The 60,948-nt window shown below is 36.3% G+C and overlaps 3 protein-coding genes, 1 long non-coding RNA gene and 4 other non-coding genes across 11 annotated transcripts; 6 read left to right on the top strand and 2 right to left on the bottom strand.

The window, feature by feature from the left end:
• The first annotated feature begins 19,768 nt into the window (after positions 1-19,768).
• LOC116116530 lies at positions 19,769-23,812 on the top strand. 3 transcript variants are annotated; one of them, XR_004125826.1, is made up of 3 exons: positions 19,769-20,134; positions 21,610-21,670; positions 22,881-23,812. It is a non-coding gene; the product is annotated as an uncharacterized LOC116116530 (long non-coding RNA). The 3 variants fall into 3 exon arrangements; XR_004125825.1 differs by having other exon boundaries at positions 20,353-21,670; XR_004125827.1 differs by having other exon boundaries at positions 20,353-21,670; positions 22,872-23,812.
• LOC116116742 lies at positions 20,844-20,944 on the top strand. The gene has a single exon (XR_004125855.1). It is a non-coding gene; the product is annotated as a small nucleolar RNA snoR69Y (small nucleolar RNA).
• LOC116116747 lies at positions 21,062-21,146 on the top strand. Its single transcript, XR_004125859.1, has one exon. It is a non-coding gene; the product is annotated as a small nucleolar RNA snoR53Y (small nucleolar RNA).
• Positions 21,416-21,500, top strand: LOC116116745. The gene has a single exon (XR_004125857.1). It is a non-coding gene; the product is annotated as a small nucleolar RNA snoR53Y (small nucleolar RNA).
• LOC116116744 lies at positions 22,437-22,527 on the top strand. Its single transcript, XR_004125856.1, has one exon. It is a non-coding gene; the product is annotated as a small nucleolar RNA SNORD96 family (small nucleolar RNA).
• Positions 23,813-35,410: 11,598 nt separating the features above from the next.
• Positions 35,411-36,757, bottom strand: LOC116116600 (zinc finger BED domain-containing protein RICESLEEPER 2-like). The gene has a single exon (XM_031402665.1). The coding sequence runs from the start codon at positions 36,755-36,757 to the stop codon at positions 35,411-35,413; it is 1,347 nt and encodes a 448-aa protein (XP_031258525.1).
• Positions 36,758-53,077: 16,320 nt separating this feature from the next.
• On the top strand, positions 53,078-56,404 carry LOC116116560 (beta-glucosidase BoGH3B-like). The gene is made up of 9 exons (XM_031402623.1): positions 53,078-53,323; positions 53,430-53,634; positions 53,720-53,810; positions 53,900-54,045; positions 54,660-54,903; positions 54,995-55,099; positions 55,198-55,380; positions 55,468-55,672; positions 55,806-56,404. Exons 1-9 carry the CDS (start codon positions 53,113-53,115, stop codon positions 56,291-56,293), a joined length of 1,878 nt encoding a protein of 625 aa, XP_031258483.1. The 5' UTR covers positions 53,078-53,112; the 3' UTR covers positions 56,294-56,404.
• A 259-nt stretch (positions 56,405-56,663) lies between these two features.
• LOC116116561 (pentatricopeptide repeat-containing protein At1g12300, mitochondrial-like) lies at positions 56,664-58,444 on the bottom strand. 2 transcript variants are annotated; one of them, XM_031402624.1, is made up of 2 exons: positions 57,872-58,444; positions 56,664-57,829 (listed from the first exon to the last, which is right to left on the bottom strand). In XM_031402624.1, the coding sequence occupies exons 1-2, from the start codon at positions 58,275-58,277 to the stop codon at positions 57,555-57,557; spliced, it is 681 nt and encodes a 226-aa protein (XP_031258484.1). In that variant the 5' UTR covers positions 58,278-58,444; the 3' UTR covers positions 56,664-57,554. The 2 variants fall into 2 exon arrangements, with proteins under 2 accessions (XP_031258484.1, XP_031258485.1); XM_031402625.1 differs by having other exon boundaries at positions 56,664-57,624; positions 57,730-58,439.
• Between the last annotated feature and the right edge of the window lie 2,504 nt (positions 58,445-60,948).

Here is a 60,948-nt window from a genome sequence, read left to right as displayed (position 1 = left end):
CAGTTCTATTGCCCATTTGAGTAACTTACCCAAAACTTTCGGCTTTTGAAGAACTTGCTTGAGTGGATAGTTGGTCAAAACATGGATTGTGTAGGCATGAAAATAGGGTTGCAACTTTTTGGAGGCGATCAGTACCATTTTTGGATACCATATCTCGGCATCCAACAGTCGCTTGCTTGCATAATACACTGACCATTGAACTTTGCTCTCTTCCCAAATGAGAGCTGTGCTGACCGCATGCTGAGAAATGGATAGGTATAGGAGTAGAATTTCCTCCATGAGAGGCTTGGATAGGAGAGGTGGCTTTCTGATGTGTTTTTCTTTGTTCTTAAAAGCCTGCTCGCACTCGAGTCCATTCGAACTTTTTGTTGGCCTTGAGTATATTAAAAAATGGCAAGCAACAATCTGTTGCCCTTGATATGAAATGACTGAGAGCCGCTATTCTCTCATTTAGACTCTGAACCTGTTTTCGGTTGATCAAGTTTTTCATATCAAGGAGAGCTTGGATCTTCTCGGGGTTGATTTCTATTCCCTTCTGGTTAACCATATACCCTAGGAACTTTCCCGAGGATACTCTGAATGAGTATTTGAGAGGATTGAGCTTCATTCTGTACCTTTGGAGTACGCTGAACATCTTAGCGAGATGTGTTATGTGATCTAAAGTGACATGCGAGACCAGCATATCATCAACATAGACTTCCATCAATTTTCTGATCTGCTCGGAAAACATATGGTTAACCAGCCGTTGGTAAGTTACCCTAGCGTTTTTTAGGCCAAAGGGCATGACCTTGTAACAATACAACCCCCGATTTGTAACAAACAAGTTATGCTTTTCGTTCGATGCGTACATCGGGATCTGATTATATCCCAAGTAGGCATCCATAAAACTCAGCAGCTCGTGCCCGAAGGTGGCATTGATGAGCTGGTCGATTCTTAACAAGGGAAAGTTGTCATTCGGACAAGCTTTATTGAGGTCGGTGAAGTCAACGCAGGTTCGCCACTTGTCATTGGTAGGGGTGGGATAAATAATATGAAAACTGGACCGAACCGGTAACCAATCCGAAACCAAACCAAAAATTAGGTTTTTTTTTTTTACAAACCGGTTCAGTTTTTGGTTTGAAAAATATTCCAAATCGGTTTTACCCTAACTATATAAGCAAAAAAAATTTTTTTCACTCTTCTACTCTTCTACAGTGCACAGTATACACTCCATCCATCCACACCGTGAGCTGACTCCAGTACTCCACTCTTCAATCTTCATCAGTTACTTCATTATCCAGTCACCACTCCATCTTCATTCTTCATTTCTTTGCAGTTCGCCAGCACCCAGCTGGTCCCAGCAGACTCCACTCTCTAGTCAGGCAGTCACGCCATTGTCCCACCGTGAGCAAACTCCACTCTCCAAGCCCCGATCTTCATAGTCCACACTTCACAGTCTCTGATCGTCGCATGTTTGCCAGCACCCAGCAGACTCCACTCTCTAGTCACGCCACTATCCCACCATGAGCAGACTCCACTCTCCAGGCTCTGATCTTCATAGTCTCTACCATTCGTTCGAGCTGTGCTTTTTCAGCGAGATTGGAGTTTTGGTTGCTGAGATTTTGAAAGGAGATCGTTTGTGTGTTGTTTAGGCTCAGTTAAGAAGTGTTTTGAGTTTCCTTTCTAGGATTGATGGAATTCGTGGAAGGATGATCGAAGCTTTGTAAATTTTTGCACTCCACCTGTTTGTAAAAATTCCCAAGCAACTCCCTTATGAACGGTATATTTCTCTTTTTTTCCTTTCCTCCCCATTTTTCTTTTCTCTCTTTTTTCTTTGATGATTGATTGATAGTATGCATTTTGTATTATGTGATTAAATTGTTTAATAGATTATTGATTTGGATTGAAGTGTTCGTAATTAGTGGTGGTTTGTGGCGGTGGTGATGGCTGCATGGGGTGGTTCTAATGGCTAGTCATTTTCAGTTTGAATATTTAATTTGGAAGGACCATTCTACCTTTTACTGTTATATTAATCAATTGTCTATTAATTTAACGGTGGAAATTAGAATTTATTAAACAAGGTGGGAACTTGCCATTTCAGAGTTGAAGCAGTGGAAGAGAAAGTTTTCAATGATCAAGGCAGTGCTCAATGATGCCGAGGAAAAGCAACTGAAGAACAAGGCTATGAAAATGTGGTTAAATTTATGTTTGTATTTGAGTTTATTAATGAGTATTGACTATTGAGTAATGTGTAATTGAAAATTTGGTTAAATTTATGTTATGTATTTGAGTTTATTAATGAGTATTGACTATTAAGGAAAGTTAATTTAATGTATTTTTCATACAAAGAATACAACAATAATACCAAAATAAAAGGGAAAAATAGTATGAAATTATATATAAAATAATAAATATTTGAATTTAGGGACTTAAATGAAACATTGAAGACTTTTAGTGATTAATTTGAAAACCAGTAACCAAACCGAATATTCGGTATGGTTTACAACCGGTTTATAACCGAAACCGATCCGGTTTTCAGTTTGCATTTTCTCTAAACCAAATAACCGGTTTGGTTTTCGGTTTTACTAATCCGATTCAGTTAACCAGATTATCCCACCCCTAGTTATTGGACTTCTTTACCAAGATCGGATTTACAACCCAGCTTGGGTAAAACACTTCTCGAATGGACCCATTCAAAAGGAGCTTATCTACCTCGATTTTCAAGGCAACATAGCGTTCAGGGTCCATTGCTCTTCTTTTCTGGCGAACTGGCTTGACTACACTGCCAATGTTTAGTGCATGACATATGACATTCGAGCGGATCCCGATCATGTCAGCATGAGTCCATGCAAAAATGTCGACATTCTCTTTAAGGAAGCTTGTCAAGTCTTTGGCGAGCTGAGGGTTAAGATTACCCCCGATTCTCAACACTCAGGTCGACTCATTTTCATCGACTAATACCTTAGATAAATCCTCAACTGACCCACTGTGAGGGCATTCTTTGATGCGAGAAACCATGTTATCCTTGATTGGGCCGGACTGTGGTTCGATCTTGCTGATCGCCGTTTCCTATTAGGGGATGTCTACTAGCCTTCCTTTTCCCTTGCACACCATCTGCACTACTCTTATGTAGTAGTCGCGAGATTTGCATTGAGATCCGTTTACTTCCCTTATCCTCGTCGGAGTGGGGAACTTCATTTTTAGATGGTAGATGGAGGTGACTATCTTGAAATTTCTCAGTAAAGTCGTCCCAAAATGCCATTAAAGGAGGACGGACAGTCTACCACCAAAAATTTTATCATTTTGGTCACTTCGTCGGTTTCACCCAACATGATTTAGACTGAGATCGTTCCCCTAGGAATCAGATGATCCTTGATAAAACCATAGAGAGGGATGGAGGCAGGCTTCGAGTCTGCCTCGTCCAGTTGCATTTTCTCGAAAGCTCGTTGAAACAGGATATTCACGACGCTCCTATTGTCCACTAACATTCTGTGGACTTCGCACCAGCCTATTTTAGGTGCAAGGACAGTGCATCCTCATGGGGATGATATAATCACACCACGTCTTTCTCAAAGAACGTGATCTCCTCCTCCCTGTGAACCTTAGTAGGTCATGGCGCCGTGCTCATTACACTCACGAGGTCATGACAAGCTTCCCAAGAATACCTCTCTTAGGCACCTCAAGAATTCCTCGTGAGGTTTGGTCCTCCGAAGATGATCTCTACATAGTAGAGTCCCTTCCGACCATAGCTCTTCTTCCCTGGTTCTTCTTGATCCTTCTCCCAGACGGGAGTCAGACCGTCAACATATTCTTTGAAGTGCCCTTGCTGGATGAGGTCTTTGATTGTCTATTTAAGAGCCCGACACTCATTGGTGTGATGCCTATTATCCTGATGATAGCGGCAATATTTTTTGCTGTTTCTGACTGAGGGGAGATTCTTCATGGGCTCTAACTCATCGAGCAGGCTGGCCTCTTCCGACTTATCTAGGATGACCGACACTGAGGCATTCAGAGGAGTGTATGTAACGCCCACACGGAGGTATGTAATGTAATTTATGTTTTTATAGCCCTTAGTTGATTTTGGTTAAAGTTATTTTGAGAGAATGTGAAGAAAATGCCTTAAACTTGTATTAAGGATAAAATGGTATTTTCACTCAAAATTAGTTGAAATTATGGGGAGTGAAAAGAGATAGAATTTCATGGAGAATGTAATAAAAATGAGGGCATTATGGTAATTGATTAAGGGAAAAAGATGGAATTTCTAAGAAAGTGTAAGGGCAAAATGGGAAAGTATGTTTATAAAATAAGATATTAAGGGTTTAGTCTTACAAACCCCCTTATTTCTCTTCTTCCACCGCCACTTTCCTTCCCCATTTTCTCTCAACTTTTCACTCAATTTTCCAAGGATTTTTGAGGGCTTTTGAGTGGATTTTGACAAGGTTTTGAACCTAGGCAACAAGAGGTAAGAATTCTTGCTCTATATATAAGATTTACTTGTGTAGAAGTTGAATTCTTATTATGTTTATGCTTAGGGTTAAGGGAAAATTTGAGTCCAACAAGAGTGGAGAGCTTTAGTGGAGACTATTCAAGTATAAGGTAAGTAAATCCAACTCAAAAAGCCAACTCAAGTTAAAGTTTAAGAAATCAATTAAGTAGAGATTTCTTTAAGCATGTATATGTTATGATTGTTGGGAAATTGAGATGAAATTTGTGATTATTTATGCTTGTTGTTGGATATATTTGAGTATGAGAAGTGTTTTTTATTGTATGATGATAGATTGAAGTTTGGTTGAAATTGGAAGAGTTTAAGAAAGTTTTGGGAGTGTTGTGCCGTGATAGGGATTGTGGTGATACAAGAGAGTTTTACTCTCATTTTGGATGGTTTAAGAAACAAATAGAATTATAGTTAAAGTAGAGTTTGTATATGCACATTTATTGTTTGATGAAATGCCTAAGAGAAGCATGAGTATGAGTAGAAACCTTAATTTTATGCAACATTGCATATTTGCATTTCATGAGTGCATTTAAGTAAGAATTCTAAGCATGAGCCACCCATATGCATGTATATGTATATATGTAGTACTTGAGAAAGAATAAAGAATTTTAAGAATAAAACACTCTAAGAATAAAGAGAAAGAAAGAAAAAGCACTAAAGAATTAAAGAAAGAAAAAGTGTTAAAGAAGAGAAAAGAATAGGTTGTTGCGATAGGGAACCGTGAGTGCTAAGAAAAAATTCCCACATACACGCCACCTTAATTGAGTTGCATAAGAAGAAGAAGAATTGTACGACCCGTAAGAGTGTATGTGGGTGAGGGTTGTACTAAGAAGAATTCCTACATGTACGCCACCTTAATTGAGTGGCCTAAGAAGAAAGAAAGAATTTGTACGGTCCGCAAGAGTACATATAGATGAGGACTATACTCACTCACACGGCCAAGGTTCCGAATCCATGCATCAACTGAGTCCGATCGGCAAAGAATAAGAAAAGAAAGAAAAAGAATAAGAAAAGAAAAGAAAAGAAAAGAAAGAAAAAGAAAGAATAAGAATAAGAAAAGAAAGGAAAAGAAAAACAAGAAAGAAAAGAGAAGCTTGAGCAAGCAAGACACGAAAGAAAAGAAATAGAAAAAGAAACAGAATGAAGAAAGAAAATTTATTTTATGCATTATTGAATATGCATTTTATTCGTGCATAATACCATGAATTCCATCATGGTTAAAAAGAATAAAAAGAAAGAACAAAGAGAAGGAAAGAACATCAAGAATTAGGAAGAAAGAAAGAATAGTAACAATTAGAAACAGAGAAAGAACTAGGAACGAAAGAAAGAAGAAGAGAATTAAGTAAGGAAAGAACCAAAGAAGGAGAAGAGATAAGGGATTTACTTACTGAGCATTTTTGTGCTCACCCCGTTGTTTTTCCATGTTTTGTAGGAAATAGGTGAGCAGCGGTCAGAAGGAAGTTGACAAGCGGAGAGAATTGGCATTACTATCCATCGTTGCTAAAGTTTTTGTACTTGTAAAGAATTATATTTTATAAGTAAAGAAAAACTTGGGCCCAACTATTTTTCATCTGCTAAGTATGTGTGTTTTTATTGTATATGTTCTAAAGTATACTAGTAGAAAGAAGTCATTACATTTTGGTATCAAAGCAAAGATTTTGAGATTTGACAGTGTGCCACTCTCACCGCCGCGACGTTCCGTAGCCGACCATTGTAAGTTAAATTTTCTTTCCTTACTTAAAGTATTGCATGAGTTGATTAAATGTGGTTGTTTTGTAGATGAGACGTAGAACCTGAGCAAGTAGTAAGAAAATAGTGGGTACAGGGGAACCTTCTAACCCACCAGAACCTACTCCCCCTACCCTTGATGAAGCTAGAATACAAGGGATTGTACAACAAATCTTAGTGGAAAGACAGGGGAGAGTTGAACTAGTAAGAATTGAAACCCCCGTTCAAATACTGCCTACTAGAGGGGAAAGATAAAGGTCAGTACCTCAGACAGTACAGAATCGGATTGAACCGATTTATGGGCTTCCAAGTCAACATTAGCCATCAAAATTTAAAGGTACAACAGACCCTTTAGTGGCAGAAGAATGGTTTAGGTTCGTTGAGCGTATGACGACACTGTTTCCTATGACAGACATGGAGAAGATCCGGTATACCAGTTTCTTGTTTCGGGGTGATCTCGAATTTGGTGGGAATTGATGGAAGACACTCATGATGTTCCTGTGATGACCTAGGGCGAGTTTAGAAGATTGTTTGATGCCGAGTACAGAACAGTGGATCGGGTAAATGAGAAGATACAAGAGTTTATTAATTTGAAGCAAGGGTCAAGTGTAGTGAAAGAGTATTCTGTGAGGTTTAATTCCCTTGCCAGGTTTGCACCGGAATAGTCAGTACCCCAGAATTGAGAAGAGATAAGTTTGTCCATGGGTTGAAGCCAAAGATAGCCTGGGATGTAATGACAAGAGTTGAGCCCCTCAAACATATAGTGAAGCTTTAGAGCGAGCTTTAAGGGCAAAAATTTTTGTAAACAAGCTCAACCTAACGGGACCAAGTGAAACCTCTCCCGCTACGCAAAGCGAAAGATTTGAGAGCGTAAGAAATAGAGAAGTTAAGAATAAGAAGAAGTTTCAGCCAAAGAATAACAGAAAAGATTGGCAGAATAAACGGCCAAGAACAGTGGAGTTTCCCCCATGTCCTAAATGTGGGAAGACTCATCCAGGAGAGTGTTTGAGAGAGTTAGGCCATAATGTATGTTATCGTTGCCGGCAGCCAGGGTATCTGATGAAAGATTGTAAAGCTCCTCTTCCATTTGTAGCACAAAATTCCAGATGCACTAATGCCAGGGTGTTTACAGTAGCACAAGTTGAAGCAGAGGCCAGTTCATCAGCTGTTACTGGTCAGTTATTATTTCATGCAGTTCCTTTTTATGTTTTAATTGATTTTAGAGCTACTCATTCATTTATATCTTATGGGATGATAGAAAGATTAGGTTTGAAACCTACTAGAGTGAGTCAACCCATTAAGATAGAGTTACCTGATAGGGTTAGTCTTGTAACCCATGAGATGTTGTCAGGAGAGTCCGTGGTGATCCATGGTCGGGAGTTAGCAGTTGATTTAATAGTGTTTGATATGCCTGACTTTGATGTGATTTTGGGTATGGATTTCCTAGGAGGTATGGAGTAGAAATTGATTGTTGGAAGAAGAAAGCGAGATTTAATCTTGATAGTGGAGATAAGTTTAGTTTCAGAGAGGGTCATCAGTTGAGTATGTTGATTAGTAGCATGAAGGCTAGGAGGATGGTAAGAAAAGGGTGTTCTGGGTATATAGCCCATGTGGTACAAAGTAAAGATGTCCCATAATTAGAATTGTAGAGTGTGCCAGTAGTCCGAGAATTTCCAGATGTATTTCTGGAAGACTTACCAGGTTTGCCTTCGGAAAGAGAAGTTGAGTTTAGTATTGAACTAGCACCAGGGACAACGCCGATTTCTAAAGCCCTTTACCGAATGGCCCCAACTGAACTCCAGGAATTGAGAAAGCAACTTCAAGAGCTCCTAGATAAGGGTTTTATCCGAGCCAGTCATTCTCCCTAGAGAGCTCCAATCTTGTTTGTAAAGAAGAAAAGATGGGTCATTATGAATATGTATTGATTACAGAAAGTTGAATAAAGTGACAGTGAAGAATAAATAATCGTTACCTCAGATAGATAATCTTTTTGATCAGTTAAAGGGTGCAGCAGTATTTTCCAAGATTGATTTGAGGTCAGGTTATCATCAGGTAAAAGTGGCAGAACAAGATGTAGCTAAGACTACCTTCCGGACAAGATATGGGCATTATGAATTTGTGGTGATGCCTTTTGGGTTAACTAATGCCCCAGTAGTCTTTATGGACTTAATGAATCGGGAGTTCCATGATTGTCTGGATCAATTTATAGTGGTATTTATTGATGACATCCTGGTTTATTCGAAGTCGAGAGAAGAGCATGAGGAACACTTAAGATTTGTGCTGTTGCGATTGAGAGAAAAGAAGTTGTATACCAAATTTTCTAAATGTGAGTTCTAACTTGATCAGGTGATATTTCTGGGCCATAATATTTCTAGCGAGGGGATTTAAGTGGATCCTAGTAAAGTAAAGGCAATCCTAGAATGGCAAAGGCCGAAGGCAGTAAAAGAAGTGAGGAGTTTCTTAGGACTAGCTGGTTACTACCGCCGGTTTATGGCAAGGTTTACCCAGTTGGCTAAGCCATTGACAACTCTTACCAAACAGAGAATTCCTTTTATATGGTCAGTTGCCTGTAAAGAGAGTTTTTAAGAGTTGAAGAGAAGATTAACGACAGCTCCCATGTCAGTGTTACCAAAGGAGGGTGTAGATTATGATATTTATACAGATGCCTCACTGCAGGGACTTGGTGTCGTATTAATGCAGTTATGTAGGGTTATAGCTTATGCTTCTCGTCAATTGAAAGAGTACGAAATAAGATACCCTATACATGATTTAGAATTGGCAGCAGTAGTCTTTGCCTTAAAGATTTGGAGGCATTACCTTTATGGTGCCAAGAGTAATATCTACACCGACCATAAGAGTTTAAAGTATTTCGTTACTCAGAAGGAGTTGAAAATGAGACAGAGAAGATGGCTAGAGATGGTTAAAGATTATGAGTGTGAGATTAAGTATCAGCCGGGAAAAGTTAATGTAGTAGCCGATGCTTTGAGCAGAAAAGCTTATTTGTCCCGACTCACAAGACAGAAAGAGTTAATAGAAGAGTTGTGTAAAGAGCAGATTGAGGTCATACCAGGAAGGATTGTCAGGTTAGAGGTTCAGTCTACCTTACTGGAAGAAATTAAAGAAAAGCAACTAACCGATGAGTGGTGTCAGAAAATAGTTCAGCAGGTGCATGAGGGCAAGACATCAGAGTTTCAATTGTTGGATGATGTCCTCCGTTTTAAGAGTCGGTTGTGTATTCCTCAGGATGGTGAGTTGAGAAAGAGAATCCTTGTAGAAGCTCATGACACACCGTACACTGCTCATCCTAAGCAACCAAGATGTATCAAGATTTAAAGAAAGGCTATTGGTGGCTAGATATGAAGAAAGATATTGCAGAATTTGTAGCTAAATGCCTAGTTTGTCAGTAAGTGAAAGCAGAACACCAAAGGCCATCAGGGTTACTTCAGCCACTTAGTATTCCTGAATGGAAATAGGAGAGTATCTCGATGGATTTTATTACAGGTCTCCCTAGAGTGCAGAAAGGATACAACGCTATATGGGTGATCGTAGACAGATTGACTAAATTAGCCCATTTTCTTCCAGTAAAGGAGAGTACCATTTCGAATCAATTGGCCCAGATGTATATTAAAGAGATAGTGAGACTTCATGGTGTACCCAAGACAATAGTATCAGACAAAGATTTCAGATTTGTCTCAACTTTCTAGATGAGTTTACAGTGGAACTTGGGCACCAGGTTGGCTTTCAGTACCGCCTATCATCCTCAGACAGATGGCCTGATGGAGAGAACAAATCAAGTGCTTGAGGACATGTTGAGAGCATGTTGTATGGATTATAAAGTATCTTGGCATGAGATGTTACCCTTGGTGGAGTTTGCTTATAATAATAGCTACCAGTCTACAATTAAGATGGCTCCTTACGAGGCCTTGTATGGTAGACGGTGTAGATCTCCATTGCATTGGGATGAGATGGGTGAGAAAGATGAGTTAAATATAGCTCTTGGGCCAGAAATGACTTAGAAAATGATAGAAGATGTGAAACTGATCAGAAGCATAATGAAACAAGCCCAAGATAGACAGAAAAGCTATGCTGATATGAAAAGAAAAGAAGTTGAGTTTGAAGTGGGTGACAAAGTTTTTCTGAAAGTTTCCCCCTACAAACGGGTGATGCATTTCGGTAATAAAGGAAAGTTAGCACCGAGATTCATTGGTCCATTTGAGGTGTTACAACGAGTAGGAAAGGTGGCCTACAAATTAGCACTACCACCCAGTATGGACAAATTTCACAATGTATTTCATGTCTCGATGCTTCGAAGGTATATAAGTGATCCCTCCCATATTCTAAGCATAAAGGATATAGACTTGGAAGAGAATCTTGTGTATGAGGAGCATCCAGTGCAGATTTTGGACAGAAAGATTAAAGAGCTCCAGAACAAGAGTATCCTTTTAGTGAAAGTCCTCTGGAGAAATCATAAAGTTGAAGAAGCTACATGAGAGGTGGAGCAGGACATGCAGAACCGTTACTCAGAGTTGTTTGTTTGAATTTCGGGGACAAAATTCTTATAAGAGGGGGAGAATTGTAACGCCCACACGGAGGTATGTAATGTAATTTATGTTTTTATAGCCCTTAGTTGATTTTGGTTAAAGTTATCCTTAAACTTGTATTAAGGATAAAATGGTCTTTTCACTCAAAATTAGTTGAAATTGTGGGGAGTGAAAAGAGATAAAATTTCATGGAGAATGCAATAAAAATGAGGGCATTATGGTAATTGAATAAGGGACAAAGATGGAATTTTCAAGAAAGTGTAAAGGCAAAATGGGAAAGTATGTTTATAAAATAAGATATTAAGGGTTTAGTCTTACAAAACCCCTTATTTCTCTTCTTCCACCGCCACTTTCCTTCCCCATTTTCTCTCAACTTTTCACTCAATTTTCCAAGGATTTTTGAGGGCTTTTGAGTGGATTTTGACAAGGTTTTGAACCTAGGCAACAAGAGGTAAGAATTCTTGCTCTATATATAAGATTTACTTGTGTAGAAGTTGAATTCTTATTAAGTTTATGCTTAGGGTTAAGGGGAAATTTGAGTCCAACAAGAGTAGAGAGCTTTAGTGGAGACTACTCAAGTATAAGGTAAGTAAATCCAACTCAAAAAGCCAACTCAAGTTAAAGTTTAAGAAATCAATTAAGTAGAGATTTCTTTAAGCATGTATATGTTATGATTGTTGGGAAATTGAGATGAAATTGGTGATTATTTATGCTTGTTGTTGGATATATTTGAGTATGAGAAGTGTTTTTGATTGTATGATGATAGATTGAAGTTTGGTTGAAATTGGAAGAGTTTAAGAAAGTTTTGGGAGTGTTATGCCGTGATAGGGATTGTGATGATACAAGAGAGTTTTACTCTCATTTTGGATGGTTTAAGAAACAAATAGAATTATAGTTAAAGTAGAGTTTGTATATGCACATTTATTGTTTGATGAAATATCTAAGAGAACATGAGTATGAGTAGAAACATTAATTTTATGCAACATTGCAAATTTGCATTCCATGAGTGCATTTAAGTAAGAATTCTAAGCATGAGTCATCTATATGCATATATTTGTATATGTGTAGTACTTAAGAAAGAATAAAGAATTTTCCGAATAAAACACTCTAAGAATAAAGAGAAAGAAAGAAAAGAATTAAAGAAAGAAAAAGTGTTAAAGAAGAGAAAAGAATAGATTGTTGCGATAGGGCACCGTGAGTGCTAAGAAAAAATTCCCACATACACGCCACCTTAATTGAGTTGCATAAGAAGAAGAAGAATTGTACGACCCGTAAGAGTGTATATGGGTGAGGGTTGTACCAAGAAGAATTCCAACATGCACGCCACCTTAATTGAGTGGCCTAAGAAGAAAGAAAGAATTTGTATGGTCTGCAAGAGTGCATGTAGATGAGAACTGTACTCACTCACACGGCCAAGGTTCCGAATCCATGCATCAACCGAGTCCGATCGGCAACAAATAAGAAAAGAAAGAAAAAGAATAAGCAAAGAAAAGAAAAGAAAAGAAAGAATAAGAAAGAATAAGAATAAGAAAAGAAAGGAAAAGAAAAGAAAAGAAAAACAAGAAAGAAAAGAGAAGCTTGAGCAAGCAAGACACGAAAGAAAAGAAAAGAATAGAAAGAAACGAATAGAAAGAGAAACAGAAAGAAGAAAGAAAAATCATTTTTATGCATCATTGCATATGCATTTCATTCGTGCATAATACCATGAATTCCATCATGGTTAGAAAGAATAGAAAGAAAGAACAAAGAGAAGGAAAGAACAACGAGAATTAGGAAGAAAGAAAGAACAGTAAGAATTAAAAACAGAGAAATAAAAGAGAAAGAACTACTAACGAAAGAAAGAAGAAGAGAATTAAGTAAGGAAAGAACCAAAGAAGGAGAAGAGATAAGGGATTTACTTACTGAGCATTTTTGTGCTCACCCCATTGTTTTTCTATGTTTTGCAAGAAATAGATGAGCAGTAGTCGGAAGGAAGTCGACAAGTGGAAAGAATTGGCATTACTGTCCACTATTGCTAAAGTTTTTGTACTTGTTATTTTTGGTATATGTAAAGAATTATATTTTATAAGTAAAGAAAAATTTGGGCCCAACTATTTTTTATATGCTAAGTATGTATGTTTTTATTGTATATGTTCTAAAGTATACTAGTAGAAATAAGTCATTACAGTGTATTGATTCTTGTCGTGAGCACGATGAGGAATTAGGGCATAAGATTTCTTGGGCTCAAACCGCTGCTTCTTTCCTCTCCTCTGATTGTCATTAGCCCATCTACGATCAACCCTTTTACTATTCTTCCCCCGGTTGGGAGCACTGCTCAAGGGGCCGGGGTCATGGCGATTGAGAGCGGCCATATAATTTTCAATTTGGAGGTATTTCTCAGTGAGGTTGTAGAAGTGAGTGAGAGAAACATCATCCTTGGATTGCAGTTCTTCCACAAATCTGTCTGCGGATGAACCCTTGTGGTAATGAGAGTCCAAACGGACTCCTTGGGAGTGTGAGCCACTTTGTGGAGTTCCTTGTAGAGCCTGTCTATGTAAGACTGGAGGGATTCATCCCCCTCTTGCAGTATGTTGCTCATAGAGCTCAATGGCATTGAGAACTTCCTGTTCGCCTGGAAGTGTCTCAAGAATGATGAGCTCATTTGATGCCATGTAATATCCCACTTGAGGTACGTACTTAAGATTTGCTGTATTAGTTAAAAGTTTACTGTTTCAGTTTCAATTGAGTTTGTTTGTAGTCATGGTTAGTTGGTATGTTGAGTTGATTGAATGGTTACCTTGAAATTGGTTGAATTTTGGTGAAGTTTGGAAATTCAATCTTCGCCGGGGCGAAGAAGAAGCTTCGCCGCGGCGAGGGAGGAGCTGCACCCCTGGGTAGATTCTGCCCTGTTTCGCCGGGGTGACGGAAAGTTCTTCGCCGCGGCGACAAGCCTAATACAAAGTTTCTTGAGTTTTCTAGAGAATTCTTCTTTTGGGACACAATGACCATTCTACCCCTAATTAGTAGGAAAAGTGAGGAGTAAAATGAAAGGAAATTTAGTAGAGATTGTGTTTGGATGGGGGTGTATTTGTAAAGAATCAAAGGATATAGATGGAATTTCCAAGGAAGAGCAAGGGCAAAATGGGAAAGGATGCTTATAATATGAACTAAAAAAGGGTTAAGTGTAGAGAAACCCTTTATTTCTTCATTCCACCGCCTCTTCCATTTGCCCAAGTTCTCTCAATTTCTCCATCCAATCTTCCAAGATTTCTAAGGGATTTAAGAGGGGTTTTGAGTAGAGATTTCATCTAAAGCATCCTAAGGTAAGGATTCATGCTTTAGATGTGAATTTTCTTATAATTGTAGTGAAGTCTTATATGGTTGCTGCTGTCCTTGTGGTTGTTTTGAGTTGTAGAGAAGAGACAAGACCACAAAGGGAAGGAAAAGTGCTAAAGAAGTCATCTTTGCACAAGGTAAGTAAATCCAACCAACTTGAGTTTTAAACAAGCTTTTTGTGTAGAGATGTATGCATGATCAGTATGTAGTATGATTAATGAGAAAATTGAATTGAGATGAGTAGCTATTTTTGTAGTTGTTGGATAGATTCCATGTATGAGAAGTGTTTTAATGTGTATTGAGAATGGAATTTGAGATGAAGTTTGAGAGATGTTGTGTGAAGCTTTTTGGGAGTGCTTTTCTTGACAGGGATTATGAGTAATTGAGGGAGTTTTTCCCCATTTTGGATGGCTAGAGAATGAAGTATAGTAGTAATTTTAGTAGAGTGTTTATATGCACATGAGTTGCTTGATGAAATGCCTAGGTGAAATCTGCCCTGTCACTGCCGTAACTTTCTAAGTAATTTTTGGGCATCTTACGGTTTGAACTGGGCTGAGACCAAAACATCAAAGTTGTAGCCCTGTTTCTAAGCTTTAAAACGAGACCAAAACCGTAGCAATCCGAGGTGTATAACGCAAGTTATGGCCTTTTTAGTGTGACTTGTGCAGAATGACTGTTTTGAGGAAATCTTGTATTTGGCATTTCATAAGTGCATTAGTGAGTATGAGCTATCTATACACATTTGTTTATACACTCAAGAAGTAGTTTGAGATATAGTAGAGAAGAGAATAGAGTAGGTTGTGCGATGGGGAACCCGTGAGTAATGGGTAGAGTATTCCCGCATGTACGCCGCATTGAGAGAGCGGCATGAGTATCAGATAGAGAAGTGGTGTAGCCCGTGAGAGTGCATGCGGATGAGGGCTATACCCGAGTACCCGAGAGAGAGATTATACACTCACATGGCCAAGGGTTCCGAATCCATGCATAACCGAGTCCGATCGGCTAGAATGAGTAGAGGTCACGTAGAGTGGGAGCGAGTCCCGGCCGTGCCCCCGGTAAGATGGGGCCGTGACTTACTAAAGAGAGTTACTAGAAAAGAGTTTTAAGAGAAAGAGAAAGAGAGAGAGAGAAGTACCAAAGAGAAATTGAATGAGAAGTTGTAAGGAAAGAATTAGAGAAAGAGTTACGGGGATAGATGAGTAGAGGATTTACTTACTGAGCATTGTTTTAGTGCTCACCCCGTTGTTTTCCTATGTTTTGCAGGATCCAGGTGAGGATGCAGTCGGATGGATGTCGACACGCGAGGGGAAGCGGTTACACTGTCCACCATGTTTTAATAGTTTTTGTACACATTATAAGTTTGTGTAAAAATGTATATGTTTGTAAAGAATATATGTACATATTTAATAAAAAAAAAATTTTGGGCCCAATTTCTTTATATTATTTTATATGTATTTTATTATGAGAATTTGAGTAGTAGTGGCTTTTACATGCCATGAGTGGATTGATCCCGCAGGAAGCAACCTGAACCCGCGTTTGGCATGCAGTTAGGATTACTGCTAAGTAGCAACATTTGGCCAAGTCAGAGACTTGGTGGAGTTCCATGAGGCCATTGAACTCGTAAAGGTGATCCTGCGGATCTGAATTCCCATCGAATGCCTGCATGTCGGGCATTCTGAATCACGACGGGAGATGAGCAGCTAAAACTGCTGGAGAAAAGGGAGACGCCTCTGCGACCTTCCCACGCTCATTATGCTGAGCCTTAAACTGATCCAAAGCTCGCTGTAGTTCCTAAATCTAAGGCAGCGGAGCTGCTTGGGGGATCACTTTCCGCAACATGGGTTCGACCCTCACGGTTGTGGTTGAGGAAAGACTGCACATTAGGCTTTTCCTCAACTTGGCCAGAAGCTCTGGCAAACCTTGACACACGCTGGCTCCAACTGGAGCCCTGTGAAGGCATTGAATGACTTGGGAAATTTTTCTGATCTCCGTGGTGGTCCGAATTGACTCGTAGATGACAGGGATTTCTTGCATGACGACGGTTGAGGTTGTCATTTCGGTGATATTGGGAATTCCCTGCCTTGCACTTTTGTGGGAGTGCCCGTGCGACGTGGTGTAGGATGGCTCATACTGCGACATGTCGCCGAGTCGTAGTGCCACAGGTATTCTACTTATTGTACAACTGGTGTTCGCTGGTCCCTCGGAGCCCTTTGGTCCGCTGTTTGCCATTTGCTTTCACCTACTTTTGCGCACTAGAGTGCACATGGTAAGGGCTTTTGCCCTTTTCCGTGCTTTCAGCGACCTACAGGCGTTTTTGGCGGTGGCACCGCTTCATTGGGTTTTAGTGGCACGACCCGATCCAAATGGTCCAGCCTTTGGCTAACCATCTGGAAAGTATTATTAAACCTCTCCAGGTAACTCATTACGATTGGGTCGAGCCGTGAGCTTGAAGGAATATCTGCCATGATACTCTATTAGACTGGCGACACTTCAGGAGAAGTGTCATCCTATACCTAAGGGATTTCCTCATTGTCAAAGTCGGTTCGCTTAGGTTCAAAACCACGAGCCATTTGCTGATTGGTTGGACCAATTAGTCAAAGGTTTCTGATAAAGAGCAGATACTAAATCAGACCCTCATTCTAGCGCCAAACTATGGATGCTAGATTTTGACACCAGCGACTCACACGTGCAAAGTGCTAAGCGGGCTTAGAAATTACACGTGATATGAAAACATGAAATGAGAGAATAAATGAGAAACGGTTTTTAAAGTAGTTCGAATGCTCAAAAGTGAATCCTACGTCCACTACTGTAGTATTAATAGGTGGATATAGTCAGGTTACGTGTGGCGAGCTGAGTTACAATCTAGAGAGAATACACACACATAGAGAGAGAGAGAGAGAGAGAGAGAGAGAGAATATGTATGTTGTTTTAGACTAAGATAAGCCAATCCCGTAAATGAGAGGGCAGTGCTCTATTTATAGTGGGAGAATTCAAGATAATGATTACAAGTCTGCAAGTGGGTAGGTGCCATGCAAGTCATTCCTTGCATCCCATTGGTTATTTGCACGAGAAATATCCTCAAATTACGTAGGGCTTGGGCAGGTGGATGATCCTTGGCCACTCGCAAGCCTGACGTTCACCTACTGCACTGACAAGAACCACACCTCCAGTGATGTGGTAATGTCTGGACGACACAAAACCTTTCTAAATCTTGATTGACTCTTGCTGACGAGAGTCCACGTCAGCCCTAACTTTTTAGGCATAACAACTTGTAACGTTATTCTTTCGTTTTCCAACATTTTCTCAGGAAACAAACAGAAATGGGATGAAAATTGGAGTGCATGCATACAACAAAGAAATAGAAGAAAGAAAAGAGAGCTTAGAACTTGCAGTAAAAACTTAGAAAGAGAAAAACAGAGAAACAGAGTTCTCCTTTGAAAGACAACACAGGACAGAAGAGGTATTTATATAAACTAATGATTACTTTAATTAAAACTAATTGGTTTTAACAATAAACTGTTCAATTTTGAAGGGTTCTAATAATTTTGTCACCCAATATTAGAAAAATCAATTGAATTCTATTTAATTGGATTCCATTGTTTGAAATAGAAGAGTTAAATATATTTTGGTTATAAGATTTGGCTTAAGTATTATAAGGTCAAAAGTATAAGATTTAGAATCTTATAAATTACTAAATTTAAAGTTTATGTGTATTATTTTTCACAATATACAGAAACTTTAAATTTAGTTATGGGTTGTATATATGAGTTCTTAAAGTTGGTGGCCCAAGTCGAAACTTCACTTCCACTATGGGCTGTTAAGTAAAAGCCCAAATACTCCTCCCTACTAGACTTAGCAAACGGGCGGGCTGGGCGGGTATGGGTTGAGGATATGCGGGTAACGGGCAAAATGGGTATGCGTTGACGAGTAAAATTTTGGAACGAGTAAAAATATGTATGACCCGTACTCGCCTATTAGTATTGAATTTTTGTGACGATAACTCCAAGGATAGAGCTGGTTATCTGGCGGTGGCGGTATGTGAACTTGGTAAGTAGAATATTCCGAGTTGCTGATTTCACTTTCAGAGTCAAGATCGTCTGTGGAGGCAGTGGGTCTCTTCTCAGCATTGCTTGTCTCCGTCTCTCTTCAGCCATAAAAAAGATGGAAACTTGAGAAAGTATACGAAAACTTGAGGCGGCGACGGCGTGAGAGACATTGTGAGATTCAGAGCTGCTTTACGTCATCGACGTGAGAGTGAAAGAGTTTCAGTTTCAGAGATTGTGAGATTCAGCCTGAAAGTGAGAGAGTTTCAGTTTAAAAGATTGTGATTTGTGAGATTCAGCCTGAGAGTGAGAGAGTTTCAGTTTTAGTCTTTGAGAGTGAGAGAGTTTCAGTCGTCGTCGGCATTGGCGTGTGAGAGAGAGTTTTAGTCAAAAAAATTTTGAACAACACTGTTCACTTTAGGCTTAGGGGGCGTTTGGTTGGCGGTAATCTCAGATTATTGGGGTAATGTCATCTTATATTACTTGATTACCACGTTTGGTTGTCAAGTAATATAAGATTCCGGTAATCTTCAAATACCAATAGTAGTTACTATTGGTAATATTGGAGGTAATCTGATTACCTCTATTTTCTTAGGTATTCTGAGATTACCAGGGTTATCATTTTTTGTTACAATTTTATCCCTTATTAATGAAAATTTTGGACAATAATGCCCTCATTTTAAAATAAATTTACATTAATATCCTATTTCAATTTTACCCTTATTTAACTAAAATTTTGGACAATAATGTGCTTGTACTTAAAACAATTTACAGACCACTGCCACTCAGCCACCACCACCACTACCACCACCGCCGACAGCGGCCAACCACTACGGACCGCCACCGAAAACTCGTCGGAGTCCCTAAAAAAGAACGAGTTTTGGTGGGAGGCTCCGGGAGGCATCGATATGGCCGTTTCCAGCCATATTGATGACCAGAAACGGCCATATCAGGCCATATCTGGCCATTTTCGGCCAGATCGGTGGATCTGGTCGTTAATGGCCAGATCCTTGGCCATTAGCGGCCAAATCTGGGTGAGATCTGGCCTTTAACGGCCAGGTCCGTGGCCGTTAACGGCCAGATCTCACCCAGATCTGGCCGCTAATGGCCAAGGATCTGGCCGTTAACGGCCAGATCTGGCCTGATATGGCTGTTTTCGGCCATCGAAATGGCCGAAAACGGCCATATCGAAGCCTCTTCGTCACGGTGAGGTACTCACGGGTGTTTTCAGAGATTTTCGGTGGTGGTTTGCGGTGGCGGCAGGCGGCGGCAGGAGGTGGGGGTGATTTCGTCATAAATTAAAGTTTTATATAAACGGGGGTGTTTTAGCTATATCTGAAATATTGGGGGTTAAAAGATATTATTCAAAAATTAATATTAAAAATAATCTTATATTAATATTTAAAAAGGGGACAATTTAGTAATTTAAATAACATACTTACCAATTTATTCCCCATAACCAAACATATTCATATAACATATCCCCAACTAACCAAACACATTTTTTTAAAGATTTCCAATAATCTTCTAAGGTAATCTATCTTCCCAGTAATCTAATATTCCTGAACCAAACGCCCCTTTAGGGTTTTGTTTTCGCAATTTTTTTAATTTACATTTTTTTTTATTAAAATGCGAGTACGCAGGGGCATTACCCTGCCCATCCGCTTTTTTCACCGGCGGGCCGAGTACGGATAATTTATACTATTACTCTTACCCGCCCGTTTAGACCTGGTACTCGTGAACCTACGGGTATCGGTACCACTTTGCCAGTTCTACTCCCTGCCACTAACTCAAAAATCCCCAATTCCCTATATATTTATTCAAACCCTAACCACCGCCACCAAATGCCAATCTCAACGCGCTACTCAAATGGCGTCCAAAACCTTCTTCTTCTGAAACGGTTACGAAAACCAAAATCTCATCTCTGTTCACAAATTCATGTAAAGTGACAACTACTGCACAAAAAGATTCAGTACATAGCGTTGAAGAGGAAGAGAGGCTTGATCAATTCCTTCAAAAAGATTGTAAACAAGGTAATATCACTCTTGATGAAGCAGGCTATTTCTTTTGTTTAATGATTCATATGCAACCCCAAACCACCAATTTCATCATTCAATTGGTTGTTTGGAGCTCTTGCTCAGAAGAAGTTTTATGATTTAATTACTTTGAATATTTTGATTAATTGCTTTTGTAAATTGGGAGGATTTTGAGGTGGGATTTTGACCCAAAACTTTTGTAATATGTCGCACAGGTAACACGAGTGTTGCGATTAGATTGCAGGAAGAAATGGTTGCTGGTAATGGTGAAGGGGGTGTTATTTGTGAGCCTAGTATTTTTAGTATTATTGATGGTCGAAAGAATTGTTTGTGGAAATGAAGGATAAGGGAAAAACATTTGGCTTAATTCCATTATTCTTCATTTCCAAAAACAATTCTTTCTTATCTATTAATCCCTCCTTACTAAGACCAAGGACAATACTACCATAAAAATCAATACTAGGCTTACAAATAACACCCCTTTCACCATTGTTGTGGGAGATTTGGAGGAGGCTAACGTGATCGAATCTAGCCGAGCAGTTGATGTGTGGTTTTGTATTTGATTTTAATTGATTTCATGTGTGGTTTTGTATTTGATTTTAATTGATTTCATGTGTGGTTTTGTATTTGATTTTAATTTATTTGATGTGTGGTTTTGTAGCTGTGATTAGGTTTTAGGTGTTCAGTTTTGTTTGTACTAAAGAAAATTTATATCAATGATGATAAATGCATAATCCCAGCTCTATGAGGCCTTTGTTATTCAAAGTTCAGGGAATAGACTGTTTCCAACATTTATCTGAGCTACATAAAACTTTTTTATTTGTACCAGTTTAATGAGCTGTTTGTTTTTGTGATTATTTGATGTGTTTCTGTGTCTGTGTATTCTTTATTTTGTGTTTGTTTATCTGGGTTTGTTTCATATTTGTTTCCTGAGACGGATCAAAATAATCATGCTAGTGTATATCTGATTGTTTTATGACTGAAAGATTTACTTTTTCCTGAGGGAACTTGAATGATTTGAGTGTTCCTTCATGGGTTTATTTGAAATCTTGAAAAAGTTGTTCTTGTTTGCTCACAATTGAGCTTGTTTCTTAGTTTTGTTTATTTTGTGCTATAGGTATACTGTCGGACAATGTGAAGAGAATCTGAAAAAATTGAATGTAGGTTGTTACATGATTTTGTTCGTGATTGAGTGTGAAAAGAATTGATATTTCTATTTCTTGTGAAGATTTATGTGCTTATGTTGTTGAATTTTTGCATAATCTCCACTGAAGGACTGTTCCCAGAGATGTTTCATTACTGACCATGCTAATTCTGATAATTAGATGACTGAATTCTTCTTTTGTTATGTTCTGAGGGAACTATTCTTCTCTTATGTGATTACATTTTGTTCTTTTTTGAGTTTTGTTTAATATCAAGTAAGACAACATTTTGTAATGGAGGTGTTATTATTGATTAAATTTGTTGCATAGTTGTGGCAAGCACTCTGACACTTAGTTGTGGATATTCCTGCATTCACGTATACAATTTATGGTATGTTTACAAAATCTTAATTTTAGTACTCAACTAAGTTTACTAGTTTATGACATTGTGATTGAATTTCTAATTATGAATGTTTAGTATATGTTGATTGCTTAGTACTTAGTGATTTCTTTAAGCTGTTTAATAAATGACTTTTGTGTAATGATGCAAACCTGTCTTAAAATACTTATAATTTTATGGGGATTTCTAAAGAATTCCAATACTTGACTGGGGCAAGCCATTTATGTTTGTAGATTCCTAAATAACCGTCATAAATAAATGCCCTAGATGTTGATGGTCCTCCTTAATAGGAGCTCCTCCATCTGTAGGGAGATCTCATATTCCATTGCCTTGTGGAGTGGCATTGCTGCTTTTACCATTTGGGACAAGCCATGAGACATACATTTGTTATATCATCATAGAAGAATAGATTTTACATATTCTTTAATGCATTATTTAATGTTCTAGTTATGTAATATCTGTTATATGTTTAGTTGTGATAATGATTTCTATTTTGTATTTTTGCGACGGGGGATTACTCAAATCCTTTACTTTATTGGGCTAACCAGCCATGTTTGTACATTCCAAAGTAAACGTCACAGATAAATGTCCATTGACGTTGATGGTCCTCCCTCTGGGGAGTTCCTCTGTTGATGGGCGGTCTCATATTCCATCGCCTTCTGGAGCAGCATTGTTGCCTTTACCATTTGGGAATGGCCATGAAACAAATATTTTCTCTGCATGTTTCTATTTTTCTTCTTTGTGTGTAGAAGAAATGTGGCCAAGGAGGAAATCATTCTTAAAATACACCATCTTTCGGGACTGAATGGCTTGTTTAGCCTTGGTGACATTCTGGAATTCTGAGGCCGTATGTTTGTTTTGCTTTGCTTGTGTTAGTTTATGCCTTTCATATAGGACTGGTAGTAAAATTAAGTATTTTCCTTTTTTCCTGTTTTAATCTTTTGGTGTTGAGAAATGTGGCTCGGAGGATATCATTCACAAAATACCGTCTTTTGGGACTGAGTGGCTTGTTAAGCCTTTCTGACATTCTGCAATTCTGAGGCCCTAATGTTACTTATTTGATTTTCCTGTTAAAAGGGCTTTCAAAACCTGCATTGGATTTTGCTTTTTATGCTTTTAATTTTTTGATGCATTTTAATAAATCTCATGCAATTGACCTTGACCACTGAAATCTCTGGCAAATAACGCCAAGAACTCTCAGCAATATCTCGGAAGTTGAAACAACCATCAGAATAGGTGTGGATCTTGTCTCGGCCACCAGGCGAAATATCAGGTTCTTGAGGACTGTCAACGAGTCCCAGTGGCTTCATGAGAGCGCAACTGTTGTTGAAGCCATTTAGAGGATGACAGACATTTGAACTTTTTATTATAATTTTAATTAGAGTTAATGGTTGCCGAACTTTTGATCACTTTTATTCTATTTAGCGTTTATATTGGTAATTAAGAATTAATTAGAGCTTTAAGTATCTTGGTTTATTCTTTGTTGATATTAATTAAGAGTTAATTAGAGCTTTTAAGAGTTTTAAGTATGTTGGTTTGTTCTTTGTTGATATAGAAGCTCTCTCAGGATACCGGATTGATTAGCATTAATATTCAACTTCATACGAAATCAAAGCCTTCATAGAAGCTCATTTGATTTTAAGCTTACAGTAACAAATGCATGGTTTAGTAATTAAGAAAACAGGGGGCAATGTCATTGCCACTTGTCCTTTGTTTTTCTTGTTATTTCCTCAGCAACCAAACACAATCTTGCACTCATTTAATGATATAGAAGTTACCAATATTATCTTTCGGGTCAGTTACAGACAATACTGAGTCAAGGTTCTCAAAACTCATTGGAAAACCAGCGACTTTCTATGAACGAAACGAAGAGTATGCCTTGATGAGATGCAAAGAAATTTGGACCAACAGATTCCCAGCTGAGCCTGTTGAGAATATCAAAACAGGTCAGTTTAGTTTATGGTTTTTAATATATGGCTTATTTGGACCTTAGTAATTGTATTAATAACAGTTTCGACTACTTATCTGGTATGAGTATCATCAGCCACCATGTATTTTAAACTTTGCCCTCCGTGCTTTTCTCTGAATTTGTATTTTCCAGAGATTCAACATCTATGTGTATTGAATCTAAATTGTGACTATGACAATGATGTTATTTTTTTCCCAACTTTTTGTTCTACCGTTTTTTCAAATTTCTTGTTTTTATCTGTGATTACTGCAGGTTAGCTGCTTAAAAAGATTTAAAATTACATTCCCAAATTTCATTTGGTTTCTATTGAGTAAAATGCATTGTGATTTGAATTAAATTCCCAAATTTCATTTGGTTTAAATTGACAGAATTAATGTAATATAATATAAATACCAGCTTTGTTTGCAGCACATAGAGGGACAAAGCTGGTATTTCCATTATATTAGGGTCAAATTTGTAATTTTAATTTTTATACATTGTTGGGGATATGACGGTAATTTCATAATTAAAAACAGTGGCATATAGGTAATTGAATCCATTGATTTGACAAATGATAATAAAAAAAAATTAAATTCTGTCATGTGTATTTTTGTTTTTACAGTGAATATCACTGTTTTAAATGGAAACTATTAACGAAACGTAATATTTAAATAGTATTTTAAAAGTCTGAAGGTAGAAAAGTGTTATTAAACCATTTTTTGGATGGGAAAAAGTTTTAACTCTTTTTATAACTTTGTTAGATTGTCCTCATTATTTTTAAACCTGACTCATTAAGGGACCTAGTAAGGCCATCAGGTCTTGAGTTGACAGTCCTACCAGTTAAATTGGTGGTTTTCAGTGATCTAAAAAGTTTAAAATCTTGCAAACACACTTATAAAAATACGAATCAATCCCTACAGGTTTCAAATTTAGCAAATACACTCCTACAATCTGCTTGGGTTTTACTTTTCTGGCCAAATTCCAGTGACAAAAATTTAATCTGACACCACCACTTGAACCATCGTCCCTTATTCTACAAAAACCTTCAAACCTCGAAACTTGATAGCCCCCCGTTCGCTAGCTGTGACTCGTGTATACTGCTACGATTGGGTTGATTTTTTTAGCCAAATTTCGGTTGATTTCGGCATTCAAAATTCAATCAAATACCACAACTAAACCACCGGCCACCCCTCTACAAAACCTCCTTAACCCCGACACTTGGTAACCCCCTGTTCGTCGGCTGTGACTCGCATATTAGGTTGAATTTTTCAGCCAAATTCTGGCTTATTTCGGCATCCAAAATTCAATTCGACACCACTTCTTGAACTATCAACCTCCACTCTACAAAAGCCCTCTAATCCCGACACTTGGTAGTATCTCGTTTGTCGACAATCAAATTAGAGATTTGGGGAATAGTGAAAAATGGTAATCTGGATCGAAGAGGCTATCAGGTCCTTGTTAGACTAGTCCGGTCTAGTTTTTAAAACAGTGGTTTTACTACCATAGCTGACGAAAACTTTTAATTTAGCTATGGGTTGTATATAACTATATATGAGTTCTTAAAGTTGGTGGCCGAAATACAAACCATATATTTAATGTTATCACTTATAATACTTTTAAAATTACAAGGTCCAAACATTATTTGACTTAAATTTTGTTTTCCTTTAAATAAAATAAAATAATTTATTAGTCTTTGTCCACAATTATTATTAGATAAGATTTTTGTTATTGAGAAAAGCGGAAAAAGAAAATTAGTGAATGAAAGAAAGTTGTGTATACAGTTGAAGCCAGGTCGATTTTGTCAAACCTAATTTTTATAGGTAATATTATACTTACAATGGAATCTCATAAACTTTCTCTCATAATCCTGATATGACAATTTGTAATTGGTTTTTGATGAATTTTTCCATTAGATTAATTATGAGTTGATAGATTATGAATTGTCACATTTGGCTTATGAGAGAGAGTATAAGATTGGATTGTGAGCCAATCTTTATTGAATTTCCATAACGTAAACCACACAAAATCGAGAAAAAAAAAATCTAATTTAAGGTTCGAAGGAGTTTCCCATAGACCCCACTTGGATCCACTCAGATTAAACTCAATATCACCTTGCTCTTTCACCGCCTGGGGTGGATCTTGCTCTTGAGTATTTTGTGGTGTTTCTTGATCTTTTGCTTCAGGAGGTTGCTCTTCTTGTGGTGGTGGTGGTGCTGACGAGTCAGGTTGAGGTTTCTTTTCTCCTTCAGGCACCGTATTTCTGGAGCTGGTGGTTGTGGTGCAGCTTCAGTTTCAGCTTTGGCACCTTCAAACTGTTCTTCAGTGGGTTTCTCATCAGTCGGCGGTGACGATTCAATGCTTGACAGAGCTTCAGCCTTTTCATCAGGCTTCGCCTCTTCAGGAACAGGTGGATCTTTTTCCGGCGGAGCAACGGGCGGCGCTGGAACAACATCAACATAATAAATCTTCAACCCAATTTCACCTTGTATCCAACTCAGCAAACTCATTTTCTCAAGAGGATAATAAATCAAAGCTTCTTTTCCTTTCTTAACAAATTTATTCAACCGAAGCCTCCCAAGAAAATTGTTTCTCCTCACGGGGCCATAACTTTTATCGTGGTAGACGTCGAGTTCAAGCATGTCACTGAAAGCTTCTGATGGCTGCTCCACGTTGAATTCAAGAACCTCGTTCCATGAGGGGTTCAATTCACGAATGACAGTACGGGTTTTTCTTCGTTGGCCATAGTAGTCGATCACAATGTAAGGACTTGAAGAGCCGTGTTCATCTTTTGGCATCAGATCACGTGCATCCACGACTTCTACAGTTAGTTTGCCAGATGAAGCCATTTGATGAATTAGGGTTTTCAGAAGAAGAGATGGAGAGATATGTTGATTGGTGTTGATGCGTGATTTTGACACCAACAACTCACACATGCAAAGTGCTCAGCTGTTCTTAGAAATTACATGTGAATGATTGGGATAATCGAATGCAAAAACTAAATAACAAATGAGTAATGGTTTTTAAAGTGGTTCAGATGCTTAAAGTGAATCATACATCCACTATTCTTTTATATATGAGAGATTACAAGAGGCTCCATATAGCAAACAGTGAGCAAAGGTACAATAATTGATTATTCAGATAGAATGTCAAGTCAGTCTCTTTCTCGCAGGTTATCTTTGCTCTGAAAGTTAAAGATTACAATCAGAATGTGAATTCAGTATCAGAATCCCCAAAATGAGAAGGGGAGTCCTCTATTTATAGTAGAGAAATTTAAGGTAAAGATTACAAATCTGCAAGTGGGTAGGTGCCGTGCAAGTCCTTCCTTGCGTCCCATTGGCAGATAATTTAAGAAATATCCTCAAATTACCCGGGGCTTGGATAGGTGTGTGGCTCTCATTCACTCATAGACAAAACCTGAATTTGCCAAGTTGGTGACAGCCATATTCTTCCTATCTTGGGGCAACGTGGCAACTCCTGGATGACCAAAGCCTTCCTGAACTCTGATTGGTGCTTACTGATGTAAGCTTACGTCAGCCCTGATTTTTTAACTATAACAGAACCTCCCCAGTTCTTAAGGTTCAAGAATTGAATCTTGAGAACTTCATGATCATGCCGTGACCTGACTTGTTACGATAAGTATTTGCCTGAACTAACAGTTGAGGACAGCCATATTGTTACAAACAATATGAGGTTGTTGGCTTAACTCGACTAGCAAACTGAGTAAAGGTTGCGACATGAATCTTCAAGAGTTGCACAAGTGACCTAAGGTGATCGGTCGAAAGGTTCAGCGACCCATGTCGGATTTTGCTCAGTGCTATAACGACGTGTTTTGAACTATATCTGTCTTTCGCGACCTGAAAATACTTAGGACAATTTGCTGTCGAAAGTTGAGAATCACTTTGCTTCGAGTTTGACACGTGGAGAAGAGTGTTTTATTCGAACGACCTCTTCAGATGTTATTCGTTGTGCTTGATAGTTGTTTTGGTCAATAAAATAAGCTTTATCTAACAGACATGTCTCTGCACAATAAATGTCAGCCATGAGCATTAAATGCAAGTCATGCTGAAACGACATTCTCTTTTGAAGCATTAAATGTGGATGAGGGCACATTTAATGTGGAGGAGATAATCACGCCAACGTTTGGCGATTTCAATGAAAGGAAACGCCGGTTGATCTCCACAAAGCGTGAGGGTTACTCTTCGCGCAGATCGATGACACGTGATCATGATCAATGGTTGTTAACACGTCCTGCCCAAACGTCGCTTATGAAAGAAACCAAGTGTCATCTTTTTCCCTATAAAACCCTAAGCCCATTTCAAGTTTTTCATAGAACTTAAACTTTCAGAGAGAAAAATAGCATTTTTACACTAAAGAGATTAGTTCATCCTCTTCTCGGTTGATGTGCACTCGTCGCTATGACAGAACATCCATTCCCATCAATCAAGAGGTAAAGAAAATTCTTCTATTTTTCTCTTTTTCATTCATGTTAGAAAACTTAGTTTTTATAGTAATAGTGGGTGTAAAAGCCTAGTAGGCTCAGACAGTGAACATTTCTGGCTAGTGTTTAAAAAGAAACATTCTTAAAAGTTGAAACCTAGGGCGTAGATCTTTAGAAAATCACCCTTAAGAATTTTTAGGGTTTTTAGGGTTTTGGCGGCTATGGAAGAGAAACCAGGGTTTCTTTTACTCTTTTGAGTCGTCGTACGGGGTAATGTAAACGGAGACTGAGTCACCTCTACATGTCGTATATTTTTAGACTCTAAGAGCGATGGACATCCATGAGACGATAACAGCTAAAGAAGGAAGCTCCCAACCACCGGGCAACTCAGCAGGTCCCAGGCAGGTGATACGAATAACAGTTACAAAGGATGAGATACAAAAAGTGATAGAACAATACGTGATCAACTTAAATGTCTTCCAACATGGGTCACACACTACTCAGGATCCTCTTAAGGGAACGGTTGCGATCTCAGAAGCAATCTTCAAATGCAGAGTGAGGATACCCCTTCACCCCTACATCAGGTCAATCTTTGATCACTTTCAGGTCGCGCCATTCTAGTTGACGCCAAATGCTTATATGATAGCGGTCGCTATGTATATACCGTTTGGCGAACACAACCTCGACGAGCCAATAATAGTAGAACTCGATTGCACCTATTAACTAAAGAAGAGTAAAGACAAGGATTCATATTGAAAGATGTAATGCATGGAGAATGGTGCATGTGATACAATAACATGTATATTCATATTTTGCAAAAAAAAAATTGATCAAATTGAAAACAAGTAAGGTATAACTTGTTATCTTAAGTCCTTAGCAATCTTGAAGACTTTTAATTTCAAGAGAAATTAAACAACAGAGTATCCACACTAAGGTAAAAGAAGAATTAGGCAAGAGAGACATTTATGGTTCTTAGAAATTTTTTGGTCTCTATCTCAAAAATTGATATATCATTTTCTTTATATATGTAGCCTTGTAAACAATTCAATAATTGTTTTTGACTTCCTTAAACAATTTCATAATTGTTTTGGAGTTGTAAATAATTCCAAAATTATTATGAAGTTGTTAAACTTTTTTAAATAATAACATTGGATTAACATTTAATCACAATTAACAATTTAACTCTTAAATTGTGTACATAACAATTTAACCCTTAATTTGTTCATATGTTTTACAATTACAACCCATTGTTAAATTCAACTTAATATAAAGAAAATGATTAGTTATGAACAATTTAACTCTTAAATTATTCATAATAACTAATATAATCCTCCATTGAATCTAATTCAATGATAATAATATAAATAACTTTATTACTCTCGATAGGTGCTAGCCAACCTTGGATAATCAACTCTCTTCGGCTATTTCTCCATTCTCCTTAGTTTTTTATGTGTGACCTCTTAGGTTCACTGTGGCCTAGCTGTGCGCCCAATATCATAATCTATTCTGATATGTTTTGTCATAACTCTTTATGAACAAAACTCTCACCGATTATGGTAGGCATCTAGCAATGCTCCATAACCCCTAAGTCACAACGAAGATATACTCCAACGAACCTTTTACAATCATACACGTTGTATAATCAAATCCTTCCGTTGTCTAATCCCAATTAAGAATGGATTCATGGTATGTCAAAATCATTATCTTAATTTTATATCAAATTGACAATCAATACATATGGAACGCGTCACCATGAAACAACCTTTCAGGTATCATTTTGTATATACCCTAGCCGAAGATTTCACTTTTCTAATGTATCTTGACATTTGTCTAGGAACTTGATATCAATCTATACCAAGTCAACAGATCCCATCTTGACTATCACTTGTCCTCACACATAAACAACACATGACCAAATCGACTTATTAACACATGACATGATTAGCCTCATGTTTATACAGCATATGAACCATATGCGTTTATGCAGAATCCAACCGTGATATGTTAGGTCTAAGGATTAATAATACACTAGTACGATCTTATGATGACTCATTGACTATATTTTAAATGTCCATGTGATTCATCATAAACGGCCATATTTGATAAACAGTTCATTAACCGCTTATCCATGCTAATGCCCTAGTAATATAACTTTTACAATCACCCACACTAATACCATCACATGATATTCTACGAAGGCATTCAGTATGCCTACTATGTAATATTATTGCCCAATTAGTAATACTACCTATGTAGGAAATACTTTGATGATTTTGATCTTCTAAAGATTTGTATCATCTGGACATTTCACATATAATACACACATATATATAAATGAAGCAATAAACCACATGTGAAATAAGAACACCTTCTTCTATTTATAAGATAAAAATGTATATACAAAATATATACATTAACATATATATACAAAATACAAAACATAATGCCTTGAAACCGACGACATGATTGGTTCCTATGGCATACACTAACACATACTACCTCTCCAAGTGATCAACGATTGAAGGAGGGATATTTGGTTGCCCTAGCAACGTCGGGGCTTTTGAGACCAAGTATTTCTTCTTCGAGTATGATGAAATCTGTAAATTTAAGGAGCCGAGTGGGTTTTCTTTTTAATTTCCAAACTACTTATCCTTTATCTTTAACTCTTCCTTAATAAACAAGGCTAATGAATTTTTTGCTTTCTTGTAGAAAACAAAACGACTAGATTGTCAGTGCTAACTGATTTCATCTGCATCGAGGCATTTGGCTGATTGCCTGACTAGAGTCGTAACACAAAGCTGCTCATGACTACTGCCAATCTTCAAAAGTACGGGTTTTTCAGTCCTGAGGCATCTTTGGAAGCTCCATCTTGTAAGTATTTCTGACATAGAAAAACCTTAAGTCTTTATTAACAAAAGAAGGACTTTTTTTGCTAATGCCTTTTCATGCCATGCAGTAACTATGCCACCAAAGGTCCTAAAGACATCGAAGAAACTTGGGGGGAGGGGGGGAGGGGGTGGGGTTTACATTCCCCAGGATTAACCCGACCAAACTAGCAAGAGCGAGCTCCAGCGATATCCCATGAGGGGGATACGAATTGGTGCTGAAATGCAACAACCCCCTGAGCGATACAAGGAAGCTCCCTGGTTCGTGGCCGCTTGCTCTACAAAGTAGAAGACCATGGGCCAGAAGACCAAGAAAAGAAAACAAATAGCCACAGAAGAAGAAACTGAATCTGAATCAAAAGGCTTCAAGGTAGTGCTAGACAAGCTTCAGCCTTATTAAGTCTTCTCTATGGGGACATCCTCAAGTGATGCTCTTGGGACTTCGGCTACTCCTAGGAGTTCGCAAAGGGAAGAGGGAACGACCACGACTACTCTAGGGGAAGCAAATGAGCAATGGGTCAAAGGGGTTCCTACCCCCACAAAGCTAGACTTGTCCGTGTTGGATCTACTAGGGCAACTATCAGACCATTTACGGTTGGTGGTTTACACCCTCTTAGAATGCCAACTTGCCACAACCTTTGACAGGTTTGTGGTTTCTCGACCCACCGACCTAGTGGCCATCGCACTTCAAATGCAAAGTCAGGTAAAATAACTTGTTCTCTTCAAGAATTTTTCCATACAAGTCGACCTTTTAGTTTTTTAAGATCTTAAAAAACTAACATTTTATTCCTTTTTCATGTAGTTTTTGCTCGCCCTGAATGTGGCCCAACAGAGGATCAAGATCGATTCTACTGGTAAACTCCATGAATTGAAGGAAGAAATTGTCAAACTGAAGCAAGATCTCACAGCTTCAGATGTAGAGGCAAAGACTTCCCACATTTAGGCAAACGTGTACCTGATAGAAAGGAATTCTGCTATGCGAGCAACTGACTTTCAAAAAACTGAGCTCGAGAAGAAAGGTATCGATAACAAGAAGCTTTAACGAACAGTGGCAAGACTCACCAAAAGTTGAGATAGAGAGAAAAGGAGCTACAAGCAAGCTTGGAGCACGAAAAAGTAGCAAAAAAGACTTGAGCTAAGTTATAGGAAAACTTAGAGAGAGAGAGAGAGAGAGAGAGAGAGAGAATGGCACTATGAGCAGATCTTGAGATGGCTTAAGGGTGAGTCACTTTGCTAACCGAGTAGATGAAGCGATAGAACCTTGAGCTGGAGAAGAAGGCTGCTCACTGGGCACAAGAAGCTATTTATAGCTTACGGTTGAGAAATCTAGACATGGATATCTCCGACCTCCCCGAGGACTACCAAACCACTTTTATTGCTATGGTCAAGGCCGATGGACACGAGGAACAAGAGCCTACCCTGGAGAACGATCAGTAGGAAACATATATCCCTGAAGATCGAGCAATCGACCCGGAGGTCAGTAATCAGCCATACTACTAAGAGGTCGTAGCTAGGGATCGCAAAAATGAATACTAATGATCGTTCTCTTCTCTGCTTAAATAAAGTCTTTTTTCTTATCTTTTTTGATGTGGCTCCTGGCCGTCCCTTGTACATTTTTATGGAATATATAAAAAGGAATTTTTTACCAATTATGATAGCACTTTTATAACTTAAGCACTTCACAAAACAAATATAGCATATTTGATCATTGAACTTGTAAAATGTTATAAATAACAAGATTATTAAAAACTTGAGATTATGACACAAGTATTTCTTTGAGGAGAATTAAACAATCGTATTCATGATATTTACAACAATGAAAACTTTACAAGTAAAAAAATGATCAAGCAATAAGCAAGTTCGGAATTATTGATAATAAGGGCAAAGATATTCAGCATTCCAAGCTTGCGGCACTTCAGAATAGGGGTGTACACAAACTGAGCCGAGCCAAACAATGATAGGCTCGAGCTCAGCTCGCAATCTGTGAAATGGGCTCGAGTTCAAGCTCGATGAGTAGGGAAAATATGAGATCGAGATCGAGATCGTCAATTAGTCCGTGCTTGCGAACAGTTCGATTGGCTCGAGATTGTGTTGAACTCAATTCGATTATAGCCAAGCTCGTTAATGGAGCTCGAGTATGTGCTCATTACCAGGCTCGAAATCGAGCTCGATTTAAAAGCTTGAAATAATAGTTTTAAATTATTACAGTATAACAAACTGAAATTGAAACCACACATGCAATCAAATTACATTTTCAACCGAATCCAACTTGAGAATGATGATTACAGAATCCAGAGGAGAAGCTTCTTGATTAATATTTTCAAGATTAAGGAGCTAGTGCATATTTACATAATACATAATTATAAGGAGCCAATACATTTTTACATAATACATAATTACATTTAAAGGTTGGGACTTGGGACTTTGGATTTATCTCATTCACATGCATAATACAATGGCCAAGCCAACTGCTTCCAAAGTCCAAACTAACATAAAACAAAATATCCACCACCACTAGCCATGATACAACCTGTTGGCATTTGGCAGAGAAACACCAAATTTACAGCAGCTGAGCAGCCAAGTCGTGGGTCATCTACTCATTTTACCATTCACTAGACTTTTACCCTTTGAACCTGCAGCAACAAAATATACATCATTAGAATTATAGAATATCTAAATTTCATGCCAACATATTCTGTCTAGCAAAGAGCAAAAGACCTTACAGCAAAGTCTAGAACTCCATATTTAAAAAACCTGCAGTAACCATAAACACCCCTAGTTCAAATACCTGTAGCTGCAATAAATACCCCTAGTTAGAATTATAGAATATCAAAATTTCAGGCCAACATATTCTACCTAGCAAAGAGCAAAAGACCTTCCAGCAAGTCTAAAATTCCAGATTCAAAAAACCTACAGGTTGCAGCAACAATAAATACCCTAATTAGAATTATAAAATGTTAGGAATGAGGATAAACATATTATGCACAGCAAAGAGCAAAAGACCTTCCAGCAAAGTCTAGAACTCCAAATTCAAAAAACATGCAGCAACAATAAACACCCCTAATTAGAATTATAGAATAACTAAATTTCAGGACAAACATGTAAGGTAAAATCAACAAAATCTCCAGTTTAAAACTCAATGGACATCATATAAATAAAAACTTCACAATTTCAACAATAACATCACATAAATAAACACTGTGCAAGAGTCACAAGTTGAACAATAACATCACATAAATAAACACTTCACAAGAATCACATCTTTTCTCCATAGTCCATCCTCTCAAACAACATCACAAGTTCAACATTCAACAATAACGTAACATTAATAAACACTTCACAAGAACCACAATAACATCATCACAACTTAGGTTCACAACAACACTAAAAAAACCAACCTTTGTATTATGAAACATATCTCTTCTCCACCCTCTCAAACAACCAATAGATCCTTACAAAAACCAACCTTTATATGCAAAAAAATCCTGAACATTAAGACAAAAAGGCAGTTGTAAATGACATGTAAATGAAGAATAAAAATTGTTTTATTATGAAACATAACTACATAAGTGATTAAGAGTTGATGGATACATGAGGATTCTGGCCAAAAAATGCATTCAAGCTTTGTAAGCTTCACTCAATTGGAAGCTGAATCTCCACTTGTTTTTGCTCCTTCTAAATTACATCAAGGGAAAATATTACTTTCAGTTACAAAAATGAAAGTAACAACTAACTAGTAAGTGAAAATGCATAAATACTAATCACCTATTACAATTTACACTTACTTTGTTCTTTTTATGAACTCCATTGAGATGACGACACCAATCACCTCCACAAAGGAGCACTTGTATTGTTTTGGGAGACAATGAGGCTCGATACATTTCTATTACTCTATTGCCAACACTAAACGAGGCCTTCGAAGCCACTGTGGTTATAGGGATTGCTAGGATATCACGAGCCATCCTACTCAAGATTTGATACTTCATTGTATTAACCTTCCACCACTCCAATGCTTCAAATTTCATACAATTCCCCTCCCCAAACATGAAACAACCCTCTCCCAGATAAGTATCTAACTATGATTTCTCTGGTGGAATACTTTGAACTGTTTTCATATGTTCTGCAAACATTGCAAATCCAGACACATTAGGTTCTGTTTGTTCATTGCCCCGAGGAATCATTGCAGTTGGTTGTTCAATGTTTGAGGATTGAGATTGATAATCGTCAACATTCTCTTGGTAAATTTGATATAACACATCTTTAACTTTACTCTTATGTACTTGGGCATCAATCTCACCATACATTTTAGGTAAACAATAGTCCAACACTGCCATTTTACACCTAGGATCTAGGACAGCCGCTACACACATCAACAAGTTGCATTCTCCCCAATACTTGTCAAATTTATGTTTCATTTTCGTAACCATATGTCGAATAAAATCATTTTCATCCACTGACTTCTAATCTAGCATAACCTTAACCCGAAAAATCTCACTGAGATATATATTTGCAGTTGGGTATTCACTTCCAGAAATTACATTAGCAATGGTACTAAACACACCCAACACTTCACAAACTTGCTCCACCTTTACCCATTCCTCTACACTGGGACAACAATTATAATGTGGGTCTTTCTCTTTATACCTTTCAATGACATTTTTAAACTTCATTGCAATTGAGAACATCTCAAAAGTGGAATTCCATCTTGTCTTGTAGTCTAGGATCAACTTCCGGTTGGGCAAATGCAACATTTGCACTATCTCTAAAAAAACAATAAGTCTGCTCTTTGTTTGTTTCACATAGGCCACACTATCATGAACATCATCAATAATGGACCTTATTTGGGACAGCCCATCTCGAACAATAAGGTTTAAGATGTGTGCGCAACACCTAACGTGGAATAATCTCCCTCCACAAAGCAGCCTATTGTCAGTTGCCAAATTCTCCTTTAAAATCCGGATTGTTGCGTCATTACTTGATGCATTATCCACTGATATCTTGTACATCTTGTTCTCTAAGCCCCATTCCTTCAGACACTTATAAATTAAATCTGCAATTTGGGAACCAGTGCATGGAGGAGCTATGTACAAGAAGTTTAGAATCCGTTTCTGCAACCTCCAATTACCATCTACGAAATGCCCTATCAATACCATGTACTCAATCCTCTGATTACTTGACTTCCATAAATCGTTTGTTAAGCTTATTTTATCAACATCCTTCAACAAATTCTTCAGCTTTATCTTCTTCCTTTCAAACAAAGTAACAGCATCATTTTTACACATCATACAACTAATCTTTTCCCACTCAGGGATCACATACCTCTGCATGTTATTAAATCCTTCTTCCTCCACAATGGTAAAAGGATGCTCATGCATCAGCACCCAAGTGACCACTAATTCCCGTATTTTTGCCATGTCAAATTTACCTCCAGTAAGAACAAGGATAACATTACCTGCATCAGCCAGATTTTTTGCTTCAAAAAACCTTTGTTGTTGCTTTTCAAAGAGCTGTCGCCGTACACAAGTCTTCAAGTGCCTTGAGAGGTGAGTAATGCTCCCGGTGCTTGTTATGGCAAGCCTCCTTTTGCAATGGATGCATTCATCCTTCGGTCCACTAGAAACATTAATTTCTGTAAAATCCTTCCACACTACAGATGTCTTCACCCTCTTTTTCCTTGCAAAAGGGTTAACATCAGTTGCTTCTATATCTTCTTCATTAACAGCAGCTGCAGTTGCTGCATTACTGTCAGTTGCGGGTCGTGACCCTTGTGGAGTGGAACTCAATGGAGTCGAATCAGTCGATGCCATATCTATTCGCAAATAAGGAAAACACAAGATTAGTACCATCCATATAGTTACATGTTGAAGCTTGTTCAAGAGAGGAAGACAAAATCATATGTTTAATCATATGATTGAACAAAGACAAACAAAATGGAAATTGAAGCTTGTTCAAGAGAGGAAGACAAAGATTGACAACTAGCAATATAGTTACATGTTGAACTAGTGAAAGTATGTAATCTTCAATTCTGGAATTTCTCTGGAAGATGAAGACAAACCAATAATATAAATATATGAGACTAAAGATAAGGACACGCCATGGTTACAACACGAAGCATGATATGAAACATAAAACAAGTACAATAACTACATAGTGTTCGTTCTTTAATTCTCTTATATCAATCGAAATATCTACAATACTTGCAAACAAAACCATCATCAAACACATGAGATGATTTGATAACCGTCACATGCAAATCAGATAAAATAAAAAATCAAAACCATTAACCATTCATCATTCCCAGAAAAAAAAGAAACCGAAGTCCATTATCAACGAATAATAGATCATTCACTTACAAAATTAATCAAAACCATTAATGGATGAGCAATAAATAAACAGAGAGAAACAACTTTAGAATCAATTTTTCGGCTTACTTTGTAGGAAATCACTGATTCATTTTGATGTGAAGGTTGAAGCTTGAGAGAGGAATCTGTCTTCCCTCTCGACTGGTTTTGGGCACTGGGATTGGGGTTGTCGAGTTTAGGTTAGGGTTACAGAATACATAATACAGACTTGGGAGGTTGGGTTTGGGACTTGGGAGGGAAAGTTTCTAGGGATTGTGTTTAGATTTTAGGGATTTTGGGTATTTGTGTTTGTTTTTGGAGGGAAAATAAGTGGACTATGGGAGTCTGGGAGTTTGGGTCCTCTGGGAGAGGCGGAAGAGTGCCGTTTAGTTGAACTCGAAGATACGAGCACAAGATGGCGATCAGGTTCGAGCTTGATAGCTCGTTCATCGATGAGCTGGACAGAGACTTACGACCCTCCGAGCTGAGTACCACCATATTTGGTACTCGGTTTGTATAAGAACCGAGCAGTTTGAGACTGTGCTCGGCTCGTCAGACAGTGCGACGAACTCGAGCATTTGCGAGCCAATCCCGAGCAGTTCGCAAACTGCTTGGACCATGTACACCCCTACTTCAGAACCATTAAGTCTCTTAAGGTGATACGTTCTAGGTCGTATTACCTTAGCGACGCGATATGGACCTTCCTAGTTAGGCCCCAATACCCTCTCACTTGTCTCTCTTGCGCTGAGAAGGGCTTCTTTCAAAACCAGGTCACCAACCTAGAAGTCTCTTCTTTTGACTTTAGAGTCAAAGAATCTTTTTGCTTGCTGCTGGTAAGAAGCTATCCTTAACTGAGCTTTGTCACGGTGTTCCTTGATTAAGTTTAGACTAGCACGTAAGAGTGCTTCATTGTCTATTTTATTGTAGAATTGTCTTCGGAGTGAACCAGCTCCTACTTCCACTAGAATCATTGCCTCGCAGCCATGTGCTAGCGAGAAGGGTGTTTCTAAAGTAAAGGTTCTCGGAGTTGTTCTATATATCCATAGAACTTCTGGAAGATCATCGGCCCAATTGCTCTTGGCTGCGCCAAGCTTGGCCTTCAATGTGTACTTGATAGTCTTGTTGATAGCTTTAACCTGACCATTAGCCTATAGTCTTGCTACTGAGGCAAATTTCTTATGAATCCCTAGCTCTTCGCAAAATTGTTTGAATTTCTCATTGTAAAACCGTTTCCCATTATCAGAGATGAGTGTTTAAGAAATCCCATAGCGGCACATAATATTCTTGAAGACAAAGTCTGTAAGTTTCTTTGTAGTGATCACGACCAAATGCTTTGCTTCGACCTACTTAGTGAAATAATCCACTGCAACCACTACATACTGAAAATTGGAATGCATGGAGAATGATGCATTAATACTAGAATATGTATATTAGTATTTTGCAAAAAAAAATTCAATCAAATTGAAAATAAGTAAGGTATGGCTTGTTACCTTAAGCCCTTAGCAACCTTGGAGGCTTTTAATTTCAAGAGAAATTAAACAAAAGAGTATCTACACTAAGGTAAAAGAAGAATTAGGCCAAGAGAGACATTTAGAGTTCTTAGAATTTTTTATCTCTACACTAAAATTAATATATCTTTTTCTTTATATATGTAACCCTGTAAACAATTTGATAATTGTTTTGAACTTCTTTAAACAATTCCATAATGGTTTTGGAGTTGTAAATAATTCCATAATTATTATGAAATTATTAAACTTCTTTAAATAATAACATTGGATTAACATTTAATCACAATTAACAATTTAACTCTTAAATTGTTTACATAACAATTTAACCCTTAAATTGTTTATATGTTTACAATTACAACCCATTGTTAAATTCAATTTAATATAAAGAAAATGATTAATTATGAATTGGAATTCCATTTAATTCCAATTAGCAATTTAACTCTTAAATTATTCATAACAACTAATTTAACCCTCCATTAAATCTAATTCAATGATACTAATATAAATAACTTTATTACCCTTGGTAGGTGCTAGCCAACCTTGGATAATCAACTCTCTTTGGCTATTTCTCTATTCTCCTTAGTTTTATGTGTGACCTCTTAGGTTCACTGTGGCCTAGCCGTGGACCCAATATCATAGCCTATTCCGATATGTTTCGTCATAACTTTTATGAGCAAAACTCCCACCGATTATGGTTGGCATCTAGCAATGTTATAACCCCTAAGTCACAATGATGATATACTCCAACGAACCCTATTATAATCATACGCGTTGTGCAATCAAATCCTTTCGTTGTCTGATCCCAATTAAAAATGGATTCACGGTATGTCAAAATCCTTGTCTTAATTTTATATCAAATTGACAATCAATATATACGGAATGTGTTACCATGAAACAACCTTTCAGATAACATTTTATATACCCCGGTCGGAGATTTCCCTTTTCCAACATATCTTGACATTTATCTAGGAACTTGATATCAATCTATACCAAGTTAACAGATCCCATCTTGACTATCACTTGTCTTCACACATAAACAACACATGGCCAAATCGACTTATTAACACATGACATGATTAGCCTCATGTTTATAAACCATATGAACCATATGCATTTATGCAGAATCCAACCGTGATATCTCAGGTCTAAGGATTAATAATACACTAGTACGATCTTATGATGCATCATTGACTACATTTTAAATGTCCATGTGATTCATCATAAATGGCCATATTTGATAAACAGTTCACTAACCGCTTATCCATGCTAATGCCCTACTGATATAACTTTTATAATCACCCACACTAATACCATCACATGGTATTCAACAGAGGCATTTAGCATGCTTACTATGTAATATTATTACCCAATTAATATTACCTATGTAGGGAATACTTTGATGATTTTGATATTCTAAAGATTTGTATCATCCGGACATTTCACATATAATACATATATATAAATGAAGTAATAAACCACATGTGAAATAAGAACACTTTCTTTTATTAATAAGATAAAAATGTATATACAAAATATATGCATTAACATATATATACAAAATACAAAACATAATACCTTGGAACCGACGACACGATTGGTTCCTAGGGCATACACTAACACATACTTGATGCCCCCTCTACCGATTGGCATAGGTCCGATGAGATCAATTCCCCACATAGAGAATGACCAAGGACTAGTCATCGTCGTTAACTAGTGGGAAGGAGCTCGCGGGATGTTCGCGAATCTCTGGCAACTTATCACATTTCTTTACAAAGTTGAAGACATCTTCGTGAAGTAGGGGCAAATAATATCCCTGACAAATAATTTTATTGGCAAGAGATCGTGCGCCAGTGTGATTATGTAATGACTTCTTTCTACTAGTATACTTTAGAACATATACAATAAAAACATACATACTTAGCATATGAAAAATAGTTGGGCCCAAATTTTCTTTACATATACCAAAATAACAAGTACAAAAACTTTAGCAACAGTGGACAGTAATGCCAATTCTCTCTGCTTGTCAACTTCCTTTCGACCGCTGCTCACCTATTTCCTGTAAAACATTGAAAAAACAATGGGGTGAGCACAAAAATGCTCAGTAAGCAAATCCCTTATCTCTTCTCCTTCTTTTGTTCTTTCCTTACTTAATTCTCTTCTTCTTTCTTTCGTTCCTAGTTCTTTCTCTTTTCTTTCTCTATTTCTAATTCTTACTGTTCTTTCTTTTCTTCCTAATTCTCACTGTTCTTTCCTTCTCTCTGTTCTTTCTTTCTATTTTTTCTATTCTTTCTAACCATGATGGAATTCATGGTAATATACATGAATGATATGCATATACAATAATGCATAATAATGCATTTTCTTTCTTCTTTATATTTCTTATTCTATTTCTTTTCTTTTCTTTTATTTTCTTTATTTTCTTTTCCTTTCTTCTTGTTTGTCTTGCTCAAGCTTCTCTTTTCTTTCTTGTTTTTCTTTTCTTCTCTTTTCTTTTCTTTGCTTGTTCAAGCTTTCTTATTCTTTCTTTTCTTATTTTTATTCTTGCTTATTCTTTCTTTTCTTATTCTTTACTGATCAGTCTCGGTTGATGCATGGATTCGAAACCTTGGTCGTGTGAGTGTATACAGTCCTCATCTACATGCACTCTTGTGGACCGTACAAATTCTTTCTTTCTTCTTAGGCCACTAAATTAAGGTGGCGTGCATTTAGGAATTCTTCTTGGTACAACCCTCATCCACATACACTCTTACGGGTCGTACAATTCTTCTTCTTCTTATGCCACTCAATTAAGGTGGCGTGTATGTGGGAATTTTTTCTTAGCACTCACGGTTCCCCATTGCACAACCTGTTCTTTTCTCTTCTTTAATGCTTTTCTTTCTTTAATTCTTTAGTGCTTATTCTTTCTTTCTCGTTATTCTTAAAGTGTTTTATTCTTAAAATTCTTTATTCTTTCTTAAGTTATTACACAAATACAAATATATTCATATGGATGGCTCATGCTAACACTAACACGGGAGCTGTCATTAATCTCTTGAAAACTCTCTTCACAGGCAACTGACCATATAAAATGAGCTCTCTATTTAGTAAGAGCAGTCAACGGCTTAGCCAGCTAGGCAAACCCTGCCACAAATCGGCGATAGTAACCTGCTAGTCCCAAGAAACTCCTTACTTCTTTTACTGTCTTTGGCCTTTGCCATTCTAGGATTGCCTTTACTTTACTAGGATCCACTGAAATTCCCTCGCTAGAAACAGTATGGCCCATAAATATCACCTGATCAAGCCAGAACTCACATTTAGAAAACTTGGCATACAACTTCTTTTCTCTCAATCGCTGCAGCACAAATCTTAAGTGTTCCTCATGCTCTTCTCTCGACTTCGAATAAATCAGGATGTCATCAATAAATACCACAATAAACTGATCCAGACAATCATGGAACACTCAGTTCATTATGTCCATAAAGACTGCTGGGGCATTAGTTAACCCAAAAAGCATCACCACAAATTCATAATGCCCATATCTTGTCCGAACGGCAATCTTAGCTATATCTTGTTCTGCCACTTTTACCTGGTGATAACCCAACCTCAAATCAATCTTGGAAAATACTGATGCACCCTTTAGCTGATCAAAAAGGTCATCTATCCGAGGTAAAGGTTATTTATTCTTCACTGTCACTTTATTCAACTCTCTGTAATCAATACACATCCATAATGACCCATCTTTTTTCTTTACAAACAAGATTGGAGCTCCTCAGGGAGAATGACTTGGTCGGATAAAACCTTTATTTAGGAGCTCTTAGAGTTGCTTCTTCAATTCCTAAAGCTCGGTTGGGGCCATTCGGTAAGGGGTTTAGATATCGGTGCTGTTCCTAGTTCCAGTTCAATACTAAACTCAACTTCTCTTTCTGGAGGCAAACTCGGTAAGTCTTCCAGAAATACATCTGGAAATTCTCAAACTACTGGCACCTGCAATTCTAGTTGTGGGACATCTCTACTCTGTACCACATGGGCTATACCCAAAAAACCCTTTTCTTAGCATCTTTCTAGCCTTCATGCTACTAATCAACATACTCAACTGATGGTCCTCTCCGAAACTAAACTTATCTCCACTATCGAGATTAAATCTTACTTTCTTCTTTTGACAGTCAATTTCTACTCCATACCCAAAATCACATCAAAGTTAGGCATATCAAACACTATTCAATCAACTGCTAACTCCCGACCATGGATCACCACGAACTCTCCTGATAACATCTCATGGGTCACAACACCAACCCCATCGGGTAATTCCATCTTAATGGGTCGACTCACTCTAGTAAGTTATCATTCATGTATATTACCATGAATTCTATCATGGTTAGAAAGAATAGAAAAAAATAGAAAGAAAGAACACAGAGAAGGAAAGAACAGCGAGAATTAGGAAGAAAAGAAAGAACAATAAGAATTAGAAACAGAGAAAGAACTAGGAATGAAAGAAAGAAGAAGAGAATTAAGTAAGGAAAGAACCAAAGAAGGAGAAGAGATAAGGGATTTACTTACTGAGCATTTTTGTGCTCACCCCGTTGTTTTTTCAATGTTTTGCAGGAAATAGGTGAGTAGCGGTCGGAAGAAAGTCGACAAGCGGAGAGAATTGGTATTACTGTCCACTGCTGCTAAAGTTTTTGCACTTGTTATTTTGGTATATGTAAAGAAAATTTGGGCCCAACTATTTTTTATATGCTAAGTATGTATGTTTTTATTGTATATGTTCTAAAGTATACTAGTAGAAAGAAGTCATTACATTTTCTGTATCAGAGCAAAGATTTTGGGATTTGACAGTGTGCCACTCTCACCCCTGCGACGTTCCGTAGCCGACTATTGTAAGTTAAATTTTATTTCCTTACTTAAAATGTTGCATGAGTTGATTAAATATGGTTGTTTTGTAGATGAGACGTAGAACCTGAGCAAGTAGTAAGAAAACAGTGAGTACGGGGGAACCTTCTAACCAACCAGAACCTACTCCCCCTACCCTTGATGAAGCTAGAATACGGGAAATTGTACAACAAGTCTTAGTAGAAAGACAAGGAAGAGTTGAACTAGAAAGAATTGAAACCCCCGTTCAAGTACCGCCTACTAGAGGGGAAAGAGAAAGGCCGATACCTCAGACAGTACAGAATCAAATTGAACCAATTTATGGGCTTCCAAGTCAACATCAGCCGTCAGAATTTAAAGGTACAACAGACCTTTTAGTGGCAGAAGAATGGTTAAGGTCCGTTGAGTGTACGACAGCACTGTTTCCTATGACGGACAGGGAGAAGATCTAGTATGCCAGTTCTTATTTTGGGGTGATGCCTGAATTTGGTGGGAATTGATGGAAGACACTCATGATGTTTCGGTGATGACCTGGGGCAAGTTTAGACTATTGTTTGATGCCGAGTACAAAACAATGGATCAGGTACATGAGAAGATACAAGAGTTTATTAATTTGAAGCAAGGGTCGAGTGCAGTGAAAGAGTATTCTATAAGGTTTAATTCCCTTGCCAGGTTTGCACCCGGAATAGTCAGTACCCCAGAATTGGAAAGAGATAAGTTTGTCCATTGGTTGAAGCCAGAGATAGCTCAGGATGTAATGATAGGAGCTGAGTCCCCTCAAACCTATAGTGAAGCTTTAGAGAGAGCCTTAAGGGCAGAAATTTTTGTAAACAAGCTCACCCCAACGAGACCAAGTGAACCCTCTCCCCCTCCACAGAGAGAAAGATTTGAGAGTGCAAGAAATAGAGAAGTGAAGAATAAGAAGAAGTTTTAGCCAAAGAAGAAAAGAAAAGATTGGCAGAATAAACGGTCGAGAACAGTGGAGTTTCCCCCATGTCCTAAATGTGGGAAGACTCATCTAGGAGAGTGTCTGAGAGAGTTGGGCCATAATGTTTGTTATCGATGCCGGCAGCCAGGGCATCTGATGAAAGATTGTAAAGCTTATCTTCCATCTGCAACACAGAATTCCAGAGGCACTAATGCCAGGGTGTTTACCATAACACAAGGTGAAGCAGAGGCCAGTCCATCAGCTATTACTGGTAAGTTATTATTTCATGCAGTTCCTCTTTATGCTTTAATTGATTCTGGAGCCACTCATTCATTTATATCTTATGGGATGATAGAAATATTAGGTTTGAAAAAATCAGGAATCTCTGTCTGATACTATTGTCTTGGGTATACCATGAAGTCTCGCTATCTTTTTAATATACATCTGGGCCAATTGATCCGAAATGGTACTCTCCTTTACCGGAAGAAAATGGGCTGATTTTGTCAATTTGTCTACAATCACCCATATAACATTATATCCTTTCTGCACTCAAGGGAGACCTGTAATAAAATCCATCGAGATACTCTCCCATTTCCATTCAAGAATACTAAATGGCTGAAGCAACCCTAATGGCCTTTGGTGTTCTGCTTTCACCTGTTAACAAACCAGGCATTTAGCTACAAAGTCTACAATATCTTTCTTCATACCTGAGACAGATGGCCAGACAGAGAGAACAAATCAAGTGCTTGAGGACATGTTGAGAGTATGCTGTATGGATTATAAAGTATCATGGCATGAGATGTTACCTTTGGTGGAGTTTGGTTATAATAATAGCTACCAGTCTATAGTTAAGATAGCTCCTTACAAGGCTTTGTATTGTAGACGATGTAAATCTCCATTGCATTGGGATGAGATGGACGAGAGAGATGAGTTGAATATAGCTCTTGGGCCAGAAATGACTGAGAAGATGATAGAAGATGTAAAGCTGATCAGAAGCAGAATGAAGCAAGCCCAAGATAGGCAGAAAAGTTATGCTGGTCTAAAAAGAAAAGAAGTTGAGTTTGAAGTGGGTGACAAAGTTTTCCTGAAAGTTTTTCCCTACAAACGGGTGATGCGTTTCGGTAATAAAAGAAAGTTAGCACCGAGATTCATTGGTCCATTTGAGGTGTTACAACGAGTAGGAGAAGTGGCCTACAGATTAGCACTACCACCCAGTATGGACAAAGTTCACAATGTATTTCATGTCTCGATGCTTTGAAGGTATATAAGTGATCCTTCCCATATTCTGAGCATAGAAGATGTAGACTTGGAAGAGAATCTTGTGTATGAGGAGCATCCAATGCAGATTTTGGACAGAAAAATTAAAGAGCTTTGGCACAAGAGTATCCCTTTAGTGAAAGTCCTCTGGAGAAATCATAAAGTTGAAGAAGCTACATGGGAGACAGAGCAAGACATGCAGAATCGTTACCCGGAGTTGTTTGTTTGAATTTCGGGGACGAAATTCTTTTAAGGGGGGAGAATTGTAACGCCCACACGGAGGTATGTAATATAATTGAATTTATGTTTTTATAGCCCTTAGTTGATTTTTATTAAAGTTATTTTAAGAGAATATGAAGAAAATGCCTTAAAACTTGCATTAAGGGTAAAATGGTCTTTTCACTCAAAATTAGTTGAAAAAGTGGAGAGTGAAAAGAGAGAGAATTTTATGTAAAATGCAATAAAAATGAGGGCATTATGGTAATTGACTAAGGGACATAGATGGAATTTCTAAGAAAGTGTAAGGGCAAAATGGGAAAGTGTGTTTATAAAATAAGATATTAAGGGTTTGTAACCCTTATTTCTCTTCTTCCACCGCCACTTTCCTTCTCCATTTTCTCTCAAATTTTCACTCATTTTTCCAAGGATTTTGAGGGCTTTTGAGTGGATTTTAATAAGGTTTTGATCCTAGGCAACAAGAGGTAAGAATTCTTGCTCTATATATATGATTTATTTGTGTAGAAGTTGAATTCTTATTAAGTTTATGCTTAGGGTTAAGAGAAGGTTTGATTCAACAAGAGTAGAGAGCTTTAGTGGAGACTACTAAGTAAATTCCACTCAAACTCCAACTCAAGTTAAGGTTTAAGAAATCAATTGAGTAGAGATTTCTTTAAGCATGTTTATGTTATGATTATTGAGAAATTGAGATGAGATTGTTGATTACTTATGCTTGTTGTTGGATATATTTGAGTATGAGAAGTGTTTTTGATTGTATGATGATGGGTTGAAATTCGTTTGGAATTGGAAGAATTTTGGGAGTGTTTTGCCCTGTAGGGATTATGAGGATACATAGGAGGTTGGCTCTCATTTTGGATGGTTAAAGAAACAAAGAGAATTATAATTAAAGTAAAGTTTGTATATGCAGATATTACTCTTGGCACCATAAAGGTAATGCCTCCAAATCTTCAAGTATACCATTCTAACTTGCTTTCATATTTAAACAATCAATATTTATATATTCAAATCTTCATGTATACCATTCTAACTTGATTTTTTGGTCAATACACAGAGTATGTGTGGATCTTTAATCTAGACGGTAGAGTTTTGATATTAACGTTTGGATTTGGAGTTATACAGCATGAAGTTTGACTGCTTTTCTGGTGATTTTAATCTATCTCTTTGTAAACTTTTATGTATTTTACTTGTGTTAGAGTTGTGATTGACCTCTAAATTTGTGTGGAATATTTTTGTTGGATTGTGGTTGTTGTAAACTCTTTTGCTTAAGGTTTGGTGATTTTTTAAAAGTTTTTACTAGTTATTTGGCAAACAATGGCGGAGCCGTGGAGGCCTCCCCTGGGCAAAAATCCTGGCTCCGCCACTGCCTACTACTTCATCATTTGGTCCGCATCACTACAGTGTCCCATGCTTCTACGTGCATAACGTTTTTGTTGTGTCTTTTTTTAATCTGTGCTATTGTATTCTCTATTTTGAGTTTTGTTTAGTTTTTGTGGCTATGAATGAAGCTTGGGTTGGCTTATTTAATTTTCCATGTCAATTTTTGCGGTGTGATATTGCATCATTTGAAACTGTCTAGATTAGATGAAGAATTATTTTAAATCATACTCGTGAACATTCATACAGTTGACTGTTAAGAATATAGCACTGATAATGCACTAGAACTGGAAATCTAGTTTGGTTAAAAAAAAATAAAAATCGTTTCGGATCGATTAACTGGTTTGGAACACCCCTACCCTTATTGGTGAAAGGCAAGAGAATGATCTAATATGTTTTTCCAAGTTTGAGTTCTCATGACCTTTAATGGAGGTGTTCGGGTTAGTATGCACGTACTTTAACTAATCTCTAGAGATTTTGAAACTATCGATAGGGTAGAAGTTTCAGTGGCTAATATGGTCTCTCGAGTTCAAGTCCCCATCACCCCTAATAGGGGTGGTCATTGGCATTCTTACTCAGTCGATAACTTCAAAGTCTAGAGGGATTAATTGAGGTGTGTGCAAGTTGGTCCAAACACCTTTGATCATTAAAGAAAAAAAAAAAAAAGTAGAACATTAAGTACTTAATTTTTTTTTTTTTTTTAATAATAAAGAAAATAGTCCTGAACTTTTAATAAACATATTTTTTTTATAATTCTATTTAAGCTTTACTGCCATTTAAACAGGATAATAAGTAGCTTACAAAAACTTTAAATTTAGTTATGAGTTGCATATGTGAGTTCTTAAAGTTGGTGGCCCAAGTAAAAGCTTCACTTCCACTATGGGCCGTTATAGTAGCCCAAACACTAGAGGGCTTTTACAACAGCATTACTATAATACCTTTCTAATTTTGGGAAGAAACCTAATTAGAGTAATATTACACCAACAATCTTCTTTCACAATCCTGACGTAACAATTTATAACTGATTAGTTCACAACTAGTTATATATGGATCCTATTAATTAATTGTGTACTAACTCATTGCGAATTATCACATCATAATTATGAGAGAAAGTTTGTGAGAAAATATTATTAGGATAGTACCTATAAAAAGTTAATAAAAGCATTTAAAAATTATTTTTAATAAAAAAGTATATTAATTATAACTTATTGCTCTTCTTTCAAAGTCCGCAATGGATTACGGTCAATTTTTTTTATTTTTTTTTAAATTTATCCTTTCAACACGCATCCATGTGATGGATTGAATATTTTCAACAATTTAATATAAGAATCTGAGTCCCAAAAGTAGAAATATGTAACAAAACTTAATAATTAATAAGCTCACACTAGCCAAAATCTAGTGGGAGATATCAATTTTTTTTTTTTTTTTAAATTTATCCTTTCAACACGGATCCATGTGATGGATTGAATATTTTCAACAATTTAATATAAGAATCTGAGTCCCAAAATTAGAAAATATGGAACAAAACTTAATAATTAATAAGTTCACACTAGCCAATCGATTTTTTTCATTGGGGTTGAAGGCAACTTAAAGACAAGACCTAATATATAGTTAACTCAAAGTGTTTCGGTCATAAAATAATCTGATTTATTTTGTCTGTCATAAAATAATCTGATTTATTTTGTCTCTAAATTAAAAACAAAACTCTAATTTTGTGATCAATCTAGATAAGTAATATATAATTTCACAAATTTTTTTTAACAACTTTAATGTGATTAACTCGCAATTGAACAAATAAACTTATTGTGAACTGATCAATTGCAAGCAGTAATATCGAGATTTTTAGAGAGAGTTTATAAAATTAAATTGTAAGTATGATAATAGTTGACAATAAGTAAATGGCAAAATATCATATTCAACCCATTCATCGAAATAATGTCGTTGGTGGCTCTTGTAGTTGTCTGGTACAAATAATTCAAACGATAAATCACTTTTCAAACACTACATTATTGAAATAATTTAAAATAATATAATATAATATAATTAATTAATATATTGGAGGCTTTAAGAAATTTAAAGATTAACATGGATATGAATGTTAAAATGTCTTATGGTCAGTGGAGCTGAATATGGAAAGTATTATTTNTTTTTTTTTTTTTTTTAATAATAAAGAAAATAGTCCTGAACTTTTAATAAAAATATTTTTTTATAATTCTATTTAAGCTTTACTGCCATTTAAACAGGATAATAAGTAGCTTACAAAAACTTTAAATTTAGTTATGAGTTGCATATGTGAGTTCTTAAAGTTGGTGGCCCAAGTAAAAGCTTCACTTCCACTATGGGCCGTTATAATAGCCCAAACACTAGAGGGCTTTTACAACAGCATTACTATAATACCTTTCTAATTTTGGGAAGAAATCTAATTAGAGTAATATTACACTAACAATCTTCTTTCACAATTCTGACGTAACAATTTATAATTGATTAGTTCACAACTAATTATATATGGGTCCTATTAATTAATTGTGTACTAACTCATTACGAATTATCACATCATAATTATGAGATAAAGTTTGTGAGAAAATATTATTATGATAGTATTACTCATCTAATTAATTACAAGTAACTATAAAAAGTTAATAAAAGCATTTAAAAATTATTTTTAATAAAAAAGTATATTAATTATAACTTATTGCTCTTCTTTCAAAGTCTGCAATGGATTACGGTCAATTTTTTTTATTTTTTTTTAAATTTATCCTTTCAACACGCATCCATGTGATGGATTGAATATTTTCAACAATTTAATATAAGAATCTGAGTCGCAAAATTAGAAAATATGAAACAAAACTTAATAATTAATAAGCTCACACTAGCCAACCGATTTTTTCATTGGGGTTGAAGGCAACTTAAAGACAAGAACTAATATATAGTTAACTCAAAGTGGTTTCGGTCATAAAATAATCCGATTTATTTTGTCTCTAAATTAAAAACAAAACTTTAATTTTGTGATCAATCTAAATAAATAATATATAATTTCACAAATTTTCTCTTACAACTTTAACGTGATTAACTCGCAATTAAACAAATAAACTTATTGTGAACTGATCAATTGCAAACAGCAATATCGAGATTTTGAGAGAAAGTTTATAAAATTAAATTGTAAGTGTAATAATAGTTGACAATAAGTAAATGGCAAAATATCATATTCAACCCATTCATCAAAATAATGTCGTTGGTGGCTCTAGTACTTGTCTGGTACAAATAATTCAAACGATAAATCACTTTTCAAACACTACATTATTGAAATAATTTAAAATAATATAATATAATATAATTAATTAATATATTGGAGGCTTTAAGAAATTTAAAGATTAACATGGATATGAATGTTAAAATGTCTTATAGTCAGTGGAGCTGAATATGGAAAGTATTATTTTTGTACTGAAGCAATGGACGTCTTATGATGACTCAATATTACTTTTGATTTTAAATAAAGTTTTCTCGACTTTATTTTATAGGCTGCATAGCAGACAACTAAGACCTTGCAAATATAATAAATATTTTTTTTATTAATAGGTTTATTGAAATTTATTTCTCCGTATTTATTTGTTCATAAAGAAAGAAAGATTAAATTGTTTTGTTGAATTAGTTAGGCAGATTGGATTGGAAGAATTGACAACTTTTTGACCATAAGTTTGCACAACTTTTAGGCCACGCTGGTTTATCGTCTTATCTTTATCTAAATCAATAATTTTTTTTTTTTTAGAAGGTTAGAGTCTTATGACTAAGGTATTATTATTAGTTTATGTATACCTTAATTAATCCCTTAAAATTTAAAAACTATCAATCGAATAAGAGTTTCAATAGTCATCCTTATTAGTAACTTTAATTAATCTCTTAGAACTCTAGAACTATCAACCTTCATAACCTTAGAACTACTCAACTAATCCTTCAAGACTTTAGAACTATCGATCAGGTAAAAGTTTTAGTGATTATTTTTATTAGTAATCTTATCTAATATCTCAGGACTCTGAAATTATCAGTCCTTGAAACCTTAAAACTATCTGTTGGATAAGAGTTATAATGACCTTATTAACAACCTCAAATAATTTCCTAAGATTCTGGAACTATCGAATGAGTAAAAATTTTAAGAAAAATAATTTAGTATCGAAGGATACACATCGAATTCGTACACTGAATAACTTAGTATAATCTTAATTATTGATTAATTATAAATTAATATTAATCGACGATTAAGGTTATATCATAAATAAATTTAATATACGTCTTTCGATAATTATAACAGTACGGAAGTTTGAATAGACTTTTGAATTGCGTGATCACTTTAATCAATGACTTTTCCTTTCATTAAATCTTAACTAAATATTTTTGATTAAAATATAGTAAATATATATGCTTAGGTAGATGGACCAAAAGGTCCAAAAAAGTATTCGACTAAAATTTTGTTTTTCTTAAAATAAATTAATATAATTTAGTAGCCCACGTGCAACCTGCATTAATTTTTGTCTCTGTCCACAATTATTATTATTATTATTGAGAAAAAAGAAAATTGGTGAATTAAAGCAAGTTGTGTATACGGTTGAAGCCACGCCATTTTGTCAAACCTAATTTCCATATATAGAAACGACACAAAATCCAGAAAAAAAAATATCTAATTTAATTTTAAGTAAATTAAAATCCAATTGAGTTGATTTTATCAAAAATTAAAACTTGTTCAAACTAATTTGTTTTAATTAAATTTAATGTTTATTTTTTATTATTGTTTATACACGCTATAATAAGTCATAAATGAATAAAAATAAAATTAGTGTTTTGTATTTCTTATCCAAAATCGTTAACTGAAACGTTACACCAATAATAATAATAATTAAAAATAAAAAGGAAAAAGGAAAAAGAAAATTTCTAAAAATAAAAAACAGAACTTTCTATAAATACCACCTCCATCCTGCATTGTCTTTCAAAGGAGAACTCTGTTTCTCTGTATTTCTGTTTCTGATTTCTTATTGTAAGTTCTAAGCTCTCTCTATTTTCTTATATGTTTTGGTGTATGCATGCACTGCTACTTTCATTCATCTTCTGTTTGTTTCCTGAGAAAGTGTAGGAAAAGGAAAAAATAACATTAGAGCCACAATGATGACGTGCATTAATAACAAATTAACAACAGTCTTTTATCAAGTTTTGGTTTTTCGATAATTTAGTTTTCGCTGAAATTATCTTTTTCATGAAGAGGGATTTGATTTTATGCATTGAGGAAAGTGTAGCGGAGTATTTTACTTTGTTATGTTTTATTTTCCTGTAATGCAAGTCTACACTGTTATGTGGAGTATGAATACTAGAATTCTTGAGAATCAGCATCTTTTTTCTAGCTTTTCACTATTTCTTTGGTTACTTCAGAATTTTGTGGTAGCTTTACTTGTGGATTTGCTATATTCAGTTCTTTCTTGATGAGATTCTTAAATTTGATTTCAATCTATTGTTGTTTTTATATTCCATAATTGTTCCTTTATATGAGTTCGTTAAGCTATCTGTTTCCGAGGTTCAGCTCTTATACCGGCATTCACTGCTCACCAATAACTTTACAATTATTCAAATGGTGTTTTAATTGATTATCTTTTGATGTTTCTTGGAAATTCAGGTGTTTTGAAAAAATGGGCAGAAATTGGGTCTTCTTGATGGGGCTTATGCTTCTGTGTTGCTTAGCAGAAGCAGAATATATGAAATATAAAGACCCCAAACAACCGATAAGTGTTCGAATCAAAGACTTAATGAAAAGAATGACTTTGGAGGAAAAAATAGGCCAAATGACACAGATTGAACGCGATGTTTCATCAGCTGATGTGATCAAGAATTACTTCATAGGTAAATCCTCTCCTTACTTTTGTCCATAAAATGGAGTTTTCCCGGTTAAGAGATAATCCGAAAAAAGATCGAGGCATCTGCTTAAGCTAAACTTCATTTTTTACAGGGAGTGTCTTGAGTGGAGGAGGGAGTGTTCCAGCTAAAAAAGCTTCAGCAAAGGATTGGATTGAGATGGTGAACGGTTTTCAAAAAGGTGCTTTATCTACCAGACTTGGAATTCCGATGATTTATGGTATTGATGCTGTTCATGGCCACAACAACGTTTACAATGCAACTCTCTTTCCTCATAATGTTGGCCTTGGAGCTACAAGGCAAGTTAATTTAATGAATCCTAAGATTTAACATTATGCTAAAATATCTGTCAGTGGTGATGAGATTTTCTTTCTTATCAATCAGGGACCCTGAACTTATTAAAAGGATTGGAGCTGCAACGGCACTTGAAGTAAGAGCTACAGGAATTCCATATACTTTTGCACCTTGTATCGCGGTAGATTATCAAATTCAACAGCTGATGGATTTCAGGGTTGCATTCTTCAGATTAATTATGGAATCCTCATAAATCTTCCGTAAATACAGGTTTGCAGGGATCCGAGATGGGGTCGATGCTTTGAAAGCTACAGTGAAGATCCTAAGATTGTTCGAGCAATGACTGAGATTATACCAGGACTACAAGGAGATGTTCCTGCTGGCTCTCAAAAGGGTGTCCCGTATGTCTCAGGAAAGTAAGTAATTTTTTTTGCAATATAGTTTAAGATGAATGTTGCACAAGCTTTTGCTCATTTATCTTCTTCCTTTCTTAGAAGATTGTTAACATATTGAAACATTGTGCTGTATCATTGTAAGATTAAAATTACAGTTGTATATTTCCTCTACGAGGAAAACCATCCGTATACACTTTGCGAAACTGTGGGCATTTTTAAGGAAACTTTTTAAACGTTCAAAGTCAACATAAGTATATATTTGTTTATATATAAAACTGTGGATTTACCTTTAATTATCAGTCAAATGCATCTGCCTTTATTCCTTCAAGTGCTTGTCCATTTATTGTAATCAATGGCTGTAAACGTCAAATTTTGCAACTTCTGCTAGGAGACGAGTTTCTGGCAATCTAATTCTCTGTTTTATCCGGAAGTGGATAGATATTTCAGCACAAATTTTGTTTTGACTTGTCTGCTGTCATGGTCAAAGAAGGCTATGGTATTGGACTTTTGTTTGTTTAGACTTGTATTGCGAACTTTGTGCTTTGGACCACTGTTCCACCAGTTATATGAACTGATGAAAATAAGATAATTAATGGCCTCTAAATTTGAATTCTAATTTCGTACTTTTTATACAGAACAAAGGTTGCAGCTTGTGCTAAGCATTTTGTGGGTGATGGTGGGACAACCAATGGCATAAATGAAAACAACAATGTGATAGACAGACATGGTTTGCTCAGCATACACATGCCAGCCTACTATGACTCCATTATTAAGGGTGTGTCAACTGTCATGGTCTCATACTCTAGCTGGAACGGAGTTAAGATGCATGCTAACCGCGATCTTGTAACTGGATTCTTGAAGAAAACTCTTCGATTCAGGGTAAAATCGATTATTTTGATGTGTAATTGAGGTTTTTCACATCTATGCGAAGTAACTGAGAAATGAGAATGAATCTTTTGGATTGCTTCAGGGTTTTGTCATCTCAGACTGGGAGGGTATTGACAGGATCACAAGTCCTCCACATGCTAACTACACATATTCCATTGAAATGGCCATCAATGCTGGCATTGATATGGTGAGATTGTTTGTCGCAAGAGTATATTTACTTTATCAGATTCCCATCAAATTTTGGAAAAGTTTCATTTTCCAATTCTGAAAATGTTTTTGTGCCAGATCATGGTTCCAGAAAACTATACAGAATTCATTGATGGTCTAACATCCCTCGTAAAGAAAAATGTCATCCCCATGACCCGCATTGATGATGCAGTGAAGAGAATTCTAAGAGTTAAGTTTGTGATGGGTCTTTTTGAGAATCCACTAGCTGATGAGAGCTTTGTCGACCAGCTTGGAAGTCAGGTCAGTCAGTGGTTCTTTGACATCTAATTTAAATGTACAAGACCTAGCATTGAAAAATTCTTAATTTGGTCCTTGTTATTTAAACAGGAGCACAGAGAATTGGCTCGCGAAGCTGTAAGGAAATCTCTTGTGCTGCTGAAGAACGGTGAATCAGCTGATCAGCCATTGCTACCTCTTCCTAAAAAGGCATCAAAAATACTAGTTGCTGGCACCCATGCTGACAATCTTGGTTATCAATGTGGTGGGTGGACAATTGAGTGGCAAGGACTTAGCGGCAACAACATGACAAGTGGTAAGAATTCTTCCTGACCAGTAAAAACAGCTTTTGATAAAGAAACACAGAACAGAAACCAGACTATATAAGATCATGGGCATCTCCAACTATATGATACTAACTAACATGATATGACCTATATAATGAGCAGGTACTACTATCCTCACTGCCATAAAGAATACAATTGATCAACAAACTGAAGTCGTCTTTGAGGAGAACCCAGATGCCAACTTCGTCAAGTCCAACAATTTCTCTTATGCAATAGTTGTAGTTGGTGAACATCCCTACGCAGAGACAAAGGGTGACAGCTTGAACTTGACAATCCCTGATCCTGGTCCAAGCACCATCACAAATGTTTGTGGAGCTGTAAAATGTGTTGTTGTCGTAATCTCCGGCCGTCCAGTCGTGCTAGAACCATATGTTTCTTCAATGGATGCTCTTGTTGCCGCCTGGCTGCCGGGATCCGAGGGTCTAGGAGTTACTGATGCTCTATTTGGTGACTATGGTTTCAATGGGAAGCTTCCCCATACATGGTTCAAGACTGTTGATCAGCTGCCTATGAATGTTGGTGATTCACATTATGACCCCCTCTTCCCATTTGGGTTCGGCCTCACTACCAAACCGACGATGGCTAACTAAGCTATTTATCTATTTTGAAACCATTTTAAAGATTTTCATATTGTGTAACTAGTATTTGTAATTTTTAACAATAAATCAATAGAACAAAAGAAATGTGACACTGTTGTTACACACCACGCCGCCACACCTCACAATCGCCAAATCGTATTAAATACAATCCAAACTAATTATGGATTAGATCAAAATCAATATTGAACTCATATCTATTATCTACCTAATTCAACTATAATTAGTTTCGATACACTTATTAAGTGCCAGTACAAAATTGGGATACAAAACTATAAAAAGTTCACCATGATAATCATAAATAATGGAAACTGAAGGTTTAACAGAACTTTTGGTTAAAATTTTGGATAAATTTTTTTGTTTATGATAATAAGAGACCAATTTTTATTATTATCTTTTAAGTTTGGTAAAAATGAATTCAAAACAACTTCTACATACAATTCCTAAACTATCAAGTGCATCTTTGCCTCGCAGCAATATACTCTCAGAATATCCAGATCTCGTTGCAAAGAGTTTAAAATAATTAGAGGAATCGGAATTCAGGTGAACAACAACAAATTGAAATAAGCAAAAATAGACTAAAAAATAATATAAAAGATTAAAAAGAGAAAATACTATCACTTGTAGCATAAAGTTGCAGACATACACAACATGGAAGATAGGTTTTTATAGTCTTGTTGACATCTGGACAAGAAATGAAGGAAGCAACTTCAAACATTCAGGATATTTTTCATCCTTTGCAAGTAGATCTACAACTATGGAAAATGTGGTTACATTTGGCATCACATTTCTATCCTTGCGAAGAAGTCCAACCACTGTAGCTGCTTCATTATTTTGTAAGAAACCTCGCATAAGAGTATTGAATGTAACAACATTTGGAGCACAACCATTCTTTTCTATATCTGATAACAAATCATATGCCTTTTGTAGTTTCCCTTCCTTACAAAACGCACCCATGGATTAAGATGTTATATATTACTAACGTCTAACATTAGGCCATTTTGAGGAAACTTGTGGAATATCTCCCAAGCAAAAAGGCCTACGTTGTGATATATAACATCTTAATCCATGGGTTTTGTAAAGAAGGGAAACTACAAAAGGCATATGATTTGTTATTACATATGGAAAAGAAAGGTTATTTGTACCTAGTTATCTACTAATCTCTCCCTATTAAGAACATCGATAATACAACTAATACTAAGCTTACAAATAACAGCTCCTTCACCATTAGCAGCAACAATTTCTTCATGCAATCTTAACGAACACTCCAGTTCCCTGTGCGGCACAACCCATTAATCAAAGTCCCATACTTAATCACGTATGGCCTAACCGCAAATACAACCATTTTCTTCAGTTTGTGAATAGCCTCCGTAACACTATTCTCTAAACACAAACTTTTAATCAAAACATTAAAAGTAATCACGTATGGCCTAACCGCAAATACAACCATTTTCTTCAGTTTCTGAATAGCCTCCGTAACACTATTCTCTAAACACAAACTTTTAATAAAAACATTAAAAGTCACCGCATTTGTGTCAAAACCTTTAATCAAAGCATTAAAAGTCACCGCATTTGGGTCAAAAGTCCACCTCAAAATCCTCCCAAAAACAACAAAACCATCACAAGCTCGACCCACATTACACAAACAATTAATCAAAATATTCAAAGTAATTAAATCTGTCAACAATCCCATTGAACCCACTTGCTTGTAAAACAAAATAACGTCTTCATAAAACTTCTTCTTAGCAAGAGCTCCAAACAACCAGTTAAATGATGAAACTGGTGGTTTGGGTTGCACAGGAATCATTAAACAAAAGAAATAGCGTGCTTCATCAAGAGTGATATTACCTGGTTTACAATCTTTTTGAAGGAATTTGTCAAGCCTCCCTACCTCTTCGACGCTATGTACTGAATCTTGTGGTTTAGTCGTAGTCACTTCACATGAATTTGTGAACAAAGATGAGATTTTGGTATTCATAACCGATTCATAAGAAGAAGAACAACGACGAAGAAAGGTTTTGGACGCCGTTTGGAGTAGCGCGTTGAGATTAGTATTTGGTGGTGGCGGAGGAGGCTAGGGTTTGAATGAATATAAAGGGAATTAGGGATTTTATTTAGTGGTGGGGAGGAGTATTTGGGCTATCACTTGATGGCCCATAGTGGAAGTGAAATTTAGACTTGAGCCACCAACTTTACGCACTCATATATACAACCCATAACTAAATTTAAAGGTACTGTCAGCTACGTATCATCTTGTGTAAATGGCAGTAAAATTTAATAAAATTAAAAGAAATAATTTTTTTATCAAAAATTCAGGAATATTTTCTGTTATGCCTAAAAAATCGAGGCTGACGTGAACTTATATCTGCTAGCACCAATCAAAGTTCATAAATGCTTTGTGCCGTCCATGAGCTGCCACGTCGTCAAAAAAAAGAAAGAGTATAGTTAGCATCAACTTGACATACTTAGGCTTTATCTACGAGTAGATGTGAGTCGCCCACTTATCTGAGCCTTGCGCGATTTGAGGATATCTCCTATGTAGTCAACCAATGAGAAGCATTGTAGGAATTGTACTACACCTATCTACTTGCATACTTGTAATCATTACTTTGAAACCGTCTACTATAAATAAAGGGCTTCCCCTCTCAATTTCGGGATTCTGATAAGAATTCCCCTCTCAATTTTGGGATTCTGATAAGAAACTTATATTCTGATTGTAACATTTTATTCTTAGAATACAGATAACCTGCGAGAAAGAGACTGACTTGATATTCTCTCTGAATAATCACTCACTTGTACTCTTGCTCACTATTCGCTAGATGCGATCTTTTGTAACCTCATATATATAAAAGAACAGTGGACGTAAGATTTGCTTTAAGCATCCGAACCACTTTAAAAATCATCTTCCATTTACTTCATTGTATTTTTTATTCACGTGTAATTTCTAAGTCAGCTTAACACTTTACACGTGCGAATCGTTAATGTCAAAATCGAGTGTCAACATTTTCTTAACTATAAAAAATAAAATAAAATAAAATTAACAGATTAGTTACTGTATTACTAATTTATAAGAACCTAAATGGTCTAATTTGGACCTTATAATTATATCGAAAATATATTTAACTCTTCCATTTCAGACAATGGAATCCAATTGAATAGAATTGAATATATTTATTTAATATTTTGTATAGATGTATTTTTAATTGACAAAATTAGTATAACCAATTAAAATTGAACAAATTCTAAGAGGTTATAGGTTTGAATCTCTCATTGGTTCTAATTAAAGGTCTACACTTTTAATTAAAAGTATCAAGAGATCTTAAGTTTTAGTCTTTACTTTTGGTGTATTATTCAAGAGGTCCTAAGTTTGAGTTATTCATTAATGGCTAATAGGATAGCCACTATAGCTCTTACCCAACCAATAGTTTTAGGGTCTGGAGGATTAATTGAGGTGCGTGTTAACTGGCTTTGATACCCCCGGTAATAAAAAATAAAAAATAAATAAACAATTGAACAATTTATTGTTATCAAAACTTGTTAAAACCAATTAGTTTTAATTAAAACAATCATTAGTTATATGTGAAACAACCATAAAGATGATAATTCAAGAATTTAGATAAATGTCTTTTCATCTTCACTATTATTTTTAGACACAGTAATAAAGTCGTAAATAATATCATGGTTAAGTGTAACGTTACATCAAATATAAAAAAAAATTAAAAGATAAAAAGGAAAAACAAAAATTTTCTAAAATAAAAAAGAAAAGTTTGTATAAATACCACCTCCGTCCTGCAGTGTCCTTCGGAGCAGAATTCTGTTCTGTCAGTGTTTCTCTCTTTGAATTCTTACTGTAAGTTCTAAGCTCTCTTTACTTTCTTATATGTCTTTGCTGTAAGCATGCACTCCAACTTTCATTCCATTTCTGTTTGTTTCCTGAGAAAAAGTGGCAAAGGGAGGAATAATTAGAGCTTGAAACTTCAAAGAATGAAAGAAAACACTTCTTCAATCTTTATTTATGTTTTAGTAGTATTAGGATTTCTATTCAAATGGTGTTTAATTGATCCTTTTTTTGTTGTTTATTGGAAATTCAGGTATTTGGAAAAAAAAAAAAGGGTAGAATTTGTATCTTCTTGATGGGGCTTCTGCTTCTGATCAGTTGCTTAGCTGAAGCAGAATATATGAAATATAAAGACCCAAAACTAGACGTATATAACTTTTGGCAGGGAACCAGGTGAGTGGAGGAGTAAGTGTTCCAGCTAAAAACCTTCAAGTTTTGTTTTTAAATTAGATACAAAATAAATCAGATTATTTTATAACCGAATGTGAAACCCTTTAACCACTTTGAGTTAACTATATATTAGGTCTTGTCTCCAAGTTGCCTTCAACACTACCAAAGAATCCATTGGCTAGTGTGAGCTTATTAATTACTCCCTCCGTTTTCTTTTAAGTGTCATTTTGAGGGTATAATTTTTTTTCTAAATAAGTGTCGCTTATCTTGTCTCAGTTGTCTGATATCTCTATTCTCCCATTTTTGCAATGGCCCACATCTCTTCTCTCTCTCTTTCTCTGCTCTGCGTGTCCGCCTCAATCTTCTCTCTTCACTTTTTTGTATGCCCAAGCCTTCTCTCCTCTTTTGTTACATTAAAAAA

The sequence above is a fragment of the Pistacia vera genome, unplaced genomic scaffold, assembly GCF_008641045.1.
Source record: "Pistacia vera cultivar Batoury unplaced genomic scaffold, PisVer_v2 Contig78, whole genome shotgun sequence".
Classification (NCBI taxonomy): Eukaryota; Viridiplantae; Streptophyta; class Magnoliopsida; order Sapindales; family Anacardiaceae; genus Pistacia; species Pistacia vera.
The sequence above is the reverse complement of the archived record's forward strand: the minus strand, read 5'-3'. Positions and strand labels throughout refer to the sequence as shown.

Excerpts from the sequence above, each read along its gene's own strand:
- LOC116116560 (XM_031402623.1), top strand. The coding sequence starts at position 53,113 with ATGGGCAGAAATTGGGTCTTCTTGATGGGGCTTATGCTTCTGTGTTGC. Across the intron at positions 53,635-53,719 it reads GTTGGCCTTGGAGCTACAAG|GGACCCTGAACTTATTAAAA; the intron begins GCAAGTTAATTT and ends CTTATCAATCAG. Across the intron at positions 55,100-55,197 it reads TCAATGCTGGCATTGATATG|ATCATGGTTCCAGAAAACTA; the intron begins GTGAGATTGTTT and ends TTTTTGTGCCAG.
- LOC116116561 (XM_031402624.1), bottom strand. The coding sequence starts at position 58,277 with ATGAATACCAAAATCTCATCTTTGTTCACAAATTCATGTGAAGTGACT. Across the intron at positions 57,830-57,871 it reads GAGGTGGACTTTTGACCCAA|ATGCGGTGACTTTTAATGTT; the intron begins ATGCGGTGACTT and ends GTTTTGACACAA.
- LOC116116600 (XM_031402665.1), bottom strand. The coding sequence starts at position 36,757 with ATGGCATCGACTGATTCGACTCCATTGAGTTCCACTCCACAAGGGTCA.